The 72,089-nt window shown below is 37.2% G+C and overlaps 2 protein-coding genes and 1 pseudogene across 3 annotated transcripts; 2 read left to right on the top strand and 1 right to left on the bottom strand.

Annotated features, from left to right (window-relative positions):
• Window positions 1–9,830: 9,830 nt before the first annotated feature.
• On the bottom strand, window positions 9,831–18,817 carry LOC143614881 (phospholipid-transporting ATPase 1-like; annotated as a pseudogene). Its single transcript, XR_013150367.1, has 7 exons — window positions 17,314–18,817; window positions 16,915–17,221; window positions 15,956–16,632; window positions 12,315–12,438; window positions 12,032–12,251; window positions 10,915–11,373; window positions 9,831–10,171 (listed from the first exon to the last, which is right to left on the bottom strand). The product of XR_013150367.1 is annotated as a phospholipid-transporting ATPase 1-like (transcript).
• Window positions 18,818–38,463: 19,646 nt separating this feature from the next.
• On the top strand, window positions 38,464–39,657 carry LOC143614882 (uncharacterized). Its single transcript, XM_077088186.1, has 2 exons — window positions 38,464–39,255; window positions 39,298–39,657. The coding sequence occupies exons 1-2, from the start codon at window positions 38,464–38,466 to the stop codon at window positions 39,655–39,657; spliced, it is 1,152 nt and encodes a 383-aa protein (XP_076944301.1).
• Window positions 39,658–66,026: 26,369 nt separating this feature from the next.
• LOC143614879 (uncharacterized) lies at window positions 66,027–68,127 on the top strand. Its single transcript, XM_077088184.1, has 8 exons — window positions 66,027–66,171; window positions 66,350–66,870; window positions 66,954–67,026; window positions 67,122–67,202; window positions 67,291–67,354; window positions 67,552–67,639; window positions 67,725–67,809; window positions 67,901–68,127. The coding sequence occupies exons 1-8, from the start codon at window positions 66,034–66,036 to the stop codon at window positions 67,982–67,984; spliced, it is 1,134 nt and encodes a 377-aa protein (XP_076944299.1). The 5' UTR covers window positions 66,027–66,033; the 3' UTR covers window positions 67,985–68,127.
• The last annotated feature ends 3,962 nt before the right edge of the window (window positions 68,128–72,089 follow it).

Here is a 72,089-nt window from a genome sequence, read left to right on the forward strand (position 1 = left end):
TGCTCAAAAATAGCAAGTAGAGGGACTTTAATGTGCAAAAATAAGTGGAGGGACTTTTGTATGAAAACAAAGAAAGTTAGTTGATTTTTTATGGTATTTGTCCTTTGTAAAATTATAAAGATAAGAGTATGTTATTAAATTGAACATCGATCAAAGTTACCACATCATCATAGCAAACTTATCTAAACTCTATAATAAAGGAAACCAAATATGGGACAGTGTCCACTTCTCAATCACCCGTAATATTGTTTTCCCGCCCATGCCTTATTTTTGGTTTTTTTACGGGCAATTAATATTAAAAACATTCTTATTTCTCCAGTCAGCTACTTTCGGTTCATGATCAATTCATGAGGCGGCCTTGAATATCTACTTTCAGTTACAATTGGTTGCGCCTTTCAACGCATGTGCCTTTCAATTAAACCATTCCTTTTACATATCTCAATTTTTAAAATCGACTCGCCAACATCTGTTGATTTAATGCATAACTGTGTGGTTGTTGGATGCAGGATCAAATTAGGGGTTTTAAAATGACAGGGGCAAAGCACTACAGGTTTGCTAATTATATTTTCACCCAACATCTGTTTATTATTTACATTTTATTTAATATTTCAGCCCATCCAAAAGTCCGAAACCCCTAATTGTGTTGGATACTTGGATTATGTTACTTTGGTGTTTAGATTGGAGCAAATGTTATTCTGCCATTGTTTCTTGCAATTCAAAAATCAGTGGCTAATGCAGTGGCGGACATACATAAGCGGCAGGGGTAGCCTGGGTTACCCCTCAACTTCCATTCTGTGGTGTAAAATTTTTTTGAAAACATTGTTTTATATATTGGGTTACGCCTAAACGAAAATTAAGTTCCCCTCAAATATTTTAGGAAGCCCAACACCTCATCTCAAAAATTCACTTACAAACCCAAATTTTAAAGCCCATCCATTAGTTAAAAGCCACACAATTTAAAATAAAATAAAACTCCAAAAACATAAATTACAATTATATAAAATTAAAACACCAGCAATCCAGCATCATGTAAGGCCCCGTTCTCGGTAACCCTACTTTGGTGTTAGATTTACTCATAAACACAGTTCTAAAATCAGAGTAAATTAAAAACTTCGTGGAATGATTAAAAACTTCAAACATCACATTACAAAACATTCATTATTGTCTTAACATACAAATTGTCTTTTCATAAATAATTAATTAAAACAGTCATAACACTTCATCATGGATGCCAGTCTCTGCAGTCCATGCCCTGTGTCCCTCCTTAAGCCAGTTGCCTCAACCTATTTGCCTGCGTGCATACTAAAAGTTAGTTGCGCTGAGTGAGTTCTAGTTAATCAATTAACATACAACACATTCATACCCTTACTCATACGCGTCCGAAGATACGTATTCATACCTTAGTTTTCTATTACTCCTTTCATATATATCTTATATACATGCATACGTACTTACATACTTTCTTTCATAAAACCCTATGGTATACCATAAGCTATTCTACATTAAACATCACAGATGATGTAAGGGTCTGATCCCTATCATCACAGATATTATAAGGGTCTGGTCCCTAACATCACATATATTATAAGGGTCTGGTTCCTAACATCACAGATATTATAAGGGTCTGATCCCTAACATCACAGAGATTATAAGGGTCTGGTCCCTACTGTCTCGAATAACCATACATTTATCATACGTGTGTATTTTACCAGTCTCATGTATAATATATATATATATATACACACACACACACATGCTCATTCATACTATCATTATATAGTAATAACATCCAATACATAGTCATACACGTATCATACACTTATCAATTAAGTAAATATATTAACTATCACATAGGAGTATGCACACAGCCCCGAAAACATTTCAAAGAGAAATGGGGGCTAGAACTCACCTAGAGTCGATTTCTCTCGCCCTTAATGGTAATTCCCTTCTTTAGTTGTGCACGGCTAACTGTACAATACATTACGCGTGTCAATTATCTATTACCACAACTTCCTACATCTAAATTTATGAAACCCTCAACTAACGGGGGTCCAGGGGCAGCTCCCCTGGTAGCGGAGTCTAGGGACGGCAACCCTTAGCAAGGTCCAAGGGGCAGCGCCCCTGGCTGGGGTTGAGCTGCCAGGTCAGCTCGAAAAATTTTTATTTTCATTAATAGTCCTTTAACAAAAATGCATCAGAAAATAAATTTTTAAAATTTCGCATGGAAGAATTTTGCTTCGCATGACTTTTTCGCTTCGCATGGCTTTTGCTTCGCATGAAACTTTTTCGCTTCGCATGCTTTTTCGCTTCGCATGGTCATGCGATGCGAAATTATTGATTTCGCTTCGCATGGCTGTGCGATGCGAAATTCCTGCTGTCACACCCTGACCAAAGGCGACGGAACATGCCGAGGTGTAACGATTGTCCATAAGCACATGACACTAATTAAAGTGACAGTATTTAATAAACTCATTTCATTTCACAACATCGAAAATGTCACATAACAATTATCCATAAAATAACCATAAACAAGATATCACAAAATATGGCAAATTTGATATTGTTCATTTTTACTAATATCCTAAGGTCTTTGATGTCGTTTTCTTCACAATCATAAATCAACCAAGATGCAAACTTGCAACATTTCATAAAATAAAGTTTGTCAACACAAAGGTTGGTGAGCAATTCATAAGTTTAATCATATTAGTATATAATAAAGATAGCCACAAAACTTGCATACGAAACGATAAATAAAAGTGCTAATTTGGGTAAATAGATATCGCTAAACACATTAGCGACACCTAGCTATAAGGGGATGCCAAATAGTGTAGGATTTTATAGTTATCGTTAATTGCATTACGTTAAAGACACCTTGCTATAAGGGGATGCAAAATAGTCTAGGATTTTATAGTTCCACCAACCAAAAGCGATAAACACATAGGCATATAAGCATAGAACACTAAATCGAGCAATTATTTAGGTAAAGTATACAACTACGTTTGTGGTTTAAGATTCAAATATAAAGCATTTTGTTGAATAAGTATGAAATGTCACCCCTAAAGTAAAAGATGGAAAATGGGGTATGAAGTACTCACCTTCAAGTAGTAAACTTGAAAGATGATAATTTGGAGATTTGTCGGAACAACGAGTTTAACGCACAATGCCTAAAAAGAAAAGAAGTCTTGAATTTAGAAAGGTTGTCTTGAAGGTCTTTAAACAAAATAAATGTTGAGAAATGTAAATAATTAAAGTTCGAGGTTTAAAATGTAACTATTTAAGAATTTATAATAATAACCCTTTAAAAATGTAAGTTTGCTCGAAACCGGGTTAAAGTATCTAACCTTAATATTTACTCAACCTATGTTAAGTAATAAGGTGGGTAAAATGCAAGAATGCAAATCCCTTTAGAATAAAGATACTAAAACGGTTTTTTTATATCGAGTGTTCGGGTTGTCGGTTCGGGTCTTGATAATTGGTCAAACCCAAAGTCAACTTTCCAAAATATTGAATGTTATGAGATAACTCAATAAAATTTAATAAGACTTAACCAAGTACGTAGTTCCATTGTTTTAGAACTAACAACGCATGTTAAGCGAGTGGTCGGTTTTGTCAGTCCAAATTTTGTTATGAGATCAAGTTGGATCCAACATTTCCATGTACTTAAAAAAATATTTAAAAATCAATTTGTAACTATTTTTAAAGAAATATACAAGTCTTGATGGCTAAAAAAAACACACTTGTGTGTCTTAAGCGAGTAAGAATTGGTTTGGTTCGGTTTCCATCTCACAACAAGTTCATAGATGATTTCCACATGTCCAAACACTAAAGAACTTGTATAATAATGCACAAATAAAAATACTTTAAGTTTTACAACCAAAAGTTAACAATAAAGTCTTTAAACAAAAGTTCGGTTTTCGGTTCGGATCGTGTTTCGGGTTAAGACCGAGGTAAGATTCTACAAACCCATAACCATAGAATTTATAAAAATGATTTTAGAAACTTAGATCTAACAATAAGTATGTTTAAACAATTATTTAACAAAACTAGTAACAAAGTTTGGTTTACGGTTTAGAGCTATTTACGGTTAAACCGAAGCATAGACTCTTAAAAACCCATAACCATGGAACTTGTAAACATGACCAACAAACTAAAATAAGTAAGATTAATATGTATGAACAAGTTATATAGATGTATATATATCAAGGACACGAAGTCCTCCATGAAGCCTTGCCTTATGAGGTCCGAAACCTCACCGACCGGAATCGGAGAAGTAACTACCAAAGGTAAACAAGGGGTGTATATTATATATATGTTGCACAACCATAAACAAGTATTAATAAGGCTACATAAACTAATTAAGATGAAAGACTAAAAATCTTCAAGAACACTTAAGAAGATAACCTTGAATCTTTGATGTTTGAGAGAGTTTTTTTTTTTTTTTTTTTTAGAGTTGTAGCAAGGGAAAATGAAAAGGAAATGTGGTGTATATATAGGGTAATGTTGGTGGTCAAATATGGGTGTGAGACACAAGAGTTTTCATGCAAAATGGATCAAGACAAAAACACAAAACAACAATATAAATAAATAAATAAATAAATAATAAATAAATAAAAATAAAAATAGGATGTTTTCAAGACCCAACAAGTGTGAAACAATATTGTAACATAAATCCATCATTTTGATTATAACATAAGCTTTGGTTTACAAATCGGGTAGGTTTACATAATAAACAAATACAAAAACGAATACAAACAAGACCCGAAATTGACGAATGTCACAGTATCCCCTACTTTAGGAAATTTCGTCCCGAAATTAAGACGAAGACGATGCTGCGAACAAATGTGGATACTTCTCTTTCATTTTATCTTCTCGTTCCCAAGTGAATTCCGCGCCGCGCCGTGATTCCCATCGAACTTTGACTAACCGAATACGGCTACGCTTGGTTCTCTTCTCGTTGCGATCCATGATTTCAACGGGTCGTTCAACTCGACTCATCGACATGTACTTCGTCGAGAGGTATATGAAGATTACCCTCGGCTAAGCACTTTTTAAGATTTGAAACATGAAATGTCGGATGAACACCGGTAAGTTCTTCCGGTAGTTCGAGTCGATAAGCTACTTTTCCAACACGCTCAAGGATTTTAAAAAGACCAACGAAACGAGGAGCTAGTTTTCCATTCTTTCTGAAACGGGCTACCCCCTTCCAAGGAGATACTTTTAGAAGGACAAGATTGCCAACATTAAATTCGATCGGTTTGCCTCTTATGTTCATTACTAATCAACATCATTTTGAAGTTGAGATTTTTAATATGGTTTTGGATATGCAAATTCAAGAATTTAGAAATCGATTCAATAAGGTAACAATTACTTTGCTAGAAAATATGTCAGGTTTAAATCCTTGTGACGGTTTTCCAAGTGTGGGCTAGCTATTTAAATAGAAGCAGTGGAAGGGTTAGAAAGTCATCCAAAGAGTTTACAAATGCTTAAATCCTCTTAATATTGTTAAAATGTTATAATATTACTTTTATAATGACATAGTTCTTATTTACTTATGTCTTATGATTTTTTCATGACAACTCTATGGAATAATGCATAGCTTTTCTATTTCTATCTTCATTTATATAATTACATTAAAAATTATTATATTTTTTTTCTCATTTTTAATTAAATAATACTTTTTTTTATAGAACCTCTTTCAGTAGATATTAAAATTATAGAGGATGAACAATGCATTTTAAATTTACTCATTAACAATAACTTTTTCACTCTTATCCGGTCAAAACCATTCCATATAATATAGATAACTTACTCATATGTTATAGACGACATCTCTAAAGGTTCTTAAAGAAGCTGGGCAATCTGCAGGATCATTTGTGAGCGAGGTTGGTTGAGGACCGGGGGTGTACTAAGATAAAGAAAATCCCATGGTGTGCATTTAGTTAAATTTTGTTTGTATGCTTGTTTCATTTTTCATTTATAAGTTATATAACCATTGTGCAGTGTTTTATTTTTGTTTTTTAAAAGTTGTAATATACGTGAAGGGTTACGGATTAGTACTCTTATTCGTAGAATTATTGACACTATATTGTTTATGATGATATTTTTATGTTTAACCAATAACTATTTGATAAAAAGAAAAAAAAAACTCCACTGATTTTTAAGTATAGATACAGCCAACAATTTTCAAAACTGTTGCACTTACATTCTAAACACCACTTTTGTTTACCCAGAATTTGAAAATTGTCTATAATAAACTGTTACACAAATGTTGTTCCACGTTATAAAATACCAATACATTATCGCAAGTTTTGGAACGAATTTTCCTAATTACTACAAAATAACAACTGTTTATATAAATTTTTTATCAACACTCTCACTAACTATTAATTTGTATTATTTATGTAATACTTTAATAATTCTATATACTTTTTCTATTATTATTCAATTAAATTTTATCCGGCCCGTGTGTTACACGGGTCCCTAACCTAGTAAAAAATTATAAGAAAAAGGGCATTTTTCCTATCAGGTCGTAAAATAAATTTCTTATTTAACTTTACAAATAAATAAAGGTGGCCCAAAATTTTTTTAATAGTTGAGTTATTAAATTTAACGAAGATTTGTATTATAAGGTTAAAACCCTAATCACTTTCATTTTTATTAATTAAAAATGATTATGTATTGAACGTGAAATTATAAAGCCATGGGTATTGGCTTGTAAAATTATAAAGCCATGAGTATTGGCCTCTTGCGACAAACTGCAATGCTTAAGTGTTAAAAACATATGCTGTTTGAATGATAATCATGTCAAAGCGTCAAACTTAACCATAGAACACCGTTACTCGCCACTCAAGAAGGTTTGATTACATTATGGTGATCATTATTACATGGTCCATAACAAAGCGAGCAAATCATATTTATTTCTTTAACAAACGAAGACCTATTTTATATTATATTAAATTAAATAAATATCTAAAATCAAATTTTTTTCTTTAACAAAATCTACCTATTCTAATAAAATAAAATAATTGTGACATGTGGCATTCTCACAATCCTTCTCACTTATGATTTCCCGCTCATTCTATAGCTAGAAAAAATCACGTAGATCTCAATTTTTATTAACACTTCCTTATCTGTGAAACCCTAAGCCGTTTATCGTTCCACGATTCTTTCTTCTTTCGAAACCCTAATGTTTCTCCCTCCTGGTCTCTGAATACTGCTTTTTAATCGATCCGGTACTCTTTGTTTTGATTTCGATTTCATGACAGATGAGACTGAAAGAATCAATTCAGAAAGTACGTACCATATATAGTTCAATCAAACTTTATCTAATTTTGATAATTGTAGTTGCATTTGGGTTTAATATTTAGGGGTTTAATCTATTTGGTTGTGGAAGTCGATGAATTTGTTGTGTTTGTATTTGATTTAGGTTTACTCCATTTGACTCATTTTACTTATAAACTGAGTTAAACCAAAACATGGTTGTTATGCTCAATTTCTCACCCATTTAGTTCTAAGGAATGTTCTTACTGTTTTTAAAAAACAACAATCTATTTTCTATTACTTATGAAATGCACTTGCTGCAGCCCAACCACCCCTCATTCTGCTAAATGTGATTGATTTGAGTAGCACTTATACTTTTTTTTTTTTCCAATTCAATATTAAACTAAAAGATTTCACATTAAAATTTAAGGTTGCATAAAAGATTTAGTTTTTTCCCTTTTTTTTGGTAGCTCATCATTAGTTTTTGCAACTATATTTGATTTTGTAAGTAGTTCATATTAAAGGTTATGGTATCCAAGAAGAAACCTTTTGGTTTGTTATTTGTATGCAATTCTGTTCAGACTTGTAAAAACCATGGCAGGTTGTTAATGATAATCGATAAACAAATTTGTCTGCTACCAAAGAATTATAGTAAGTTTGTTTAATGCTATTTTGTTTATTGTTATATTTTTGTATCGTTGGTGTCGTTTATAAGATATGTGTGCATAGGTTGCATGCGATGATGGAACTGCCGGGTGGATTCTTGGCATGATCTCTATTTAACTCAGCCGCCTCATGTAGAAACAATGGCACTAGGAGCTGTAAACAATCAACCATTCGCATTTGTTTTGGTTTGATGGTTATAATGTTTGTATTATTTTACAACTTAGAGCTAAATTGGTATGAACGGGTAACTTATTTATTTATTATTTGTGTTGACTTATATGGAAAGGAAAATCTTGGTACCGACCTTAAAATATGTGAAGATGTTTCTGTATCAAGTGAAAGATGCTAAATATATGAAGGTTGATAGGTAATGTCTTTTATTGTATCCTTTTTTATATTGCATAAGAAAGAAAAGAATAGGAAAACCTAATTATGAATTTCGTTGGTATCTATCTGTCAAGATGGTCCTGCTAGCATAATAAATAAATTTCAATTTGAAACCAATCACCCCTTAAATAGATATTGCCTTACGCTACAGTTTGAATTTTGAAAAGTAATACTTCTATTTATGAGGTTAAGATACCTTTATTTGAAATGACCGAAGTATAAAAAGCATGTGATCAGACTTCGGCATTTGATCGGTTACGTACTATCAAGATATCTGAACTTATACAGATTAGAGGTCTCCTTTCTACTTTATTTTGATTTTACAAATTGTAAATTATGGGTTGCTTTGGAGTTTTATTTTTAGGACTTGGTTTGTTTTGGGTATTATGAAAATTTAAACGGACTTAACTGGGTAAAGCTGACTATAAAAGAGGTTGATTATTAGGGTGAACTGATTTAAAGTTTGTAGAGACATTGATTCTTAGAGTTTTTATTTCTTTAATAATATTTAGCGTATTACTGACTATTTATTGAAATTGTTTTGGATACTTAAATATGTTGAAACATAAATTTGTTGTTTCATGTATTAAGTTCTGTTGTTCTTGGACGTGTTTAGGCGTGTTAAAGGTATCATTGGAAATTATCTCTCTCAAGACCACTGTGATACATACAGCAAAGATATGTTATATATATGCAATGGAAGATTGTAAGTTGCTAAGTTGATGGTAGTTCAGGTGATAAAAAATGCCTTCTTCTGACCTGTAAGTAATCTTTCTACATCTCATCTTATCTTTATCAAAAAGGTTTAGTTATTTTTGCATGTCAGTTTGTGAAAAATTCAGATATGATTCCGAAAAGAATCATCCAAAATAAAGAAAGAAAGAGGAATAGACTTGTATCTTGAACCTTAAGTTCTTATACTTCATGGATCTAAGCGGTTGGCTTAGTACAATAACTGCCATGGTCTATGTAGTGTTAAAAAAATCATAAATCTAGGCAAAGTTTTTTAGTTTGTGTACGTTGATAAATTAAATTGATCATTATCCAATGTATCCTTAAAAGAAAAAACAAACCATAAAATACTTTTTAGTATTTTTATAACAAAATCATATCAAGATTGTAGCTGTACTATTTATTTAAGATTGCATATATCCATAGTTTTCCATTGCATTTTTCATGTTTATAAACTATTATCGACTTATGTCTGATTTTGAATTGATTGTTTGTATTTTTAGTTTATTTGAATTTATATCATTTGTATCATTCCGTGTATTACACGGGTTCTAAAACTAGTACAGTAATAAAAAACAATCTTAATAAGGTTGTAGTCTACTAATACTGCCAGGACCAGACCGAAACGGCGAAACCAAAAGCGAAAAGGAACAAAAAACACTACATATAAAAAAGATCAAACTTTATGTCCTAAACAGTTATGTTTTACTGTACATGCAAGTCCAAGTGACATGCATAAATAATGATAACTAAATACAAAACCTCATAAACTTATCCTGTATATTCTATCCTTAGGACAGAAGAAAACTACACAAAACAGGCATAGCAAGAGACCATGTCTCTAGCAACCTAAAGAATAGAATAATAAAATGAACACACAACAACAAAGAATAACAATTCAACTAAAACAAAAACATTTCACCTCTGAGATTGGTTCATTTCTATTTCCGCATTTCTTGACTCGATTAAATTCTCAAATTTCTCGGCCTCCGCCGCGATTTGAATGTCACTTGGTCTATAATGTTGAACCAATGTTTTTAAAACAAAGTGTGGGATCAGAGAAGCTATAATAATCACGATTAAACAAACCCAGAATAATCCATCGCCTGCGAGATGAAAGATTGCCCTGCAAACACAATAAAATGGTTATTTTTAGGTTATTGAGTTAGAGGTGTTTGAGTATGCGTTTTAGAAAAATATATTATTACCAAGCAGTAACCAAGATTCATATATATGTTCCGTTCAGGCCACTTAATTCATAAAAAAAATTCTCACTAATGGAACAATAACAAAATTTTGACTATTTGAGTGGTTTTTGTAGTCAGAAAAAACTAAAAGTAGGGTAAATTACAGTTTTCATCCTCTATGTACGGGATAACTTGTAGATTGTGTCCTTTAACTTCAATGAGTACAAAAACGTCCCTAAAGTTCATATGTTGTAACACATTACATCCTTCCCACCAACTGGTATTGAAATTTCTGTTAGTTTTTTTAAAAATGACCATTTGCACTTACAACTAAAGAACAAGATGTTCAATTATTACAATTCTTTTATTTTATTTTGTTTTCTTTGTTTTCTTTTCTTACCTTTTCTTTTAATCTTTTAATCACTTCTACTTCATAAAGCTTTTTTAATAATTATAGTTATATTTACACAATTAGTCGAACACTAAAGACACTCGGTTAATATTAGGTAAAGCATTCCTGTCTTTTCATCATTCCGTATTTTTTACTTGGCATGATCGAATAACTAACCAAAGGTATTTTTGATTTTTCAAAAACAATCTTATTTTTTTTTACTGATTTGATATAAACAAACCACATACGCAACAATTAAACAATCTTTAAGGATTAAGAGACTCCACATACCAGTATCCAGGCAAGATGGGGATAACATCAATGATGATAACACAGATAATGGTTGCAACAATTGAACCCCAAATTGATGCATGAATGATCCAGGTCCACGTGTTTACATCCATGGCTAAGTGAAGGTTAACCAGAAACACAACCGCGAGTGTCCAAAGATCACCGATGCTTGAACCATCAATATCAGTTTTCCAGTATGCTATTAAGGGAACAAAGAATGCCACAATACTTTGCCACAGAGTGTCTGCTATTGTGAGCCAAAATAACATTCCATTGTAGCTTTCTTCTTTCTGTCCAGGCCCATATAGCTGAGGATACCTTAGCAGAGATGTTCTAGAAAGATCTGTATCGAGAATTCCAACAACAATTGTGGGTACTGATGTGTAGATTACAGAGTATAATACACTGTTCCATTCGTTAATAGCTGTTGATAAAGTGAAGGCGGTATACAGTGCATACCTGGATAGAATATCAGAAATATGTAAAGATTAGAAAAGAATGACTTTATTTATATGGGTCAACAAGACCTGACCTGTTTTCAGCAGAACCTGTTACGACCCATCATTCAGCTGATCCCACTTAACAATGGCAATTTCGGCCAATTTACTTAGCAAAGGGGTTGATATTAGTTGTGTTTGATTTCAAATTGATTATAAATAAAGATTATAAAAGGATGACTTTTTATATAGCTGAATTTGGAAAAAAGTTGTTATGGGTCAACAAGACCCGACCCGTTTTGAGGAGAGCCTGTTTCAGCCCATTACAAAGGCCACTTAAAGGAGACAGTTACGATCTACTTACTTAGGAATGAGTCTAATGGGTTGTGTTTGATTTTAAACGGGTCAAAATAGGTAATTTAAAAATATTTTTAACCAAAAGGGGAATGGATAAATGGGTTGAAAGTTGCTAAAGTCTAATGTTAATACATGCCAACTCCTAAAAATTCAGACTTAAGTTATAACTGTAATAACCGATTTTTCATTTAGTAAAGAAAAATAAAAATGAGCAACCCACTTTGACACAACCTGTACTTAAAAGACCACATTTTATCTACAGTTGAAATTCATCATTAAAAAGCAAAAGCATGAAAATCAAGAAAGATAAATCTCATTTTTACCAGAATAAAACAAGGACGAAGACTGCATTCCTATAAAAATTGTAGAGAATCATGTAGCCCATTCTTTGGTAATTCCAATGTCCATGAACCAACAAAAGAGGAACCAGAAACCGAAACTGGGCCATAGCAAAATCAGAAGCCATGACAGCTTGGCGACCCTCTTGGCCACTGATGCCAATTCCAACATCAGCCTTTTGGATCATTGAAACATCATTAGCACCTGAAACACAAACCTATTTCAATGAATTCTTATAAAGTGTAACAGAACTACTTATAAACTTACCATCGCCTATTGCAAGAGTTAAGTCATTTGTTCTTTTCTTTATCAGCATGACGATTCCAGCTTTTTGCAATGGGGCCACTCGACAACATAGTACCACAGCACATTTACTGGCTAACTCGAATAACTGATACAAACAAAATACTCAGAAACTTTAGAATATACAAAATAGATACATAATTTAGAGCCATTTACTTATGAATGGTTTTATTCAGTAATGTTTTCTCTTAGACAAGTCAAATGAATAACTTTAAGAAAATTAGTTAAAACGTGAAACACATTGAAAGTCCTTCAAATTTACTTTTAAAGCATAAAATCTCCTACCTCATTTTATCAAAAAAGTTAAAATCTTAATATCTTATTGAAATGACACAACCTTTATAGCTGTATTTAATGTTAGGAACAAAGCGGCGCGCGGAAGCGAAACAGCACACACATGCACAACGATAAACACGCATAAACGAAAATATAAACGACACAAGAATTTAACGTGGTTCGGTCCCCGCGAGGGGACCTACGTCCACGGGCTGCAACTAGGTTTTCTTATTAGCTCAGAACAAAGATTACAATTACATGATGGGATATATATAATAAACAGTATTAGGGTTAAACATAATTAGGAACCAAAACTGGGCCTCCTAATAAAACCGGCCCAAAGGCCTTCATAACCCAACAATCTCCCACTTGAAGGCCTTGCGATAAATTCCAGCCTGCCATCCAAGTAAATATAACAATCTCATTTATAACTCTAGTAATCTTCAGTAATAGAAATCTACCAAGCCTCCAGTTCCAAGAACAAGCTAAAACTTCAACAAAAGAAGTTCTCCAAGCCTCCAGTTCTCTAGGAACAAACTAAGATTTCTACCAATCCACACCCTGGTTGCATCCGCCCTTCTCATCAGTTACCTGAAAGGCCTATTGAAGCTCCCGAGAACTCCAATCCGGTCATCCCAGACCCAGCCATGACAAAACTCGCCAATGACTCATCCTCAATCTTAACCGACCCTCACTTACTCACACAACCGGCTTCAAAGACTTCCAGAGGATAAACACTCTCCAAATCAGCAGACTATACCAGGAGAGATTTTCACATTCGGATTCCTGGTCCTCCGAACCCAACGTCCCTTTGGAAACAAACCTAGAACACACCTGCATGCTCCCACTGTTACCAAAACCCCGAACATGTTCAGACCTCTGAATACGCTCAAGCTGACATCCTCGTGGCTCTAGGCTTCATGTCTGCAAACTGAAACCCCTTAGCTCTACCCGATTCAGCGAGCCAAGACCTTATAACTCAAAAGTTGGTTCACTTCTTCCGACGATACAGTCATACAGAGATCGTATCTTCCAACAGTCTTAAAAAAAAAATTCACTAATGCTTTAATGAAGCGAGTAACAAGAAAAAAAGCATACCAGAATCTTGAACCCAAGAGTCTTCACCGCCTTCACTGAGTCCCAATGCATCAACCCCAGATACATTCTCAAAAGCAGAATTCCAAACCTTTCGACATCGACCCTTAAAATGTCTCACCTCTACGCAACCTACCAAGTCGACTATGCCCAGCTCCCACTGTCACTGTTATCCCAACCCATGCCACACCAACACTCCATGAGATGAACCCCACTCGTACTATCCCGGCAAATAACTTTACCCAACACGAGATTATGAACCTCTCAAATGGTGTACCACTGATCACCACCAAACAAGATATAACTTCACAATTCCAAACGAACAAGAAGTAATAATCACATTTTCGAACCAGCTAACAGGCAAACAGCTATAACAACAGTAGAACTTTCATGAAATCAAGCGGTACCAAGGGTTCTATGACCGTACACACGATCAGTTAACTCAAACCCTAACCGAAAGATCATCCAAACGAGCAATAGTTTACATGACTTGCCACTAACCTCATTTTTTTTTCACTTATGCCGTCACCAGCACACCCGCTGGTTCCATTTTCTCCAAGTTTATCCATCACCAGTACTATATCCAAGTTCACATGACAAACCAATCAACCAAAATCCATAACCGTCAACATTCCGATCATAACCACCTCGTCTTCAGTTATAACAATAACAAACGAGAACAAATCGAAAACAGTGAACAGACACAACAAGGGCACGGGCCTAAACTTGACGATTGTTCAACAGAACACTGCCAAATAAACCGATTTGCTCTTGCAATAACCGATAAATCAACTAACTGTAAATAAACTATATAAAGTTACCTCAGACTAATCTCTTGCAAACAAATCTGAACCCGAACCTAAATGGTCTTCACAAAACCGGGTTAAAATAATAATGGTTGATAATAACGCCAAAACACGAACTTAAAATAATTCCAAAACAGTGTTTAGGCTAAAGAACCGGCCCAACAAGTTGTTACATTTGGCCCAACCAGTCTTGAAATAAGAAAATCACAAAATCCAAATGCTGGCCCAAAAACCAACAATGGCCCATCAACTTAAAGTAGCCCAGTAGAAATAAGACCCACCCAGGGCTTTTTTTGAAACTTACTGGTCAAATAAAACAAAAACAAGTCAAAAGCATGTAGGTCACCTTCTTGTAACAAGAAACCGTCAACATGCAGCAGCTAAAAGAGAAGCTCCGGCCACGCTTTTCCGGCCAAACAAACCAGCACGCAAAACGCTACCCGGTGACCAAATCTGCTCTTCGCAACAACAAAGCCAACCACATGTCTCGACATCCGACAACATCCAAGGATCCTTTGTCAATCGAACCAGATTCTCGGTTTTTCGGCGACATCATCACCCTTAAAACCGATGAACATTTGAGCCTTAAAACCTTTTGACCTTCAACCGAACCAATAAAAAAACAGGCGACCTCCAAGAGTTATTCACGGTGACGGACCCACCCAACCCAAATCACCAAAAAACAGATTCGAACCAAAACCTTCTGCGAAATCGTTACCAGTACAACGAACCGTGTGTCCAACAAGCCAAAGCTCTGATACCACTTGTTAGGAACAAAGCGGCGCGCGGAAGCGAAACAGCACACACATGCACAACGATAAACACGCATAAACGAAAATATAAACGACACAAGAATTTAACGTGGTTCGGTCCCCGCGAGGGGACCTACGTCCACGGGCTGCAACTAGGTTTTCTTATTAGCTCAGAACAAAGATTACAATTACATGATGGGATATATATAATAAACAGTATTAGGGTTAGACATAATTAGGAACCAAAACTGGGCCTCCTAATAAAACCGGCCCAAAGGCCTTCATAACCCAACATTTAAGACAGTAGCTGGTTATAAATTATTACGTTTTTAGAAAAGATGTGTCTACCCTTTAATTTAAAACAATTAAATTTATGGAAATAAATATTTATCATAGTGACATACTAATTGATCATAAAATATAATAAAATTTTCGGAGAATAATGTTTCAGGTAAAATTACCCGTGTGAGAAAAAAATGCAATTTTATTGAAATAATATGATTTTGTATCATATTTTACGCACTAAGCGGTTACTAAAAAAATATTTTTCTAGATAAACAGTGTGTCGGATCAAAATTATCCTATCTGATTCGTCACAGTTTCACCTGTTAGTCGACCCACCCAATCCGTAGTCAAACTTAAACTGGAGTAAACTAGAGGTTTCAAAATTACTCACCTGCTTTTCAAGTTCAGAATCAAGAATATATACAAGACTCGTCCCATCAATGATCAAGGCAAGCAACCTTGCATTTTCTCCAGAAGTCAAAGCTTTTCGAGACAAAATCAATGCATCTTCCAAACTCCTTCTACACGATTCTGTAGAATTATTGTTTATTATAATCTGAGTCATCTTGCTGGTCAACAGCTTTGAAGAATACCCAATTGAAATTGCAGTTTCTTGCTTATCACCAGTCAAAACCCAAACTTTAATATTCGCCATTCTTAAAGATTCAATTGCTTCTGGTACACCTTGTTGCAGTTTATCTTCAATCCCAGAAGCTCCCAATATGCTAAGATTGGTCTCTAAGTTTATGGCAACTTTTCTAAGTAAACGGGCCCGGCCCATTAAAGCATTGGTTGCAGCTTCATAAGAAGCCCGCCATTGCTCAAATTCATGAGGAGTTAAATCCCTCATTCCAATTACAAGTGTCCTTAAAACCAACAGAAGAGTATGCATGTAGATGGCTTTCGGTTGCGGTTACCACTTCTGTGTTTCTTGATTTGTCTATAACATTAAACATGGTTGTGTCAGCTCCTTTAACAAACACTTTTACCGTGCTGTCGGGACATCCTAAGATAACAGACATCTGTTTTCGGTCACTGTCAAATTCATGCATTCCAAGAACATTAAACCTGTGTTGTCATGTTCAAAGTATGTCAATTAGATTAAAAGCAGATAAAATGATGACAAGATTTATGTAAGGAAACTATTATTCAACATTTTATTGGTGTTGTTTTGAACTTTTGATAAAATAGGTTGCTAAATCTTTTTGCAAACCATAATCGATTATACAGCTTCAAACTTTCTTCCAAAACTATATCCTTATTAGTTTTGTAAGTGAGTTTTTATACTTATTTTGTGATACTGAATAATCAAAGTAACATAATCAGTTGTAACAGATTCAGCTAAGATACCTTTGTCTATTTCCAAGAATATCAATAACAATGTGGCCAGATGTTCTTTCAATAAGCATAAAACCATAAGCAGCAGCAGCATAAACAAGTGCCTGTTCATCTGGAGATTCGCCTTGATAATCTATCAATTTCTCACCAGGAGTTGATGCATCCACCAAAATTGGTACAATTGTGTTGCAAGAAGCCAATACAAGAAAGAAATCATATATCTTTCTGCCAAGCTTTGTGTCATCTCCCGTTCTTAATAATCGAACCAGCTCCTTGTCCACTTGTACCTTCATTTTCGGCCTCAAAATCAATTCGTCCACTGTATATATAAATAAATACTAATCAGGTTTCACTATAAACAACTAACTGTTAACAAACTGTTTAAAAGTGAAGAAGTTAAAGAACACATACCTTTAGCAAAATATCCACCTTGTTCTCCATAAAACTCTGTTTTATCCCCATTGTAATTAACACCAGAAATGCTTGCATGCTGAAACTCCATCTTGTTTTCAGTTAAAGTGCCCGTTTTATCAGAGAAAACATACTTTATCTGCCCTAAATCCTCATTCACATTCAAGGCCCGACACTGCAACCTTGACTCAGTTGACTCATCATACATATTATCATCCCTGATCATGAAGTAAGCTTGACCAAGTCGCACGAGCTCCATTGATATATACAAAGCAATCGGTATCATAATCTGGAACACGATAACCGACATAAGAAATGTGAACAAAATCTCAAATCCCCACCCGTAATACTTGTAATTATCAACATCTTCACCCGAGTAATCTTTCCTTCTGTAAAAAGGCATGATATCAAGCTCATCTCTGTGTCGCCTTAACCAAATACCCGCAAGAAGTGAAACAATTGAGCATAATCCCACTAGAAAAAAAGATAAATAGATTATCTCTTTATTCATTTGGGCCTCAAGATGACTCCTTTTCGACTGTGCACCAGAGTTATTAAGCATAACTTTGGTTTCCATACCAGTATACACCACAACTCCAATCGCCCAGCTTGTGTTCTTGAGCACACACCCACGAAGAACAATGTTTGACGGCCCGAGCGACACCTGCTTCTGATTAACATCCATCGTCCCCAAAAACCCGTATATGTTTCGGTTGGGCTTTTCACACTTAATAGTCCCACTAATTGTTTCAATCTCTTGCATTCCCAACGTCTCCTGTTTAGCATACCGTGTTTTAAGATTCGATTCACCGTCTAAATTGATAGTCTGAATGTAAGCAACACCGGTCGGATCACTGGTCGAAAGAAGAACAATATCACAAGGAATCGTTTCATCTGCCGAGAACTTGATGATCTCGCCTACTTGTATATCTTTCCATTTCTTAAACTCAAATGTGTTGTTCACCAAAACAGACGACAACCGATTGTTTTCAATTCGATCCGACCGGTGTCGCCTCCAGTCTTCATACCCGTCTTTAACCGCAGTAACCAACAGCACGAGGGACAACGGCAAAATGGAAGCGAATCTTCCAAAGACCGCAAGCTGTGGGAGCTGATTCAGAATAGCTATTATCAAAAAATACACATATGCAACCCTGTGAAACTGCTCGAATAGGTTTCGAGGCAGGAACGTCAAAACCGAATACTTATTTGTTCTAACCGAATTACCCGAAAACTCAAACGACTCGTTCGACTTCACCGGATCGTTAATATAAACCAACCTTGAATCCTCATCTCTGATCTCTCTCCTGGACATGGACATAGACATACTGCTTGTGGACCCTCCTTTTCTGGATCCATACCGAACACTACCAGCCTTTGATCCTAATTCAATAACTTCAACTTCTTTGATTGAGCCTGCACGCCAAGTGTTCGACGAAATGCTCGAGTGGTCTTTGGGCTTGGGCGGGTGGAGATCAACACTCCTGGACTCATCTGAATCCATTTGCTAACAAATCGAAGACTACAACAAGGGTTTTAGATGGCAAAGATGGGATTCTAGAGAGAAGACGGCTATGAGATTGGAATTGAAATGTATGTGAATGATAATAATAATAATTATTATTATTAAGGTGTAGTTTGTGTTCTGGAAGCGAGGAAGAAGTCATATTTAGGCCACGAGGAAGAATAGTTTATTGAGAGGGTTTTGGGGGTTTGATTGAGGGCTCGTGGGGTCTGAAGGTGAATGGGAAGAAGACAGACACATGAGTCACAGTAGAGGTGTTCAAAAAAACCGGTTGAGGAACCGGTTTACCGGTTTAAACCGGAAACCGGTTTTTACGAAAACCGGTTTTTTAAAAACCGGTTAGACCGGTTATTGAACCGCCGGTTAGTACTTCGGTTACTCATTCGTGGACAAAAACCGGTTATTGAACCGGTTAGTAAAAAAACCGGTTAAATTTAAAAACCGGTTTATAAAAAACCGGTTAACCTAAAAACCGGTTAACCGGTTAACGGTCAAAAACCGGTTAACCTAAAAACCGGACCGGTTTTTGACCGTTATAAAACGGCCATATGACCGTTTGGGTCCTTTTTTGCCCGTTTTTTTCTTGATTTCTAGCCGTTTTTTTTTAACATTTTACCCCCACAAACAACTATATATAGTTTAGGTTGGGTAGGTTAGCTCACACTCGATTATACAACTCTACTAGCTCTAAACGTTTATTTCATACGCGATTATTTTGTTATCTCACACTCAATTATACCACATTACCACTCCATACGCTCTTATTTCGTAGTCGTTTATTTCATACTCGTACTCGTTTATTTCATACTCGATTATACGCTCTTATTATCATGGCCTCCCAAAGTGCTGCTTCATCCGTCAACATGGGTGCCTCGAACACAGACATAACGGTCGTTCGGATCATCCCCACGAAACGAAACCAAGATGTGTGGCAACATTTCGACCTATGCGAACTGTCTAACGGTCGCCAAAAAGCTCGATGCAAGCACTGTTTGAAGTTCTATGCCAAAGATGCAAACTCCACTTTAAAAGCGCATATACAACAGCGCTTTTGCAAGGCCTTGAAGGACGAAGCGGGAAGTAGTTCGCAGCCGGAAATGACGAATCAAGGAGGGGTGTTTACGTACGACGTTGAAGCGGTACGTCAACAGTTTTCAAACTTTGTGATTCAACAAACACTTCCTTTCAACCACTTCGACAACCCTCAATTCACGGAGATGATGCAAAACTATGTTCAACCACGCTACCAACACGTAAGTCGTTCGACCCTTAGAAGAGATTGTCTTAAAGCATGGAAAAACGCTAAATCCGAACTAATTTCATACTTTTCAAACTTACAAACTGGTGTAAACTTAACAACGGATGTTTGGTCGGTACCTCATGGTTCGCCCGACTCATACATTTGTGTGACGGCTCATTGGGTTGACCCCGAGTCGTGGCAAATGATGAAACGAACCGTTGCGTTTCAATTGTTTGATTACCCGCACACGGGTAGAAATATTTTTCAAATCTTGGATAAAGTCATTCGACAATACAAAATTGAAGATAAAATCTTTTCAATTTCGTTTGATAACGCGTCCAACAATACGGCCGCGGTTGACCATTTAAAATTAAAGTATAAACCTATTTGTGATGGAGCGTTTTTTCATAGACGATGCATTGCACATATTATCAACTTGGCCGTGCAAGATGGGTTAAACATGATCGAAACGCAAAGAAACAGTTTTAAAAGAATGTTACGAGATGTTTTTAGCAACATTAAAACATTTTCAAGATACAAAAAATTTTGTGTAGAAGCTAATTGTCAATGGTTGGGGCCAAATTGGGATTGTCCAACAAGATGGAACTCGACTTGTAATATGTTTGAGAAAGCCATCCAACAAAAAGAATCATTAATTGCGTTTCATCAAATTTTGTCAAGTAGGGGTAAATGTGCACCATATGATCCTAGAAACTGGTTATTGATTGAGATCGTTACGGAGGTCCTTCAAATTTTTAAATCTTGCACAACTAGTTTATCCGGGGTTTACTATCCAACAAGCCCCATTGCTTTACCAAAAATTGTTGTCATGTGCACAAAGTTGAGTGAACTTGATTGTAGGGGTGCACCTTATTTTGATATGGGTGTAAAAATGAAAGAAAAATTTAGAAAATATTTTCAACAACTACCCGCTGTTTTGACATGTGCTGCTGCTTTAAACCCTTGCATCAATGTTGGTGGTGTTGAAGCTTTAATAGAAAAAATTTGTGATGAGCTTGGGTTAAACGACGATCAAAACCCCTATTATAGCCAAACTTTAAAGAATGCTTTCAACACCACCTTGTCAAACATGTATGATGTCTACCTTACAAAATACGGGTCGTCTTCCTAAATTCATGACTCGTTAAGAGCTGTTGCCCAATCCCAATCCCAAACCGACCTTGAAATGGGGATGTACTACATGATTTGGGAAGACGCCGGTAAACGTCAAAGGGTAAACACCCCAAGCAATGAACTTGGAAGGTATGGTGGTACCAACTTTGTGAAACACATGACTCCGGATGAATTTAGAAGTCTTGATTTGCCGGCTTGGTGGAGAGGTAAGGAGGATGAGTTTCCGATCCTCACCGCCATGGCCAAAGATTTACTAACGGTCCAAGCTTCCACGGTAGCTTCGGAGTCTGCTTTTTCTGTTTCTGGCAGGGTTATATCGATTAGGAGGACTCGACTCACTGCACCAGCTATAGAGATGTCGATTTGCTACAAGGATTACTTGGACTCTTTAGATAGGGCACAACATCAACGCTCACTCGAGGGGGAAATGGAGTATGAAGCGGGCTTGTATGAAGACGAGGTCAATGAAGGACACACTCAACCAATGACCGATGAAGAAGCCGCGTACGACAATTACCTAAGAAATAGTTCGGGATCGGGTAGCGAAGAAAATTAGTTAAAGAAACAGCAAACATGGAGGCAAATCATGAGTAAGAAACAGCAAGTTGTTCATGTAATCGTGTCTAAGCATTCTTTTTCCTAATATGTGCTCTTATTTACTTGTTGATTTGGATTTTTCTAATTTAGTTAAAGAAACAGCAAACATGGAGGCAAATCATGAACAAACTGCGATTGGGAACAACAGGAGCATCTGCTAGCTCACGATTTAATGTTTGTATTTTTGAGTTAAATCATGAACAACAGTTCTTGGCAGAGATTTCTTCAGTGTTAATGATTTAATGTTTGTATTTTTGAGTTACGAATATGCGATAACGATTTAATGTTTGTATTTTTAATGTAAAAACTATAAATGAAAGTTATGTGTTTTTAATCTTTGGTTTGTTGAAAACACATTCACCAACACACACTCATACTCATCTTCCAAGCAAAGAACCCTAACAACGAAAGCAAAGAATGGCTTCGGTCAGTCCGTTTTGCCTTGTAGTTACCGGTTTGCCTTGTAGTTACCGGTTTGTTTATACTGTGAAAAAATAATGGTCTTCATTAAGTACAAAATATAAAAAACAAATATTCGTATTTTAAACCGCGAAATTAAAAAAAAAAAAAAACCGGTTAACCATAAAACCGGTTATTAAAAAACCGGTTAATAAAAAAACCGGTTTATTAACCGGTTCTAACCGGTTTCTAAACCGGTCCTAACCGGTTAGACCGGTTAGGGTTTTGACAGAAAAAAAACCGGTTATTAACCGGTCCGGTTATTAACCGAACCGGTTTTTTTCCGGGCCAAAAAAACCGGTCCAGTTAATAACCGAACCGGTTTTTTTTATGCACCTCTAAGTCACAGGTCTGAAGCCAAACTTGACTTTCAACTGCCGGAGGAATCTTCTCATATGTTAGACCGTCTTCCTACGCTTCCTTGCCTTCGGGAATTAGCATCTCTAGTCTAGACCAATGTTTACGTTTTATAAAAAGGAAAAATAATCATTTATGAAAACAAATTTCTAGTTTTATTCACCATTTTTCAGAAATAAGAATTATAAAATAGTCGTAACGAGTAGTTTGTAGAAAGCAATTGGAACTTGTCACGTGTCCTTAAACTAACCGTAACAAGCGCATTCACTAATCATTTACTCGTCAAGACTAAATAAGTTTCATGCATCGTAATCAACGCCCACGAGTAATTCATAAGTCATTCAGTCGCAACAAGTAGATTATAAGATTAAACTAGTCGCGACGAGTTAACTACTAATAAACTACTCGTGTAGGGAATGTAAACCGGGTAAGCTAGTCATCGCGACTGAATGACTTATGAATTACTCGTGGGCGTTGATTACGAGACATGAAACTTATTTAGTAAATGATTAGTGAATGTGCTCCTTATGGTTAGTTAAAGGACACACGGCAAGTTTTAATTGGTTTTACAAACTACTCGTCACGACTAATTTATAATACATATTTCTAGAATTTTTTGCAAATGATACCTAAAACTAGAAATTTGTTTTGATAAATGCTTATTTTGGACAATTTTCAAGTTTTAAGTATCATTTGTTAAGAATTCTAAAAATAAGTATTTTAAACTAGTCGTGACGACTAGATTCTTGATGTCAATGAGTAGTTTACAAAACTAGTCGCCACGACTATTTTAGGCTAAGAAAAAATTCAGGGACGAGTATTTTGACGCCCTAAACTTGTCGGGACGACTAGTTTTGGTAAAAAATAGTTTGGATGAGTTTTTATGAATTTTTTTGTACTTTTCTTAATACTATATTATTATATTTAATTTTACTCATAATTAGTTTTTCTTTTATAACTTTTAAAATATAGTCCAAATACACAATTGAGACGTGATTTTTTATCTACATGCCGCCATAAGATTTATTCAAAACCGAGCAGGTAAAAAAAAACCTCGATATAAATTTGATCAGCTCAATTTTGAATAAATCTTACGTCTGCGCGTAGATAAAGAAAAGCACGTCTCAATGGTATATTTGGATTTTTGTAAAACTTTATATTTTAAAATTTATAAAGGAAAGACTAATTATGAGTAAATTAAATATAATAATATAATATTAAGAAAAATACAAAAAAATTCTTAAAAACTCGTCCAGACTATTTTTTACCTAAACTAGTCGTCCCGACAAGTTTAGGGCGTCAAAATACTAGTCCCTAAATTTTTCTTAGCCTAAAATAGTCGTCGCGAATAGTTTTGTAAACTACTCATTGACACCAAAAATCTAGTCGTCACAACTAGATTAAAATACATATTTTTAAAATTCTTTACAAATGATAACTAAAATTTAAAACTTGTTTTTAAAAATACATATTTTGGAAATTTTCCCAAAATAAAAAGCAGTTTCATTCTACCGTCTTCGAAAACATTATAAATATTAACCTCGTCAAAATTATATATGTCGCATGCTGATTAAAATAAAATATGTCGCAAACGAAATTGTATAATATCATAATATTTTAAAGTTTGTAAGAGGATCCGGGCAAAAAACTTACAAAATAAAAAAACTTTGTAGCATGGAAGGCTTGTATGATTCTGCTTCTATGATTTGTATATTATTATAGAAACTCGGTTTTGAATGTAATTTATATCGAATCGTAGATGAATATAACTACGTCACAACCTTATATTCGAAATTTTGTATAATATCATACTTTAAAGGTAAAATATACCCGAAACTAGTTATAAATATTAAAATATAAAATAAACTAAAACACTAAAAGACTATAAGAAAAAAAAACGAATGACGTCGTGAAAAGGTTGGTTGGGATCGTTCTACGTAGAGCATCTGCAAGGGTGGTTGGGTGAGGGAGTGCGCTTCATAGTTTAGACCAACCAAGCTAGCACCATATTTTACTTAGTTTATGTTTGTTGCCACAATGAGATAGCTAACAATATGAGTATGGTGGTCCAAGAGTATATCCCTAACAGAGCTTCTCTACCTGCTAAGAATCAAAGAAAACACGACCGGTTAGTCTCACCGTAGGAGGGGGTCTCCTACGATTAACCTTCGGCGTGAGAATCAGTGATATGATACGATGATAAGATTGTAGGAGTATAAAGAGAAAGAGTTTAGAGAAAATAGAGTGAATGAGAATGGATCTACCTTTGGCTGAAACGTTCCTTTTATAGGTAGTTGGAAGCTTTTCTGGGGGAAGCTTAAGCTTCTTAAAGGGAATAAGTCAGCTTTTCTTTCAACTTACACAGATTGGGTGCATGCCATTTTCGCGCAACCTTCGTCCAGCTTCTGTTTGTCTTGTAGTTGCTTTTACTTTATGGCAGGCGTCAGCCTTTTGGCAGCCATGACTTTTTCTGCCATTTCACTATAGCAAGAGCTTCTTGGTTAACTTAGGAATCCTATGGGGGAAGCTTCTAGCTTCCCTGTCCGGCAGCTTGTGCGAGTTGCTTCTTTATTCCAAAGCTTCCTTATTTTGTAAGCTTCACTTTGTGTGTGGGTTGGGCTACCCACGTCACCAATGCTAAACACATATATTCTGTATCAATATAATGGATGAACGCTACTGATGTGAAAATGTTAATTTGAGGTCGTGTTTAGTATGCATAAATGGGAGGCGGAATGTATTGGACCATTGCGAAGGCTTAAGGAATGAAAAAAAATGTTTAGTTGGTTCATGGAATGAAATTATCAATTACCTAGTCCATTTCATTCTCTCTAATACACCCAAAATTCATTTCATCCGCCCCTTATTTTTTTTTCTCATTCCATGCCATCTTTCACCCTACATAGAGGTGCACAAATCGGGTTTTCAAATACCCAGTTCTGGGTATGGACCGGGTTTGGGTATGAAGTATGAACGAGTATCGGCAATATCCGGGTCGGGTTCGTGTCCGGGTATTGTCTCTAAAAACCATACCCTATGTATCGGGTCCGGGTTGGGTATAGAACCAGGTATTTAAATACCCTATCTTCGGGTACTAAAAGCCACTATTTTTCGGGTTTTTTTTCGGACTCTTTTCAGGGTATTTTTTGAGTATATATTGATATTTTAAGGGGTTGAACATTTTAGGGATATTTTTCGAGTATTTTCAGGTATTTTTTAGGTGATTTCGGGTATAAATCGGGTATTTGAAAAACCGGGTTTTGGGTATTGAAAAAGCCCGGTTCCAAGTATGGATCCGGTTCCGATTTTCGGGTAGTACCGGGTACAAATCGGGTCTGATATAAAATGCATACCCTATCCGTACCCTACGGGTAGGGTGGGGTACTGGTTCAGTTATTAAAAACCTAGGTACAAAAAAACCCAGTTTCGTGTCTGGCTCTGGGTTCGGGTTTTTTGTGCACCTCTAACCCTACATCACCTCCACCATCTTCCCACCACCACCACCACTGCTGTAACCCACCCACCACCTTCACCACCCACCACCTTCACCACCTACCACCGACCACCACCCACCAACACCGCCAACCGTTGCCACCCACCGTCGTCACCACCTTTGACCATTCTCGCCACCATACACACCACCACCCTCCACTGCCACTACACACACCACCACCCTCCACTGCCATCCACTATAGTTACCACCGCGAGTCATCACCAATTTTATTATATTCCTTCTTCTTTTCATGTCTACCAAATAGGGATGAGCAAAAATCGGTATGGCCCCGATTGGTACCGGTACCGATTTGGTACCATCGGTACCGAATGGGTACCAAGGTTTTGAGTTTTCGAGACCGGTACGGTACCGGTATTTCCCGAATTTTACCTTAAATACCGGTACCGTCCAGTTACCGTACCGAGCATTTCAGTACCGGTACCGGTACCAACAATTTGCGATTTTCGGGATCGGGATTTTCGGTACTTACTACCAAATAACTATGGTTGTGCAATGGTTCAGAACATCAAGAACTGAACCGGAATCGAAAATGACTGAAAAATAGAACCGGAACTAGAACCTATTATAGTAAATCGGTTATGTTCCAGAACCGCTAAAGTCGGTTCTTGATGGTCGGTCAGTTTGTATATACTTTAGTTCGTTAATTAGTAGTTTTAATTTTTTATTGCATGAATTTCGATATTTCATATGTGTGTTGCATTTTAGGTTATAGGTAATTAAAGCAGCTATTTTGGACCTGTACGAGCATGGATTGAAGACTCGGGATGACCAGCACACATTACGAGACATGAAATTGGATTTGCTGGTGAGAAGACCCATTGCGTAACACCGTCGCGTACCACGATGGAATAAAAATAAAAATAATGTTGTGGTCCATCGTGATACGCAATGGACCTGGGAAGACCCCATCATGTATCGCGATGGGTGCTAAAGACGGGAAAGTTAGGGTTTTTGATTAAAAACAGTTTTGAGGACCCGAAGAGAGATTATCACGTTCTAGAGCAGTTTTGAAGAGGCAAGAGACCATTTCTCTCATTCCAAGACATATAGAGATCATCTACATAGCCTACACTTGCTTAATCGAAGATCTTTTGATGTCGATGCTCAGCTAACCGTCTCGAATCATACCCGGGGATGTAAAGTTTGTAACTTTTCAGTTTTCTCATGTGGGAGACCCTGACTCAGATAGTACTGAAGAAAGCAGGCATCCAAGTCGTCACGGACGACTCAGGTAACAAGGTAGCCACCCGGCCGGTAACTGAGTGGCGAATTTGTATTAATTTTTAAAAATTGATGCGGCTACATCGAAAGATCATTTCCTACTTTCGTTTATCGATCAGATTGTAGAGAAGCTATCAGTTCAGAAATTTTATTGTTTTTTAGACGGTTATTCAGGTTATAACCAGATAGCTATTCATCCTGAAGATCAGGAAAAGACCACGTTTACTTGCCCGTATCGCACATTCAAATTTTTCGGGCTATGTAATGCCCCCGCCACCTATCAAAAGTGTATGATGAGTATCTTTTCAGATATGGTGGGGGAGTCTTTGGAAATCTTCATGGATGATTTCTCTATTTTCGGCACATCTTTTGAGTCATGTTTAAACCAACTTGAAAGAGTTTTAAAAAGATGTGTTGAAACGAATTTGGTTCTTATTTAGGAGAAGAGCCATTTCATGGTTCAAGAGGGGATTGTGTTGGGCCATGTGGTGTCGAGCCGTGGGATAGTGGTACACCGAGCTAAAGTCCAAGTTATAACGATCCTACCTCATCCCACGAATGTCAAGGACATTAGATCATTTTTGGGGCATGTTGGGTTTATAGACGATTCATTAATGGTTTTAGTGATATCACCAAACCCTTATGTAATTTATTGTTAAAGGATGCCGCGTTTGACTTTAATGATGAATGTGCTATAGCCTTTGACATTTTAAAACAAAAGTTAGTTGAAGCCCCAATCTTGCATTCACCGAATTGGAAATTTACCTTTTGAAATAACGTGTAATACAAGTGATTATGCAATTGGGGTTGTGTTCAGTCAACGTGTTGAAAAGAAACCCGTTGCCATATACTACGAAAGTAAAACCCTCTCGGATGCCCAATTAAATTATACCACAACCTAGAAGGAATTATTAGCAGTAGTATATGCTCTAGATGAATTCCGGTCATATATATGGGGTAGTAAGGTTACTATTTATTCTAACCATTCTGCTGTCAGGTACCTCATAGACAATAAGGATGTGTCCTTTACTACTTCAAGCTTCCAACAATTACCTGCTACGTCGTGCCTCTATAAGAGTTTAAATGGACAACACTTTTTAACACTATCGGTATGCCTGACCATGGCCTTCAGTTTCGGTTACCCTCCATGGTTGCATGCAAGTTCCATATCATTTTTCCTTGACCGTTGGACCACAATAACAAACCCATGCTCCGGTCCTCTCTTCTTGGCCCAATCCTCCAACTCATTGCGGGACTAAAAAATCTAAAACAGTTTTAAGCTCATTTTTAAAACATGTTAAAAAAGGTAATAATAACTTAAACAAAACATATGGTGTCTTACAATATCTGTTTTATACGAAACCGTCAGCTTACGTATGTAATTATCATTATAATTATCTTCATCATGTGAGTTTCCCATAGCATCATAATTATCAACATCATGTTCGTTCCCTCATAATACGTTGGCACTTCTACTGGTACATGGTACGAAGACTGGGTTCCTTAAAACGGTGCCTCTATTACTGTGTAAGACCTCGTATCCCGGGAATCCTACAGTTGGTATTCATACAATATACTTACAAAATACTTAAACTCAAAAACAGTTCATTTCATTAAAACAACCAATTTAGAGTATAATTCAGCGGAAAACCATAATTAATAAAATAAGTTCCCAAAACCCGGGAATAATGCCCAAAACCAATTTAAATATGTTTGATAAAACTTTTTAAAAAGAAATGTTTAATATCTAAATCTTCCATCCAAGTATGCCCTTCTCGTCCAAGTAGCTTCATGCACGTCCAAGCGGTAAGGCATCCTTCTCCTAACCTGAAAACTCACACTAACATGCACATAAAGTCAGCTTGAGCTGAGTGAGTTCAAGTTTTAATAAATAACATCGATAATAATAATTATAATAGTCATTCCAAAGGTTTTAAACTATAAAAGGGATACATCAATTAGGCCATCATCTTCAATAAATAATCATTCTTATATATATATACACACACACATACATATAAATATCTTTATAAGTGCATCCCTATATATATATATATATATATATATATATATATATATAACATCCAAGTAATAACATCAGGGTCGAGCAAACGTACAACCCAAACAACATCCCAAGGCCTACCATATACCAACAAGCCTATATAAAATAGTTTAAACGTTTCATCAAGCAAAATCGCTTAGGTGTGCATGCTAGCCCAAAACTTGAAAAGAGTAAAAAGGGGCATCATCAACTCACCTGACACAAGACGCGTGTTCACCACGAGCTAGAGAATCCCTATGTAATCCCAAAACTCAAAAACACTTGTCGGTTTACATTCAAACATTACTAACGACATCGGGATGACTCGTTTATCATACGAGACGTTCTAACATGGCTCGAGTTACCTAAAGTCTCGACCTCATCAAACCCAATCACAACAGCCCCTGAGGCCTTACATTCACCCAAACGACCCTTAGATACTCTCGGGAATAAAGAATTCCCAATTTACCCCCAGAAGCACTAGGTGACACTAACACGCGTGTTTAAGAGTCGTTTAGGCCGTTAACATCCAACTCAGCCCCGTGTGGATCCAATATGACAAAATCACAGCCAAAAAGTCCACACAACACTACACGGGTCAAATGGGTCGATAACTCGCAAGTACAATGCACCAACTATTCAATAAACGCAATTGCACGTTGTACCGACCCGTTTGAGCAACCGACAACCAATTCAGCCCCATAACTTATAAAAATGACTTTTCAACATCCCGTACATCAAACCAAGTTCCCCGAGCTAAATTGATCGTTAATCACTTCGATCCTCGCGTTAAACGCATCAAACTACAATTCTAGTCAACCGAACACTAGAAATCAAACGACAACTAGTTGACCAATCTAACGAATACCAATGAACATGATATTTAAGTATGTTATACTAGACATACATAGGAGGATTTTGGTGCAAAAACCTCACCCAAAAAAGTCCCGGAAATGCTCAATTGGACAGCCACCCGGTTAGCCTAAAACAAGCCATTAATCGATCAATACGCGTGCTATAACGACCAATTAAGGTGTAAAAGACTTGGGGAATCGTAGTACTAACCTTTAATTGATGTTTTACACTCACGAATTGGCTGGAAAAAGGAAAAATCGCAGGGGGGCTGTGTTTGCGCCGATCGAACCAGCAAGAGAGGGGGGAAGTTAGGGTTTTAAGTATTATGTTATAACATAAAAATATTTCATTCTAGCCCCTCTAAATTGAATAATAAGACAACTTGGAAGAAAGTTAAACGATTAAATGTACTGGGATGACGTAAAGGCTTCCGAGAAACGTCGGTTAATTCCCGAGAATTATACATACTTTACAAGCTTTAAATCTTTGAACCGAGATTAACGGGTGTTACATACTGGTAAGTGGTACGAAGAAGAAGAAGATTGACTTCCATAATCCGATCCGACAACAGGTAATTGGTACGACGGCTGACTATCGTAAGCGAAATACTCCTGACAAACGTAATGGTAGCATATATTAGTTAAAAATCAAACTAACGACTTTATATTAAATAAATATACAATGAAACCTGCAGGTTCAACATTGGTAACCCCGGCGTGCTAGGCTGACTGTAAGACTGTTCAGGCTGGATATCATAACCGAAATACTCCTGAAAAACATAATGTAACATGTCTTAGTTAAAAAAAAGCAATTAACGACTTAATACTAAATAAAATATACAACGAAACTTGGTTCAAATTTGGTAACCACGACGTGCTAGGCTGATCGTTAAACGCGTAACCCGGCTCCTCATCGTTCAAGTCTGGAAATAAATGCTTGAACCATGACATTTTTTGTTGCTTCTCGCTTCTCGGGTGTATGTGATTCTCGGGTGTATGTGATATGTGTGTGTGTGTTGTGATATACAAAGATAAAGAGGGGAAGGGAGAGACGGTACAATAAGTCAAATGGGCATAATACGACGCGTATGGCACTATACGCGGAGTATAAGGTACGACTTGACAACCTAGGACTGTCACACTTAGTCCTGTGTTTGATTGTATCCTATATGCCGCATATAGTGCTATACGCAGCGTATAATGGGGTGTCTGGATGTCTCCAATAGGACCCATTTTTTAATATTTATTGAAAGTGGTTGTGACTAAAGGAGAGAGAGAAAAAAAATATATTTATAGAGGTAGGGTAGGAAAAGCTACTCACGGGTCCTCAATCCAATCTGTGGACCCTCACTTAACCCGCGGATCGTCAATAAACATCCGCAAGAGGAACACATGGACAAATACTTGTAGTCAGAACAGGACCAGCTAAATGATCCATAGTTCCGAAAACAGTGCTTTGCGGGCACCCATCGTAGTCCACAGATTATCAATGAGCATCCGCGGGAAGAACCCACAAGCCACACAAGGGATTCATTACGCACGTGATCCCCACGTGATATGGAAGAGCAGTTGTAACAAACTACTTCTAGAAGATTTCCCAAATATTCCCTGATAGTGACATCGACCAATGGAAAGGTGACACCTAGGCATGTATAGCCACACCACGTCTTACACGTAACGGCCACGGCCAGGCTTTCACAACCAGTAAAAGATCGACACGTGTCCTTTCAAGTAGAAAGGGAATATTACGATAATGATAACTCCACCGATCACCTTCCCCCACCTCCGGCTATAAATACCAACTACACCACTTACAGGTATTCATTCACTCACACTCTCAAGCCTTACGCAATATACTTGTACTCTCTTTGATTATTCCAATCAGGACTGTACTTATTCTCACGCTGGAGGGTGGTTACGGGAAGGCCCCCATCTTGTCCTTCCCGTAACGAGACTCACGGTGATCTGTTTTGCAGGCAAGCTGCTTGGATCTGGTTCTATCATTATTCAGTAGACTCACATTTGGGGTAAACAAGAGTTCGGACTATCTAGTTCGGACTCGTGTTTCTTCATTGGCACCACCCGGTTTTAACTAGAAAAACGGTTGTTGGAACTATTTGTTGGAAGTTTGCGTGATCTGAAAATGAGTTAGAGCCAACAACCGCCTACAAGTGCTCCGGTAAAAGTCCGGCGTCCAGATGTTTGGGACAAGTCCGCTCTCGAAGGACAAACGCCGGTAGCACCTCGACGGAACAATCCACCTCCGGTCATGGAAGGCAGGACCGGAGAGTTCCCAAGGTTTGAAGAAATAACACCTCGCAAGAACATACGAACTTCGGCCTTGGAAGACAGGGTCGGAGAGTTCCCGAGATATCCTGACGTTGAGCCTCGCCGTACTACTCATACTCTGGTTTGGGAAGACAGAACTGGATATTTTCCTAGATTCGACGGTGACGAAACAAGAGTTTGTCACCAATCCCGATCTGGAAAAGCTACTCTTACCCCGGACGAGTGGTACCAACAGGAGTAACTAAGGTTAAAAGAAGAGTATGAACGACGGGTGAAGGCTAACCAGTTACAAGCCAGGACCCTGACATATGATTCACCACCTCCGTCACCACCACCGGCGGTTCAACGAACCCAAGATCTGGAAGATGACGTGTCTCAATCAGTTGGTCGTTCACCTACGAAAAGCCGTATGAAGAGTTTTCAAACTCCACAGGTCCCGTCTCACAAGACCCCGCATGGTAACAGCCACGCTTCGCGAAGGCCGAGAGAAATCACTTACCAGGAAGACAGTTATGCCAGTGAGGATAGCCGAGAGTATGGTAGAGAAGACACCAGTCGCTCGCGACCATTGATGAAGCACATTAAGTATCACAGTGATGCAGAAGAAGATTTTACTAAACCATATCGACCTGCCGCGTTCGCAAAAAAGTCAAAGTTTATCCCGCAGATAGCTATGGCTCCTTTCCCAACGAATATCAAAATTCCAAGCAACTTGGGTAAGTATAATGGAATGACAGACCCGCGCGATCATTTGCAAAACTTCACATTAGTTGGAGGGGTAAGCGGATGGACGCTCCCTTATTGGTGTCATTTGTTTGCGTTAACGCTAACAGGGGCTGTAAAAGAATGGTTTGAAAAACTCCCTAACGGCCAAATCAAATGCTGGGATGACTTGGTCGTAAAATTCTCCCAACATTTCAGCCAATAGCGCAAGCACACGCGCGACTTCTCAGAAATTTTGAGCATTGTCCGCCGGGACAACGAGTCGTTAGAAAGCTTTATCACTAGATTCAATAATGAAAGCTTGAATATTTGCGGAATCAGTGAGGACATGCTAAGGGGGGAAATCAGGGTGAATTCGAAAAGCCAGAAATGGTTTGATGCTTGACTGGCAGAGATGTCATGCCTCAGACTTGGGACGGAATCATGTTCCCCGCCAAGGTCTTTGCAGCCACAGAAAAGTTGTTAGGGCGAGAAAAGGCGAAACAGAGCACGAACTCTGAACCAAAACATACCCAGCCCAAAAAAGAAGAGAAAGGTTCAATTTGGTCCTGAATTCAACCTCCCAAAATCTCCTCCAAACGATTAGATGCCAGAACACTGGTTGGAAAAAAAACAGAAAGATAGAAGGGCGGGTAATGTCACACCCCAACCTCAGGCGGAAATGTCGGGGCGTGATCCGATTGCTCACAGCTCGAAGATACTATTATAATATAAATGTGAAAATATCTAATTAATTGTTTTATTTCAATTCACACACAATATCCAAATACAATAAACAATTTAAATATACAAATATAAGCTCAAATAAAGGTTAACTTGATTATATTCTAAGGTCTTGTCTACATGTCCAAACTTCAATCTTCAATACAAGCAACCTGCATATGCATATAAAATGGAGTTTTGTCAACATAAAGTTGAGTGAGAATATCACCAGTTTCGACACAAGAATATAAATAAGCATGACGTGATAAGTGCGGTAAATATAATCAAAACACAAACAAGTATGTAGACCGTTGCCAAGCGAATTGGGCGTTGGTCACCAGCAGGAACACCCGCTATATGATTGATTTAATAGTAATCCCAGTATACGATTGATTGAATGGTAACACAAGTAAGCAAATAACACGTATGTTTGATTAAATCACTCACAATAACACGTATGCATTTGTTTGAATATATATATATATATATATATAGTATGAAATACGGATACGTACGCATATGTCCCCAAAACTTTTAGAAAATTGAGTAAAATAGGGGAATGATAAACTCACCTTAGATTAATGACGAACGAATATAATATGAATAAGCGAGCTAACGAATAAGCGAGTCGTCCACTACATGTCAAATGATATAACCAATTCAGAATCTGATATTTTAGGATATAATAACATAAATAAAAACGAACTCGTTGCCGCTAGAATCACTCTAAAGGGACGATTAGAACTCAAGTTATGTTTGTTTTAAGATTTAAGCGAGCTGGTACTGACCAGAATCCGAACAACGATTCGGATGTCGGGTTTTGGTCAGTAGCATTAAAATTTCGTTACGAGAATAAAAGTCTTCTGGACCGAACGTTGAATCCGACCAGAAGTATGAGAAAACGTTAAGTCAAACTAGTTGACTATTTTGTCCTTTAACGAGTTTTAAACGATTTGACCAGTCAACGCCCTTTAACCACCGAAATAGACTGAAGGTTATTGACTAGGGACTATATATGAATGATTTCTATGTTTACAACTTACCCGGAAAGTGAAGGAATCAATAGAAACGATGAGTCAAAGGTCCATACGTATGCAAAGTCAACCGGTTATGAACGTATCTTCAACCAAATAAGCAAAAACTGAAGAGTTTGAGGAGGGACAGAGCATGTGACGGCTGAGAAGGCTCCTCTAGAGTTTAGAGATGATTTGTGGTAGAGATTATGAGTCTTGTTTATATAAGAATAGCAAAAACGAACCATATTTGGAAGATTTACTCGTTTAAGTAACAAAATACGATTTTAATGAGAATATCGATGTAACAAATCAAAGATTTAATGATTTATTAGTAATTTAAGAATATGGACTTTTATTTAAGTTATAATCCTTTTCTTGGACCTTAATTTACTCGATTTATGCCAAAAAATAAGCGATTTGGATGCTAAAAACAAATTAGGAAACAAAATAAGCTATTTAATGAAAAAATCTAGTACAATAACTAACAAAATTTGGCTTGGACACCAAGAAAACAAAATTGGACCAGCTATAACATTTCTTGGAGTTTAAGTTTCGTTAATTTAATCAAAAATAGGAAAGAATTGGCAAAACTAGTCCCTGTAGTTCCCGAAAACGCGATTTTTAGCCGTTTTTAAGCGATTTTAAAGGTTTCTAAGGGCTATTTGGCATAATTGAAAGTTGTGAAATTATAAAATAAGTAAACCAAGTTAATACCAATAAATACAAGTTTTAAATAATTCAAAAGATCCAAATTACGTTCCCGAATTGGTTTAAACTTAAACGAATACAAATACGAAAAATCTGAGATGTTACAGGTAAGTTTGATCAACAACATTGGACTCCCCTGAAGAAAACCCCGTGGGAAATACTAACCACTAAAAATATCGAGTTCAAGAAGCCTCAGCCAATGACCAGGCGGGTGAACCTGAACCTTAACAAACACTGCATGTTCCATGAAGATATCGGGCATGACATGAACGAATGTGTAAGCCTGAGGAATGAAATTGAGTCCGCTATCAAGTCCGGGAAACTTGAGCACTTACTCAAGAATGTGAGGCAAGGCCTACGGAAGAATGCAACTTCTGCAGATAAAGGTCCCCCACGAAAGCAGATTGACTTGAATGTCCACATGATTCAAGGGGGGCCTACCCGGAAGTACAAGCGAATGGAGGCGGATGAAGAAGAATGGAAAATTGAACCTGTGATCTTTCCAAGAGTAAAAGGGGGTCCATGCATGAAGCCGCCTCTGATCGTCACAGCACTGTTCGGACATTATCGGTCCCAATATGTTTTCTTTGACACTGGGGGTACGTCCGATATCATGTACAAACAATGCTTTGAACAGTTGGACGATGAAACAAAGCAAAATTGAAGCCTGTGCATGCCCCAGTTTCCAGGTTTGGATATGAAGTTATGCATCCCAAAGGCGTCATAAAATTCCCAGTCACGCTCAGTGACGGAATTCATACACGGACCGAGGATGTTGAGTTCCTCGTCCTACCCGCAAGATCTAAGCATGACATCATCTTAGGCCGGGAAACGATTGGTGACTTTAATGCTAATCCTTCCATGGCACATGGCGCTGTTGGGGTACCCATAAGGACAGGGATAGCTATTATCCGGGTAAACAAACACTGTTACGTGACCGAGGGGTCAAAGCCCACGAAGGTCCTCAGAAAGACAGTGTGGACAGAACCAGAAAAACATGCCATCAACCCGAAGTACCCAGAACAGGCCGTTACCATTGGAGAAACCGTCCATAAACAGTACGGGTCTTCTTGAAACAACTGCTTTCAAAGAACTTGGATATTTTCTCCTGGAAACCTTCAGACATGACAGGTATCCCATGAGAAATATCAGAACATCGGCTAAGGGTCAACCCAGCGTACACGCCGATAGTACAAAAGAAGAGAAAAATGGGGCCCCGAGCAAACAAAAGCTATGAACGAACAAGTCCAAGACTTGCTGCATGCGGGGATCATCCGCGAAATTCAATACCAAACCTGGGTTGCTAACCTAGTAATGGTCCCCAAAAGAAACGTCTCTTGGCGTATGAGCATCGATTTTAAAGACTTGAACAAAGCCTGCCCTAAGGATTGCTATCCGCTACCAGAGATTGACTTAAAAGTTGACGCGGTAGCACCTTTCAAATTCAAATGTTTTCTGGACGCGTACAAGGGATACCACCAGATACGAATGGCTGCCCGTGATGAAGATAAAACTACTTTCCGAACTAACCAAGGCACTTTTTGTTACAAATGATGCCATTTGGTCTGAACAACGCGGGTGCCACGTATGAACGTCTGATGGATAATACGTTCAGTGATCAAATTAGGAAAATCCTTGAAGTTTATATGGATGACCTGGTCACCAAGAGCATTGAGGAAGATCAAATGTTTAGGGACATCAAGGACGTCTTCTCCATGTTACGAAAGATCAATATGAAAATGAATCCCTCAAAATGTTCTTTTGGGATGGAGGAAGGGAAGTTCCTCGGTGTAATGGTGACAGGGGAAGGATTTAAAGCGAATCCAGACAAGGTTCAGGAAATTGCCCGAATGCCTTCCCCATCATCAGTAAAGGAGGTGCAGACGTTGAACGGGAGGTTGGTCGCCTTAAACAGGTTCCTAGAAAATCACGCAGCCAAGTCTTATCCTTTTGTGTCCACGTTGCGGAATTGCCTGAAAAAGGCACATTTCAAATGGACGCTAGAAGCAGAACAAGCTTTCCTCGAAGTAAAGAAGTGTCTTATGGAGCTTCCAACTCTGAAGACACCCCAGGAAGGAGAACCCCTCACGTTGTACCTATCCGCATCTGATATTGCGATAGGAGGAATCCTCCTGACAGATAGAAAAACCATACAAACGCCACTATATTACGTCAGCAGAACATTAGCGAATGCCGAAACCAGGTACTCAATGCTGGAAAAGCTGGTATTGGCATTGGTGTATGCGGAAAGGAGGTTAAAGCGGTACTTCCAAGGCCATCCCATCAACGTGTTGACCGATTACAAATTGAAAAGTGTATTGGCAAAACCCGAATTGTCCGGAAGGTTGGCTAAGTGGGCAATTGAGCTGGGGGAACACTCGATTAAGTATAAACCCAGACCCGTGATAAAGGGACATGTTTTGGCAGATTTTGTTATGGAGGTTCCGACTAATAAAATCCAAGAGTGTCTATATGAGCAACAACCCCCGATCCCAACAGACGAAAGTCAAAGATGGACCTTGTTCACAGACAGGGCATCAAGTGAGGAAGGCTCAGGCGCGGGCTTGAAATTGATCAACCCAGACGGCAAGAGTTTACTTATGCCATCAAGCTAAACTTCAAGAGTACTAACAATGAGGCAGAATATGAAGCCTTCCTGGCCAGTCTGCGGATCGCAAAGAAATTAGGTGTCAAGTTCTTGGAAGCCCGGGTAGATTCCATGCTCATAGCAGGTCAAGTTTCAGGGACTTATGAGGCAAAGAACGATATAATGGCTTCATACCTGTGCCAGACTAAGGACCTCATGCAACAGTTCACTTCTTGCAAGGTTGTTCATATCAAGAGAAGTGAGAATTGGCCGACGGATGCGTTAAGCAAGTTAGCATCTACTAGCTTTGAACACATGGGAAGAGATGTCAGAATTGAGGTTTTGGATGCTCCATCTGTTCCTCAGCACCAGGTCTTAGTCATCCAAACGGGAACAAGCTCCTGGATGACACCCCTCGTGAATTACCTATCTTCCGGCACCTTACCGGAAGATAAAGCGGAAGCACGGAAGATCCGCCACAAGGCACTGTGGTATCAAGTCCATGATGGCGTATTATTCAAAAAATCATTCCTCGGCCCATTACTTAGATGTGTCGACGCGGAAGAATCCAATGACATGATCCGAGAAATCCACAAGGGTATTAGCGGTTTACACGCGGGAGCAAGGATGGTTGTAGCTAAGATAATGAATGCCGGGTATTATTGGCCAGGCATGCATATGGGTGCAGTCAAAGAAATCCGAAGATGCAACGCTTGTCAACGGCATGCACCACAAACGTTGCGACCACAAAACTACCTTGTCCCGGTAACTTCAGCATGGCCTTTCCAGAAATGGGCCATCGATATCATGGGACCATTTCCAGAAGCGCCCGGGCGGGTGAAATTCTTGCTTATGGCAATAGACTACTTTACAAAGTGGGTTGAATCCAAACCGTTGGCTCACATCCCAGCTGCGTACGTCAAGAAATTCCTGTGGGAATACATTATTTGTCGTTTTGGTCTCCCTCAGACGCTGGTCAGCGATAACGGTAACCAGTTTTCTGATAAAAGCCTCTAGGAATGGTTATCGGAGCTACACATCAGTCAGGTGTTCACGTCGTTAGCTTATCCACAAGCCAATGGGCAAGTAGAACGAGCCAATAGAAGCATCAAAGAAGGCATCAAGGCGCGATTGGGCACCAAGCGAACGGGGTGGGTAGATGAATTGCCTCACGTCCTATGGGCGCATAGAACCAGCAAGAAAACCAGTAACTCAGAAACCTCGTTCAGCTTAACATACGATACAGAAGCAATGATCCCCGTCGAAATAGGTGTCCCATCTGTACGAATGCTCTTGATTGCTGATAATGAGAAAGAACTTCGGTTAAACTTGGATCTTCTGGAAGAAAGGAGAGAGTTGGCAGCTATACGCAAGTAAGTATAAGAGCCAACTCCAGAGATATTATGATGCAAGGGTCAAACTATGTGAATATAACAAGGAAGACTACGTTTTCCGGAGCAATGAGGCATCCAACGCCGAATTGCCAGGGAAATTAGCTCCGACATGGGAAGGTCCTTATGAAGTCAACGAAGTACTGGGAAAAGGCGCGTACAAGTTAAAGAAATTAGATGGCATGCCAATCCCTAGAACTTGGAACACAGCACAACTTCGAAGGTGTTATATTTAATTATGGAATTCTCTTTTAGGCATACGTGTCTCTTTACCGGCCTGCGTGCTGCGTATTTTGGTCTGCGTACCAAGTATTTTACGTCGTCTCAAAAATTAGCGTTAATACAAATATAGTTAACGTCTAATTGTTCAATTTTAAAATTTTTAATCATTTTTAGTTTCCGTACTAATAGGCCTACATGCCAATACTTATCCTAATCCTATATTTTGGATATATGGCGGGTTTAGCTAACACATTTATATTGTAATCATACAAGACAAAATGTAAAACACATGTCATATATACAATCAAAAAAGGGATTACAGAAACAAGAAGATAAATATATAACCAAAAACTATTCTTCTTCCCAGAGAAAGTTACGAAGTTGCTGGACGCCATCCGCCGCTTCAGCAAAATCTTGGACAGCGTCCTGGATGGGAAAGTGAAGATCATCAAAAGCGTCCATCTGTGCATCATACTTCCCATCCACGTCCACTACATGAAGCTCTAAATCTTCTAAGGAATGGCCCTCCCGAGTCACTAGAATCACGAAGGAGATCAGCAAGGCAGTCTCCCAGAACTGATCCTCCATGAATATGGGAGATAACATGCATCAGTAACACAAATGAGTTAAGATACGTCACAGAGGCACAATTAAAATGGAATCCTTACCTTAGGAAGGCCTTCCTTCATTAACCATGCCCGGTCAAAGGAAGCCCGATTAGCGTTCAACTTCAGTGCGCCCTACTCACCAACAAAACGGGTGTTCTCTTTGATCAAATCTTCAATTAAGCGATCCTTCTCAGCAGCGGCAGCACGAAGAGTGCTGACAGTTTCCTCTTGAGCTGTAAGGCAGGCTTCAAGAGCCTGTTTTGCCTCCTCTGCCTTGGCAAGCTCAGCTTCTCGGGCACGAGAATGAGCACGTGCATTCAATAGAAGCATTTTGTCACCGGCACGCCTCTTCCCAATCCTTCGCGACAGAAGCCTAGCGTTGAGAATCTCTCAGCTTCCACCTTTGGGTGTTAGCCTCGATACGATATTTCTCTTTTTTGGCTAGGAGATCTTCAAGGAGATTATCTTTCATCCCCCAGTTCCACCCCATAAAGTTGCAGTCCCGGTATATCTCTTGGGTTGTCGAGACCAAGTTGGCCAGGTGATATATATAAGAAGTCCGAAGAGACATCCGGGCCCAGTTATGTTGGAACTCGCGTTCCGCAGGAGGCACACCCTCATGAAGGAACTCAAAACACACTTCCCCATCAGAAAACCGGGAAGAAGGAGTTAAATTCCATTATGGAATATGACGGGTGATACCCCCTGCAAAACACGAGCCCCTTCCTCCTCCAAGGAGTGAGGAGGTGGCGGAGGTACGGATGCCTGCCCCGCTGGTTCATCGATTTCCTGAATAATTGGAGGAAACAGGGGTAATGATTTAGGCATCGGTAACTGCCGGGCAACGGAGGGGGTGCACCCTCCTTGGATTTCCCCTTGTCAGCAGTAGACAGTTTGTTGGAACCACTCTTCGCAGGAGGAGTATCCAAGAGGATAACATGATCTGCATAAAAGCAAATCACAAAATCAGTTTGCTAAAAACATGAAAACTCACGCGTAACCCCCTGAAAGGTATCTGGTATATTCTGCATACGAACCGCAACGCGGTCACGAAGGCGGATCCTCTTTGCGTCTGGAGGGGAGGAAGGAGGAGAATGGTTCACATCCTGACTCCCACCAGTGGTCGCCACAGGAACGCCACTGGAAGAAGCTTCCTTCCTCTTGCGACCAAAAGCTACACCATAGTCATATTCATCAGCGAATCGATTACAAAATCAACAAGTGTTAAAACAGGTTACCTGTCGCATACAAACCCTCGGAAACCATAGGTTCCCGACGGATGTGTTGGGGAAATAGAAAGTTGTCCTGGTGTTTGTCAAGGAGCGGAAGATCCTTCTTGTCACGAGCAGCAAGCTGCATTGTTCCGGGCACGTCCTCAACAAGGACAGATAACAAAAGGCCTTCAGTTGCATAAAAAACCGGTGTTAGATACTTAGCTTAATCTTAGAAAAATCTTAGTATACTTACATCCATTTGGTGTCCGGAAGTATGACACCTCATCCGGATAGGGCCACAAGTTACTCATCCCAGCCCTCACAAGGACGGCTTCAGGGATGGGGCGCATTGGGGTTGCAGTATGGGTCAGCTGGCGGTACTATTCGTGCTTCCCCGGGCATTCAATGTACGGTAGGGCAAGTGGTGGTTGATCCGCCGAATGCCAATACATAGAAAGCGGAATCACATCCTCCCGGATCCAGAAGAATTTCTTAGCCCATTGGGGATCCGATGGAGATGTGTCCAAAGCAACGACTTTCTTATCAGTAGGCAGACAAATATATCATTCGCCCCTACCATGCATATGGTAGAACACGGAGAACTTGTCAATGGTGGGCACGATGCCATGCGCCCGGCAGCAAAATTCAAAATGACGCATACGCAACATAGCCGACGCATGGGGTTGCGAAAGATGAATCATGTTCCCAGTTATGAGTTTGCCCAGAAACCGGGTAATCGGAAGACGGAAATTCCCAGAACTGAAGAACTCAGCATAAAGAACCATCTTCCTCATCAGAAGGCGGTTGGCCGTCGAACCAGGAACTGGAAATTCTGGCTCCCATTCAGGGGCAATGCCATAAGCATCTTGGCACACACGCGGATCTGTAAAAAACGCGTCATATCCAAGATTCCATGAGGGACGGAAAGAAGAATCCCCAGGAACTTGTGTTGTTGAAGGATGGAAGGATTCCCCTTTCCCGCCCGTGGAAACAGGAGGGTCTTCAGTGGTGTCGTTGGGAGGCACAACCTCCACTTCCACCACCACCTCTGGGGGCTCCCCTCACCACCTTCGCTCCGCAAAATGACAGGAGGCGAAGACGACGAGTGAGGAGCGACGACCGTTGCTATTACAAAAACAAAAGAAAGTTTGCAATATCCGCAAAAGCAAAGAAAACAAGGATGAAGTAGCAAACGTCAAAATACCTACAGGCTCCCGGGTTGTGGTCTTCTTCTTGACTCGGTTCTTAAGACGAGTCAGCTTGATCTTCTTCAAAGGAGGACCTTCCCCTCCAACCTTTGACGCCTCCCCACCAGTGGGATCATGGGTCGTCTGAGTTGCCTCCCCACCGACGGGATCATCAGCGTTCTTGGGTGCCTCCCTACCGGCGAGATCATCGGCACCCGTAGAGGCCTCCCCACCGGCGGGATCATCGGCATCTTTAGATGCCTCCCCACCAGCGGGATCATCGGCATCAGAATGGTCACCATGGCCAGACATACCAGCGGTGTCCGCCTTCCTCTTGCGTCGGCGGATGAGATCTGCAATAGCACGCAGAACTCCCTCGTGAAAACTAGGAGAATCAACACCAGATGGGGATTCTTCACTAGTCGAGTCTTCACTAGAAGAATCCTCACTAGATGACAGGACGATTACCCTATCTAGCTGCATAATTGTAAAGAGGCGAGGGTTAAGGATATACACACCTTGCACAACCGCGGTGTCACACCCCAACCTAAGGCGGAAATGCCGGGGCGTGATCCGATTGCTCACAGCTCGAAGATACTATCATACATAAAATGTGACAATATCTAATTAATTATTTTATTGAAAATAAATACACAATATTCAAATATAAGTACATGAATGTAAGCTCAATAATGTTTTCTTGTTTATATCCTAAGGTCTTGCCTACGTGTCTAAACTTCAATCTTCAATACAAGCAACCTGCATATGCATAGAAAATGGAGTTTTGTCAACAAACATGTTGAGTGAGGTTATCACCAATTTTTGACACCAAAATAATGTTAATATAATAAGTAAGAAAAATAAGCAAAACGTAATAAATGCGGTAATGAAATCAAACAATGAGCAAATAAGTCGTCAATTAAACCATTGCCAAGCGAATCGGGCGCCGGTAAATCAACTATGAGCAAATAAATAGAGTAAGACCGTTGCCAAGAGAATTGGGCGGTGGTCAATAATGAGAACCCTCTCCAAAGGGGATATGTCAAACAATTGCATACAAAGACAGGTAAGCACAAAACAAGTATGTTTGATTAATCACACACAATTACACGTTTGCTATTTTTGATATATATATTTACATATAGTATAATATACGCATATGTCCCTAAAATGTTGTGAAAATTGAGTAAAATAGGGGAATGATAAAACTCATCTTAGATTAAAGGGAAGTGATTAATAACTAAGATAAATGAACTAAAGATTAAGCGAGTCGTCCACTATGCGTCAAACGAGATTAATGATCAGAATCTGAAACTTTGAGATATGAAACTATAAATAAAAACGAACTTAATTCCGCTGGAATCAATCCAAACGGATGAGTAGAACTCTAATTATGTTGAATTAAACGTTTAAGCGAGCTGGTACTGACCAGAATCCGAACAGCGAGTCGGAAGTCAGGTTTTTGGCTGTAGCCTTAAAATTTTGTTATGAGAATAAAAGTATTCTGGACCGAACGTTAAATCCGACTAGAAGCATAAGAAAACGTAAAGTTAAACTTGTTGACTGTTTTGCCCTTTAACGGGTTTTAAGCGAATTGACTAGTCAACACCCTTCAATCATCGAAATTGAGTGAAGTTTATTGACTAGGGAATGTATATGAACGATTCCTATGTTTACAACTTACCCGGAAAGTGAAAGAATCGATGAGAAACGGAAGTCAAAAGTCCTAAAGCAAGCAAAGTCAACGGACAAGTCTTGTATCTTCAACGAACATGCAAAAACCGAGAGAATACGAGCTGGGCAGAGGGTATGTGTCACACCCCAACCGACGGCGGAATATGTCGAGGTGAGACGGTGATTGTTCATAGCACATGATACTACGTGTTACAATAGTCGTTAAATTTAATTTAATATCAAGGAATACAGAGATACAATGAATTATTTTATAGTCATCTAGGTCCAATCATGCAATCCTATATCTTGCATCAAGTAATATTCAACAAACAAATTTCCAATACCTGAAAAACATGCGAGAGTGTCAACTAAAAATAGTTGGTGAGAACATAGGTTTTAATAAAATAAGTTTTAAGTTGAAAGCAATCCATATGTGTTAAGTTACTTTGTATACTTTAGTGATTACAACCAAACCTCTGAGACGTTTAGCGAGTCGTCTAATCCACGATTAGACTATTATGTTTAATGTTTAATGATCGTCGGATTCTGAACATACAGGCCTCTACCCGAGGCCTGCGTGGGCGGGCCAATAGATCTATCATCATACTACCACGGGCTTTAACAAGTTAATGGTTGTACATGCGATTAAGTATACACTTGTAAAAATCACACAATGAATATCATGAATAAAGCTTGAATCAAATAACATGTAAAACAAATTGATTATGCATGTTTCCACCCCGAAGTATAAAACATTTAAAAGCATGTAAAAGGGGCTATGAACTCACCTTCATTGATGAATTGAGACTTGTAACGCTTTTGTTTAGAGCCCTAATGATCAAGAAAGTTGTTAGAATGTGACCCTATTTCGGTGGAATAGAATCTCCAACCTCAGGTTCCCATGAAAAGGTAAGTGGGTCCATTCACGCCCGGACACGCCACTTGGTTTTTCCTTAGGCCGTAGCCTTGGTGACAGAACCCTTGGTTGAATATCTATAGACTTGGTGTTTGTTTGGAAGTACAATTGGATTTTAGGGTTTCAAGTGATACTTTATGGTTTAGAGTTTTAGATTATCTTTTCCAGAAAAGAATAGGTTGTTTACTATTCAAGACACGAATTTTTAAAAATAGTAAACCTTTGAGTTAGATTACGAAAATTTTATATCTTGTAACCGTATGAGTTTTTTAACATAATATTTTTTATAAGATTTAAGTGTTTATAAAAAAATATATAAAATTCATAGACTACCGAGGGGTCTGATTCTGAGTCAGTTTAGTAGAAAAATCACTAAAAATCGATACTTTAACAAATTGAGGAGATTCCAGTTGGATAATTTTTATAATTAGAAGTTCTACAATATATCCAAAAATTGGGTCATAATTCGTAAACATGAGTGAGTTATGACATTCGTTTTGAGGCTAAAGTTATCTGTTAGGATTTTCAGCAAGACCCTTTGTTAAAGAAAAATAATAAAAACATTTTTAAAGTTTATAAAATTTTACACCAAAAATTACAGAGATACTAGACACATAAAGAACCAATTTAGGCTTTTGAAATTCATGATTTGGATATATTATGACCGAGATCTAAGCGTTGAAATAAAAGGTTTTTCTGCAGAATGAAAGAACAAAACATTAAACGGAAATTAGAACTTACTAGGAAGGAAACGAGTTGTGAATCTTTGAGAGGATGATGATCACGAATTGTCAACCTTGGGGCTTTGGAATATGCAGGTTTGGAATGAATTTTAGGGGTGCTAGGGAGTTCTATTTATAGGGGTGTTTAGAGAAGAGATTATGATGAATTAGAGATAGAATTTGACTAGGATTTGAATTCAAATTTGGATAAGGCTAATCTTGGTGATCAAGAATAGAATATTCTAGAAGGTTATTCTTAATTTGAATTTAAGGATATAAATAAAATTACTTTAGGATAAAATTGACAATGACAAATATTAAATCTAGGCATTCCCGGTTAAACGTGTCACGTTAATCATGTATAACTAAATGTACATAGAAACATGTAATTGTGCATATGAAAATAATGTTAATAACTAGAAATAAATAATATATGATTCCATAATAATATAGATGGTGAACTAATACACGGACCTTATTAAATACGAGTATAAAAGACTAGTGATTTCATGCATGAAAATGCATAGGTGTTACAGTATGAAGGCTGTGAGGCTCCTCTAGGGTTTGTGTAAAAGTGTTATGGCAGGAGATTAAGGGTTGTTTATATAGGAAAAGCAATAACGAACTAAATATGGGCTTTTTACTCGTTTAAGCAAGTATATGCGATTTAAGGGAAAGAATCATCGATTTATTTATAAAGATATGATCTTGGGCAGGGGAAAACGAATTAGAACTTGTAATTTAGTTACATAATGCTTACTTGGTCCTTAATTCACTCAAATATGCTAAATATAATCGATTTTATACCAAAAACGAACTAGGAAACGATCTATCACGAAATGAGTGTGTGCAGCTATCCCAAAGCGCCGCGCAGTGGGGGAGTGGTAGCCCACCGTGTGAAGCTCCGGCCTAGGGTGCCTAAGTTTTGATTTTTGACGCAAATGGTCCTTGAAGTTTGATGCTTGGTTAATTATTGAACTTTTTATTATGTAAATAAGATTTTGAACATTCTTGAAAGTATAAGGATATAAATTGAACTTGAAATCTTTAATTCTTATAAATATTAATTTCTTGATGAATAATAAAGATCTAAAAGTGTTACCGGGTCGGGTTAAACGTAAACAAAAACGGGTTTGAAAAATCCGAGATGTTACACGCGGATTCATTAACTTTAGGCTCTGCATGCCCACAAGTCGGGAAAAGGAAATTCCCCTTGGTGTGGTCAAGAACCGGAGTTTGCCCCATCTCCAAAGGCATCATAGACATGTTCTTATCCACGGCAGGAACAAGAACCTCAAAAAGGGAGCTTCTCCCTAAAATAGAAAGTAGTTAATATATATATATATATATATATATATATATATATATATATATAATGAAGCAGAATACTTACTCCTGTCATCTCTAGAGAAGTATGGTTGGTCATTCGGATGCGGCCACAGGCGGCTCATCCCCACCTGTACCAGCGCGGACTCAGGAATGAGTCCCAAGGAGGTCGGTGTCTTCAAGAGGGTAGCATACCACTCATGACCCTCCACATCAGCGATCGGGAGATGGGAGAACTTCTAGACTAGCGAACGACGGGTCATAGCCTTTGGAATCACGTCCGCGTTAATCCTGAAGAACTTGTTCTTCCGCTCGTGAGCACTCCGCGGAGGCTTAGTTCCTATCGCCTTCCGTTGAATCTGGAAACTGAACCAGCTTCCGCAGACCTGGATCTTGTAGATCGCAAGAAAGCGATCCACAGTAGGCTCCACCTCCAAAGCTAGGCAGCAAAACTCAAAATGGCGGAGCCTCATGACTCCGAAAGGATGCATCTGGGACATATGAATCCAAGAAACATCAAGCAAGTCACCCATAAACCTCGTGATGGGTAACCGGAAGTTGCCTGTGATGAAGAATTCACCATACAACGCAATCTTCCCGGCCGGTGGCTTATCGGCCGTTGACCCCGGAGAAGGAAGCTCCGCCCCCCACTCCGGAGCCAACCCATAGAGGTTGACGATATCCTGGAAGTCTGCCACCTTTCAGTTGATGCATATGTTCTCCACTAACCCTTTCGAGGCACCCTTCTTGCCTTCTTTAGCCTTCCCTCCTCCTTTCTTGCCACCAGCCATGGTTAATCGAAACAGTAGAAAGATATATGTAGGAGATGAACGGAAAAGTGAAGAAGATGAAAAGACTTGGAGAAAATTTTGCGAGTAAGAATGGAAAGTAAAACGGTTCTCTCTATATATACACATCACAATTAATGCGAAAGACAGGGGTACAGCTCACGTCTCTGAACCAACCAATCAAACGTAGAGACGTTAGGCCGGAATTGACAAAAACAAATTAATTTTGAATCAGCCACCTAAAACTTCGTGCAACCACCTCGAGCACCACCCCTGACACGACTCAGACCAAAGACGTCACATCTTAGACCACAGAACAGTACCCCCAGTTCAAAAGCAACAGGAATCCCGCGGACCAACAAGCCTAACCCACATCAAAGGGTCAGAGCAGAGTCCATAAATCCACCCGCGACATCGACTCGCGAAAGCAACAATGGACTGGGGGGACTTATTGAGGTAGGGTAGGAAAAACTACTTTCGGGCCCTTAATCCAATCCGTGAACCTTCACTTAACCCACGGACCGTCAATAAACATTCGCAAGAGGAACACATGGACAAATACTTGTAGTCAGAACAGGACCAGCTAAATGATCCATGGTTCCAAAAACAATGCTTCGCGGGTACCCATCGTAGTCCACGAATTACCAATGACCATTCGCTGTAAGAACCCGCAAGCAACACAAGGGATTCAATACGCACGTGATCCCACGTGATATGGAAGAGCAGTTGTAACAAACTACTTCTAGAAGATTTCCCAAATATTCCCTGATAGCGACATCGATCAATGGAAAGGTGACACCTAGGCATGTAATGGCCACACCACGTCTCGCACGTAACGGCTACGGCCAGGCTGTCACAACCAGTAAAAGATCGACACGTGTCCTTTCAGGTAGAAAGGGAATATTACGATAATGACAACTCCACCGATCACCTCCCCCCACCTTCGGCTATAAATACCAAGTACACCACTTACAGGTATTCATTCACTCACACTCTCAAGCCTTACGCAATATACTTGTACTCTCTTTGATTATTCCGATCAGAACTGTACTTATTCTCACGTCGGAGGGTGGTTACGGGAAGACTCCCCATCTTGTCCTTCCCGTAACGAGACTCATGGTGATCTAGTTCTATCATTATTCAGTAGACTCACATTTGGGGTAAACAAGAATTCGGACTATCCAATTCGGACTCTTGTTTCTTCAATATTGATAAAGGTAAAAATAGCTAATGTTTAATTGAAAAGGAGAGAGAAAATATAATGATTATTATTGTAATTTTCGATTTGAAGATAAGGCATTAGATGTGAATGCTTTTAAACCGATCTAGCAAATAACCGACTAGTACGAATAAAGACGATTCGAATAGAGCTAACCGGACTGGTCATGCTGATTTTTTGGATATGACGGATTCCTTATGAAAACAATGTTCTAACGTGATTAAGTGATTTAAAAATAATGAAAAATTGATAGTGATGGATACATTTATAGTGATATTTATAGTGATGGATACCTGTGACGAAAATAACATTACATGACATCTCCTAATAATTATGAGATATTTTAAATGCATACATTAATTCTTTTATGTACCTTTTTATCTATTATTTCCCCTTTGTCGGACCACGAGAATGTGAATGTCTAACGCCTGTATCAAGGTCTAAGAAATTTTCATGATGGAACAATTTCTGACCGCAACAAGCAAGTGAAAATAATTGACAAAGGATGCTTGTGACAAGATTACATCATTGACAAGGGAAAAAACGTATAAAGAGACTAGTGAGAAGAAAAAAAAAATAGAATAATTATTAGGAATTATACCTAATAGAATATAAAAAAAAGTCCGTTAATATTAAAATAACGAGAAAACGTAAAGCGAGATAAAAATGAGAAGCGTGAGAATAATTTGTGGCAACAAAAAAAACCCTAAAATAATTCAAATACAATAATTAAAAAATCATAACTTAAAATATAAATAAAAAACAAAAAAAAATTAAAAACTAAAATGTTTCTCCTGTCTTTTTAGTTAAAAAAACCAAAAAAAGATAAAGTGTTGAATAAAAGACACAATAACGAAAATAAACAAAAATACAATAATAAATGACAAAAGACACAATAGATATTATAACATGATGTTAATTAATATAACAAATATCAAGTAAACAAGAAACACTGTCAAGAAAAACAATACACAATTAATAACGGAATTAAACAAAAAAACACATCGATAATAAAAAAGACATAGTGATCTTAAGAAGAATACGGGGAAACATCGTTGTTTTTTTAACTTGTTTTTGTTTTTATTTTCAAATTTTGAGTTATGATTTTTTTATTAATTTTTAATTATTTTTTTAAGTGTTTTTTTTCATTATCACAAATCTTATCTTTCTCATTTTTATTCTCATTTATAGAATAACCCGAGCCTTAAAATAATTACTATTTATATATGACAAATTAGAAAAAAAAATCATAACAATTAGCGTCTATTGGCATAGGGTATAAATTACTACCAAAAAAAATTTCTATATCTTTTATTTTCCCTTGATACTGATTATTTTTTTTTATAAGCACCAAGTAATCAGTTTTATTATTTAGGAATGACGCTAAGTTTTGGTTATCTAAGAATCAAATACTAATTAAATGGTTCTAGTCTATAATATCATGGTATGTAAAATATCGTTCATTCCTATAAAATTGAAGGTTCAAGACTTCTTATTTATATTGAATATGTATGTGGATTTACGAGTAGTTCTAAAAGATATGTGTTAAAACTGTTATGAACAAATCGAATAACTAGTTTGAATGATGAACTTAGTAATAATTTTGATGTAGCATATATACCTCACATCTTTTATTATATAACTCTATGAACATGACTTTTGAAATATGAGAACTTCGTCATGATAACGGTATTAATTTTGTACAACTATTCATTTATATATCAATAATCACTTCAATACAATATATTAAAACCCACTAATTTCATTTGTAATAATCACAACTTATTACATGATAAGACTTGGCATAAAATTTTGTGAGGTTAGGTTTCGAGTTAAATAAGACTAACTGGTTGGCAAGTTAAAGATTTTTATTAATTATAATTTTTATAACTTTTATTTCATATAAATTTTGTGGGGTTGTAGGATTCGGGAGTTAAATGAGTTCAAGCAACTAACAGGTTGGGCAAAAGGTTTTTATTAATTATAATTTTTATATCCTTTATTTCATATAAAAATGGATAATTTCTTTTCCATAAACACAAGAAATTTGTTGATGATTTATCGTGTCGTTAGAAAAACTAGAATAGTGGTATAGTAGTACATAAGAGAGAAGGGGGCATGCCCACCGAAATGACCATCCCACTTGCATGATTAAAACCAAAACACAAAATATAACCAACGGCAATTAAATGATTGAATAGTAACAAAATGACACTAGCCAGACGCTACAAATTCGAATTATGTTTCTCAAATCTTATTCAAATTTAGTTTTAAAACTTTCAAATTCGCATAACTGAATAACCAAAATCCCAATTAACTTTGAACTTTTGATGTCTTTTAGAAAATCATTAGCTTTAAACACATTTTAAACTTTAAAGTCTTTTAAACAAACTCAACAAGGATCAAATGTAAGTAACTTGAAACCATAAAAAAAACACACACATAGAAAGTTCAAATTACAACCTTTGTAGGAATTTGTTGTTCCATTATAAAGATGGTAAACAATGATCCAAATGTATCCACCAAACGATGATAGTAGTCTTTAAAATCTACAAATGTCAACAAGAATCTACAACAAGAATTAGATCTTTTGTTCGTAGCATTTATAAAAGGTTATTAATTAAAGTGTCTGTTAGAGTTAATGTGAATTTTAGCATCAATTTCCATCATCCATCTTGGATGCTTATTTTTCTCACCAAAATACCATTAAGAACCGATTTTTGGCACCCAAAACCGACCTTTTCTTTTTCTCTTGGATGCTCACGATTTTTTAACTCAAAATATCACTTCACCGAAACCAATTTTTCTTCACCTTTGTTAAGTCTTGGGTTTTTTTCTCTCAACTCAAGCATGGGACCATCTCTCAACCTTTTGCAACACAAGTACAACCTTGAACTTACAACTAGCCTTGGAACCATCAAACAAGACACCAAGAGTGGACCCGTTAAATGATTTCCGGCCACAAGAGAGGAGAAGCGTGGAGTTTGACACCATTGGTTATTCATCCAATACCTAACATTGATGTTTAACCGCCTAGGCTTACATATTAATTCTTTTTTTTATTGAACGGCAGAGAATCTCATGTGTAAACCTACCCTTTTAGGGCTATGTCCAATGTCGACTCCTCAACTGTCGTGAGACCATACCCCCTGATGCGCGGGAACCGGATGTAATCTGTAAACCCTCACCCCCTCCCTGTCAGGTTCGAATTCTGGATTAAAACCCTAATTCATTCCTTCACCCAAATGTCATTCGAACTTACCCAAGTAGAAATCGAACATACGTATCCACATTGAAAGGACATACCTCTTACCACTAGACCAACTTCTCAATACAAAGATATTTAACATATAAAGTTACTATATAAAACAATATATCAATAATAATATTAAATGCAATTCAATATTTTAATGACGTAATTGAGTTGGCAAAATTATATAAAACATATAGTATAAGCTTTATTTAACATGCCTTGAATCGATAATATAAATAAACATTTTATATACTTTAAAAATGAATTTATTTTCATTAAATTGCTAGCGATAAGCTACAAAAAACAATACGTGCATAGCCTACAAGAAAGGAATAGATCGACCAAGTTAGAACTATATCCCTTTTGCCTTAATCTTTCGCAAATATAAGCGAGAAATAACTTGATTGTTGAAAATCTTCTTGTTTTCTGCTATCGACAGTGTCTAGCATGTGATCAAGTACACCACATGCGATATCTTTTTTAAACACAAAGGAATTTGATAAAATATAGGTGTGGCTAGGTGATACTAGATTGTCGTGATCTAGTAAAAAACAATATTAAACAGTGTTTCTAATTACCTTAAGCAAGCATGGGTAAGTAGGGTGTCAAACCACGAGCAGTATGTGGTCAATGCAACGTGCAACTAGTTTCTAAAATTATGAAGTGATTGTCAAAAGTGCTGATCACACTAGCAAAAGATTTAGTTTTAAATTAAAACAAACAACTAAGCAAAGTTCAATCAATTAACAAAGACAAATCACACCCGGGGTTCAAACAAGTTAATAAACAGTAATCTCATGTTCACTTAACAAATTAATTGTCAAAGATCAAATTAGATTGATTAACGAGTTAAACCTTATGCATCAACAATCACTAACACACGACACTGTTATCAAACGATTCCTGCCAGTTTGACTCAACTAAGAGAATTGTATGCTTCATCATATTCAAACTAGTCAAAACAATCCTATAGCAATTATCATAGCAATTGGCAAACTAATCGTTCTGATCGAAATAAACCTAAACCGACTGAGTGCACAGTAATACCAAACTTCGATACTCATGGATTAGTCAAAGACAATTATAAATCATTCGTTCTTAACACATGAGAAAAAATATAAAATACAATACTATGCATCTCGGGTGCTGTAACATGTTAGATTTTTCGTATTTGAATTCGTTTATGTTTAACCTGACCCGGGAATAAAATTCGAATCTTACAAATTATTTAAATTTTGTATTTATTAGTATTTAACTTGGTTTAACATATTTTATATTCTTATAACTTTCAAACTCGTCAAACAATGCTCAAAAACTCTTAAAATCACTTAAAATGGCTAAAAACACATTTATGAAACTTCAGGAACTAAAATTGAACAAAATGAAACTTTCTAGACCTTCTCCCACGCCGCGCCACGCGAGGAGATGGCCCAACCTGGTCCCATGGCGTGGCCAAGTCTGCAAGTCAGATCAGATCGTCGTTTTTTTTTGTCAAACATCGTGTTTTTAATGCAAAATCGCTTATTTTTCAACCCAATCTCATGTTTTTAGCTCCAAGGAAAACCCTCCTAGCCCTGGTGCATGTTCATATACATTTGACCCTTCCTTAATAATGAATATTGGCGTTTATTTCATTTGATTTGGTCATTAAACGAGATGTTCTTACTTAAACAAGTCTGTTGACCAAAATTACTGTTATTCTACCTTTCTTATATAAACGAAGCCATTAGAACATGCATCCTTCTTCCCTAAACACTAATTATTATTGTAGCTCAACCTTCGCCCTCAAAAATCACGAAATCCCTCCTTTCTTTATTATTTTCTTCAAGTTTGATCGAATTTAAGGTTGACTTTGGTGTTCAAGACAACTTTGACCATAAATTTCTCATCTTTCTCTTCTTTTCAGGGGTAAATTGTCTTCTTCAATATCGTAGACTAGTTTGAGACCCGTTTATTACATAGGAATTGATGAGAATTTTAATATTTAAATATTAAGCAAAATATAATAAACAACACTATTATCATATATTGTTAATACAATTACAATTTACATTAAAATTACAAGAATTACAAAAAGCAAACATTACATAAATATTTTACAAATAACAAAAAATTTCCTTGTACACTACATTTGTGGTTGATTGATCAATAACCTTGTTTATCAAGAATAAATATCTTTAGTCCATGTATGCTTGTAACTCTTGATAAGGCAACATATAGTTGTTCGTGTTAGCTTTCTTTCAAGTACAAAACAATCCTAGATTATGATTGATCTTGGCTTTTGTTTATAGTCATCATGAAACGTCGTACATCTTTCCAAATAATCAAAGAATTCGAATTTTCAGGTAATTAAGCATGGTAAATGATTTGATCAGATTAAATAAAAAATCGGGATTGTAACTTTCCTATACTAAACCTTTGATGTCTTCCTTAAACACAACCTAAAATAATCTATTGATTTATATTTATGGAAGATTGAAAAATTAAAATAATCTTTTATTGCTTAACGGGACAAACGGGTAGAAAATTGACCAAAGTGAGTTTTTAATGCATACTCAAAAGTGATTTATTGTATTGTTTGGATGATAATTGTATTAATATAGCTTTGTCATCATACTAAACACATTATAATTCTTATGAAAAAATTGACAAAAGAGTGTTCGAAGGTAGTTCCATAAAAGTTACGTTTAAGTTAAACCAAATCCACCAAGAGTGCAGCATATGACATATTTAGAGAAAAAAAAAAAACCTAACCAACAGTGTCAATTATATGTACCAACATCATAGCAACATTTCCTTTAACACCACGAGTCAGCTTCATTACCTAAAATTGCATGTGACTGAACCAAAGGTATTAAAAAAAATGGAAATCAGCATAAGGTTAACAACATTGATAATCAAGTTGTTGAACTAATTACCTGACAGTATAGAGATCAAATAGCCCTCATAATCAAGATGTTGAAGTCATTTTTCTTTCAAAAGTGATGTTCTTTCTGAAATGATCCGGTATTCAAAGTTTTATTAGGTTTTTGTTAAAGATGCATAGTAAGCAGGCTATACAGTGATAATGTGTTACAACATATAAGCATAAAATAACTAAGCAATGCCTACTTCAAAAGGTAGCATCAAATTTTGGGGAAAATATAAAACATGACATTGAAGGAAGTTGCTTGTTATTAATACCACTCTCTAGTTTATTTTTACAAAATACCCATTAGGGATGTTTATTAAAAAAATAAAACATGACAGAATCTTGTTCAAGTATGAGAAAACGAGAAGTCAAAGATGTTGACTGTTTTACCCTTTATCGGGTTTTAAAGCAATTGACAAGTCAATAACCGTCAATCTCAGAAATTGATTGAGGGTTATCGACTAGGGAATGTTTATTAACGAAAACTCAGTTTACAACTTACCCGGAATATGCACGAATGATGAGATATAACGAGTCAAAGGTCGTTAAGCATGCAAAGTCAACCGTTAAATGAACGGTTCTTCAACGAAACACCAAAAACCGAAGAGAAAACGAGATGGCAAAGAGAGTGACGGCTGACGGATGTTTTTTAGGGTTTAGGTAAAGTTTTGTGGCAGATGAATGAAGTTAGTTTATATAAGAAAAGCCTAAACGAACTAATTAAGGGCTTTTTGACCCGTTTAAGCAAGAAATCACGTAATTAATAAAAGAATCACTGAATATTTCATAAAGATCTGATCTTGGTGAATAAGAAACGAGGTATAACATGTAATTCAATTATATTAAGTTGTCTTGGCCCTTAAGTCTTTCGTATCATGCCGAAAATACACGATTTCATGCCTTAAACGAGTTTAGGAAACAAAATAAACTAACTGACTGACTCAGCTATCTCACCGTGTCGCGCGACGACGGGCCTAAGGCTGCCGCGCGGCGCTCCAGCGTCCAAGGGGGCAGATTTCATTAATTGACATATATGGTCCTCCTAGTTTGGATTTTGATCACTTTAGGGACTTGTTAAGTTATAATCAAGAAATAAATACTAATTAGGGACTTAACTTGAACATTAAGAACTAGATAACTCATAAATGCAAATTATTATTAAAGATTTAGGATCCGAATAACGTTCAAACAGTGATAAACAAATACGATAAAAACCCGAAATGTTACAGTATCCCTTACTTTTGGGAATTTCGTCCCGAAATTAGAGAATAGCTGTAGCGAACAGATGAGGATATTTCTCCTTCATTTGATCTTCACGTTCCCAAGTAAACTCAGCTCCTTGCTTCGATTCCCAACGCACCTTGACTAACGGTATACGACTACGCTTAGTAACTTTATCTTTATGACCCATGATCTCAACGGGTCTTTCAAGGAAATGCATGGTCTCTTCAATATGAACTTCATCGAGAGGTATTTAAAAATTACCCTCAGCAAGACACTTCTTCAAATTCGAAACGTGAAATACCGGATGAATATTTGAGAGTTCAGATGGAAGATCAAGCCTATAAGCAACAGGACCAATACGCTCAATGATTTCAAAAGGACCAACGAAACGAGAAGATAACTTCCCTTTCTTTCCAAATCTCACAACACCTTTCCATGAAGATACTTTGAGTAGAACACGATCACAAACGTTAAACTCAAGAGGTTTCCTACGCTTATCCGCATAACTCTTTTGACGACTACGAGCAGCGAGTAAATTTTGGCGGATTTAAGCAATACGATCAGTCGTTTCTTGAAGTAACTCCGGACCAGTAATTTGAGATTCTCCAACTTCATTCCAACAAATAGGAGAGCGGCATTTGCGGCCATAAAGAGCTTCGAAAGGTGCCATACAAATACTACAGTGAAAGCTATTGGTATACGAAAACTCAATAAGCGGTAGATGAATATCCCAATTGCCACCAAAATCGAGGACACACGAGCGAAGCATATCTTCAAGGGTTTGAATCGTACGCTCAGATTGACCATCAGATTGCGGATGATAAGCAGTACTAAGATCCAAACGAGTTCCCAAAGCGGATTGGAGAGATTTCCAAAAACGAGAAGTGAAATGACCATCTCTATCGGAGATAATGTTTAATGGAGTTCCATGGTGACAAACAATCCTTTCAACATAAATATGCGCCATTCGATCAACCGAATACGTTTCCTTGATGGGAATGAAATGTGCAGACTTCGTCAAACGATCGATGATTACCCAAATACTATCATGTTGCTTTCGGGTAGAAGGAAGTTTAGTAATGAAATCCATAGCAATATCTTCCCACTTCCATTCGAGAATGGGAGGTTGCTCGAGTAGACCATAAGGTCGATGATGCTCGGCTTTGACTTTAGAGCAAGTGAGACATTTCGCAACGTAGAGAGCAATGTCTTTCTTCATTCCAGGCCACCAAAAGACAGAACGAAGATTGGCCGTACATTTTATCAGCACCAGGATGAACGGAATACCGTGACTTATAAGCTTCGTCCATTATGAATGTGCGAAGGTCATCACGATCGGGAATCCATAAGCGATTAAGGAAATAGAGCAAACCATTGGGTTTGGTTTCCAATTGTAATTCCGCACCACACGACATCTCGTCATACATATTGCCTTCGGTGACGGATTCGTGTTGCGCGTTAAGAACACGCTCTTCGAGATCATTTTGAACGAGAACACAAGTAAGCAACATAGATTTGACTTGTTTCTTACGGCTAAGAGCGTCGGCCACGACATTCGCTTTACCGGGATGGTAGCGAATCTCGCAATCATAGTCACAAAGCAACTCGGCCCAACGACGTTGCCTCATGTTGAGTTCCTTTTGATCAAAAATGTGTTGGAGACTCTTATGATCGGTAAATACTACGCATTTGGTACCATAGAGATAATGTCTCCAAATCTTCAAGGCGAATACGACGGCACCAAGCTCGAGATTGTGTGTCGTATAATTCTTTTCCTGAACTTTGAGTTGTCTCGAAGCATACGCGATAACCTTGTCTCGTTGCATGAGAACACAACCGAGACCTTGATTAGAAGCATCACAGAATACAATGAAATCTTCACTACCTTCGGGGAGAGCAAGAATAGGAGCATTGCAAAGAAAGTCCTTCAAAGTTTGAAACGCTTCCTCTTGCTTTGACCCCCACTCGTAAGGTTTACCCTTATGTGTAACAGCGGTGAGGGGCAATGCAATCTTCGAGAAGTTACGAATGAAACGACGGTAATATCCCGCCAAACCAAGAAAAGAACGAACTCCGGTGGGAGACGTTGGTGTCTTCCAATTCTTGACGGCTTCAATCTTTGCGGGATCAACATGGATACCTTTGTCGTTAACGATGTGGCCCAAAACTTGAACTTCCTTAAGCCAAAACTCACACTTCGAAAACTTGGCATACAATTATTCTTTCCGTAGGAGGTTAAGGACTGCATGTAGATGCTCTTTGTGATCGTTTTCGGATTTCGAGTAGATCAAAATGTCATCGATGAAAACAATTACGAATTTGTCCAAGTAGGGTTTACACACACGGTTCATGAGATCCATGAAAACCGCGGGTGCGTTAGTTAGCCCAAAAGGCATAACAAAAAATTCGTGATGCCCATATCGAGTAAGGAAAGCAGTCTTGGGTATGTCATATTCATTAACGCGAAGTTGATGATAACCCGAACGGAGATCTATCTTCGAGAAGCAAGCGGCTCCTTGAAGTTGATCGAAAAGATCATCGATACGAGGGAGCGGGTAACGGTTCTTGTTGGTGAGCTTGTTGAGTTCACTGTAGTCGATGCACATGCGAAACGATCCATCCTTCTTTTTCACAAATAAAACAGGTGCGCCCCAAGGAGAAGAACTCAGGAGGATAAAACCCTTATCGGAGAGTTCTTGCAATTGGCTCGAAAGCTCTTGCATTTCTGACGGTGCAAGACGATAAGGTGCTTTAGCAACGGGATTAGCTCCAGGTACGAGATCAATGCTAAACTCGACTTGACGAATAGGAGGAAGTCCAACAACGTCATCGGGAAAGACGTCGGGAAAATCACGCACAATAGGAATATCTTGAATCTTCTTTTTCTCCTTATCTTTCTCCACCACGAGGGCCAAAAAGGCGACATACTTCTTACGCAAGTAACGTTGAGCTTGAAAGCACGACATGAGATTAAGCTTAGAAGCAGGCGCACTACCGAATACTTTAAGAATACTGCCATCTTGAAGAGGTATACGAAGGAACTTATCAAAACAAACGACCTCGACGTGGTTCAAAGTCAACCAATCCATCCCAACTATGACATAAAAACTACCCATTTGCATCGGTGTAAGTCCCGAATCTTGATCACTACAATTATGATATCAACAATCTAGGTTTTGGTGCGGAATTCCAACACTGGATGATTCAAGAACACAAACACAGCACCAAGAATTTGCTTCAAAACACACGTTAATATTAACGTCGGGTGCTTAAGCACTATTAATACAATACTCGTATATGATACTAGACGGCCAAAACACAAGTTAACGAACAACCCCTAACCCTATACGAAGACATCTATATATATAGGGAACTAACCACTCAAGCCCAATACTAACCAAAAGCCCACCGAGATCCAAATGGATCTCGGTTTACATACACAGCCCAAACAAAACAAACAAACTAAGTACAAACCAAATAACTAGGCCCAACAATCTCCCCCTTGGTTTGTAGCTTGGTTCTCAATCATGCTCCATATTATCAATGTTAGCGTCTTAAAAACCACCTGCCCAAAATTTGCATCTGATAATAGAAGCCACCATGCTTGTATATTCTTTTGCAGCCGGTTCAAAAATCGGGTCGGCAATTATCTGAAATGCACTGAGTGTCTTGATGTCTTTCTCTCCAAGCTTCAGCAGATCTCGTGGGTCAACAAATCTATACTGCCCTTTGCCCTTCTGCAGACGTACAACCACGGTAGCAGTTTCACTGTCATACATCCAGAATCTCATATTATCCAGAGTACCATCTGGAATAGCTTTAGGCATAGGAATACGAGTGACTTTCTTTGTAGCAGGCCACATGACATTGACCATTGTCTTTCCTGTCTTTGGATCCACGACCCCCTTTGCTTTCTTCAAGAATGAGTCTGCAGTTGGCATCTTTGGAAAGCCTTGATCAACTTGATTTCTCAGAAAGTTCCAGAAATCCCTACCACGTTTGTCATTTGTTGGATTGTGGAATGGGGAGTTTATCAAATCACTGAGATCCACCTTAGTCCAAGAACCAAAGTCCTTCATCTTGTTATAGTACTCAGTGGTCCCGGACTTCCGTTTAACCCACCACATGTTCTTTTCAGCATCAAAATCCCATGACACAACTCCAGAACGATCTCCATACTTATCCGAAAAACCCTTTTGAAGAGTAACAACGAATCTGTCTGGGTGATCGGATGATTCAACATTCTGATTGGAGTTTTTCATCACCAGCAGCTTCTTCTGAATTCTATCCAACTTTTCTTTGGTGAGTGGAGGTTCAGATAGATATTGTTTCAGCGTCTCAGATTCATCTATACTTTCAGCCTGACGAACAGTAAATCTACCACTTTGATCAACGTTGGGCATCTTTGAGGTTTTATCAACACTGCTCTTGAATTCATCTCCAAACTTCAGAACGAGTTTTTGTTGGAGGTCTAGATAAACGGAAGTTAACTCTCCCATGTTGGACTGAAGCTCTTTGATCTTGGAGTCTTTATTAGAATTGCTGGTTTCCAGCTCTTGAATACGCACATCTTTCACGACAGAATCTTGTTCAAGTTCAAAGACTCTACGTTGAAGAGCTTGCACATCTTTCACGAAAGACTCTACGTCGGAGTATTACTCTTAGGAATAGCATGCCCAAAGCCAAGAGTTCTTATTTAGTTTTTTTCTTGTCGAACGACGAAATAACATCCCCTAAAATCAATTAATAAAATTCATATAGTGCTCACTTTATTGAACTTGAAACCACCTCAATAATGAGGATAAACAAAAGTTACCACTAAACTAAGAGACTATCAACCTGTAATTACCTAGTTAAATGTATAAATTAATCGCACACGACTGGTTTTATACCTCTTTGTAGCAATTCATAAACTATTAGAACTAATAAATTAGAGTTAATGGCCATTTTCGTCCCTGTGGTTTGTTACTTTCGCCACTTCAGTTCAAAATTTGAAATTTTGTCAATTTAGTCCTTATAGTTTAAAAATTAGCCAATTACGTCCCCCCGTCTAACGGCATCCAACTATGCCGTTAGTTTAAGGGGTATTTTTGTCTTTCTCATAGTTATTTTTAGTTAATGGCCATCTTCGTCCCTGTGGTTTGATACTTTTGCTATTTCAGTCCAAAATTTGAAATTTTGTTAATTTTATGTTTAATTTAATTCAGTTTTTTTTTTGCTACTTCAGTCCATGACGGAATTGATTGGTAAAGTGGTTAGGGTAATTCTCTAAAACCGAACTATACCGAAAAAACTAAAATCGTCTATTTGCTTAATGCATAATAGTTAGGATTTAGAGATTAACATATCATAGCAAACATCTGGGTCAAAATCAACATCAGGAGATCAAATATCCCGCATTTCCATGTTTGCTCAAGAAATCAATGCCCTAAATTGCATGTGTGTTCTTCAAATCGTGGTATTGTTCTTGAATTCATCGAATTCAACCCTAGAGTTGTTGTCAATTTGAAGAATTCAAGAACAACACCACGATTTGAAGAACACACATGTTATCTAGTGTATTGATTTCTTGAGTAAACATGGAAATACTAATATTCGACCTCCTGATGTTGATTTTAACCCAGATTTTTGCTACGATATGTTAATCTCTAAACCCTAACTATTATGCATTAATTAAATAAACGATTTAAGTTTTTTCGGTATAGTTGGGTTTTAGGGAATTACCCTGACCACTTTACCAATGAATTCCACCATGGGGGAGAGTTTAGGAGATGTCTAGAAACTAAATACGAGGGGGGGGGGTATGATTATTGTTGTCGACAGAGTAAATGTCAACCTGTTTTGGTCGATGCTCGATGGTTTTGGGCTTGGATTATGCTTTTAGGGGTTATAGACAAAAAAAAAACTGAATTAATTAAACATAAAATTGACAACATTTCAAACTTTGGACTGGAGTAGCAAAGGTATTAAACCACAGGGACGAAAATGACCATTAACTAAAAATAGACAGGAGAAAGACAAAAATACCCCTTAAACTAACGGCATAGTTGGATGCCGTTAGACGGGGGGGGGGGGGGGGCGTAATTGGCTAATTTTTAAAACTATAAGGACTAAATTGACAAAATTTCAAACTTTGGACTGAAGTGGTGAAAGTAGCAAACCGCGGGGACGAAAATGGCCATTAACTCAATAAATTAGTTCAAACATAAATTCACCATATAGTTCATTTTTTTAAGGTAATCGTAAGAACCTGTTACTGGAAAAGTAATGACATCCTGGTCCCATCAACTCTACTTATCAATGTTATAGGTCAAATGCAACTTGCATTGTGTATTTAGCCTCCGAAACTATTATAGAAAAACAACTATAAAAATTGTATTCAAAGTTGACACCTCTACTAGAAAGACTTAAACGTGTAACCTAAAATCTTATTTTCTTTCAAGAAATATATGAAGATAAAGATTTGTAAGTGTTTTGACGCTTACTCAAGTTTTGACTCACTTCCGAATTATGTTAGCAAATCATCTTGCCTTCAATTTGTGCATGAATTTTAGTTTCTCTATAGAACCGTATGTGAAAATCCAGAGTGTTAGCGAGCCTCTTGCGATCTTTGACCAAATCAATACGCCCCTTTAAATATCTTACCTTTGACCAAATCAATATTCCTCTTTAAATATCTTTCTAGATCTTCAAGTTTGTAAAGATAGCATAACAAGTCCCTTAACTTGCCAATATGTCATATGAGCACCAAATCTCAAAATGATTAAACATCACATGATTCTGTAGAAACCTTTACGTGATTGTGTCCTGAAGACGTGGATACCCTTACCCACTCGTAAGCTGGGGAAGCTTTGGAATGTAAAAACAACAAACACAAGCTGTCAGAAGGGGAAGCTCCAGCAAGATTCCTAAGTTGACCAGGGGAGCCCTCGCTACAGTAAGCCGTAGAAAAGTCACGACTGGCATAAAGCTGGTATCTGCCATAAAGTAAGAGTGACGACATAATAGACAAAAGTAGAACACATGTTGCACTGAAATGGCATTACCAATCTGCATAAGCTGAAAGATGAGTTGACCCCTTTCCCCTTAAGAACCTTAAGCTTTCACGGAAAAGCTCCCGACTGCCTATGAAAGGAACATTTCAGCCAAAGGTATTTTCATTCTCATTCACCCTATTTCTCTCTACTCTCTATTCATACTTACTGCTATAATTTCATTATCGTATCATATTCTCACGTCGGAGGTTCATCGAAGGAGACTCCCTCTCACAGTGAGACTAACTGGTCATGTTTTCTTTGATCTTAGCAGGTTAGAAAGCTCTGTTAGTGACATACTCTTGAACCGCCATACCTTTATTGTTAGATATACTCATTGTAGCAACATGTAATACAGAATTAATTTATTTTAAGATATTCATAAATGAGACAAATATTTTATGTATAATTATATATGTAGATAAAATCCACATGATCGGATCTAACTTTAATAAAAGTGAAGTGGCATAACTATCTACTATAGATTTTATACTCGTCTTCCTCATTTAAAATTTTCAAAAGTTACATTAAGCATCCAACAACTCATAAATTATCACCGGTTCTTATATGCACATCTTTATGTATTTTCATTTTCTTTGAGAAAACTAAATAACCGAACCAATTAAGAAATCAATTATTCAATTATGTTTATGATATTTGAGTTTTGTGCTTTCGTTGTGATTATACGTGTATACAAACTAATTACACACACATATATGATATATACACGTATATATATTTATTTGTATAAATAATTTATTACATACAAGGATAATTTCATATATCACACTTAGAAGTCGAGTAATATCACATTCACTCTAACAAAAACCGTAATATTAAGTATGCTCATTTTTGTATGGATGACATAAACAAACTTCACTTGTATAAATAATAACTTAGTTTATGATAGTTATAAATGAAAGGAAGAAGAGGGAGATTATATATGAAACAACTACCTACCAACAATATTTAATATGTAAATTGTAAAACATATAAACACAATAATACAGATAATAGAATTTATGAAAAGAAAGAAAATGGAAAACTCAACTCTTATTGATGTATATAATAACAAATTCAAGAGCCAGTATATATAGCAAAACATATAGAAAATCATTCTTTTCTCTATATTGTTAATAGGTTGTTAATTTGTTATACTTAACCAACTCATTAATAGAAAATTTTTGTGCAGGTGATAAAAATGTTGTATCTATGTATTTCAAGCTTTTATAGGTATATATAAAGTTGCGTCTATAATATACATCAAAAAGATTTTTTTATATTTTCATTTTCAAAATTCTAAATACTATAAATACTACTATATTTAGGGACGAGCCTACATAGGTTGTTAGCAGTTCACGGAAACCCACTAGTTTTGAAATATTTTAATAGATTTGGGATTTTTAAAAAAGGTATACTCGCCTGTTTCCCTTTAGCATTTACTTTTGCATATCACCTGAAGATGGAGGGTATCGAAAGTTAATTGATACATGTAATAAAGTAAGTTCTTTTATTTTAAAATCTATAGAGTTTTTTTTTATCCTATAATCAAGTATTATAATTGCTAATATTAATAAAAAGTAAAAAAAGTTAATGACTGGTTTCGTTTGTGCATGTATTAGACGCTAATCCAGTTCATATTGGCATCACTATGTGATTAATACTTTCAACATGATTCTCGATACACAAATTCAGTAGTCGAAAACCGTTTTAACAAGGTAACATCTGACTAGCTTACGTATAACGTATTTTTATTATATGATGGTCAATGAACATTACCCGACACGATCGGAATAGTTGAATTGACATTGGACATTTTGTTTTATAAATTTTATTATGTTTATTTTGGACAGGATAGGATAATGGTTTTGTAAAAGCGTAGACCGACTTTTTCTTGTTGTTCATCTTTTTCCTTGCAACTTACTACTCATCTCGACCAACTCCACCAGCTTCACCACCGATCATCTATCTATTCCAATTCCATCAAAACATGCTTATTCAATTTCAGTTTCAATTCAATTAGCCGTAAGTACTTCTTAATTACAATCTTAACAACAGCATACGATGAAATTGGGTAAACAACATCAGCAACAGCAACAAGAACGACCGCGTTTGACCTCGTCAATCAGAAGCAAAGCCGCTCATTTCGTCTCTGATCTCACTACCGTTATCCTCAATCCAATTTCCGATAAACCCTCTTCTGTAAGTCGTCTGTTCTTATTATTCTATCCATTCCATCACGGCTAGGTTTAATTTTACGAATTCTTTCATCTTTCGATTATTGGGTTTTATGTGAAATTTGACTTCAATCATGAATTTGAATTAATACAGCTTTAGGGTTAGGGTTTATTATTTTAGAATGTTTATATGATTTTCTTAGGGAAATGCGAGTAAAGAACCGAGGAGAAACACGCAACAATGTAGTCAAGAAGACGATGTACCGGTTCTAGAAGACGGTCCGGATACATCTTCCTTCACTGCATTTCTCTATTCGTTTCTATCCCCGGGTAGATCAGAAGAAACCGAGCCCGAGTATGCAAATTGGAGCGATAATCAATCCAACAAAACCGACTCGTCATCAAAAGAAAACAGTGCTAAAAAGGGTATTTTCTCGAGGGGGAAACAGTCAATTGGCAAGGCTCTTTCGCAGGCTGCTCGGTATGGGACCGGCTACCGGTTACATTCGTCAGGTAAGGTAAATACCGAGTCAAAAGTTGATGATGGTAGAGAAACAGGCTCCCCGTTTGGGTCGAATGAGGTGGTGGTTGCACAAAAACCGAGCGGGCCTAAACTTCCTAATATGTCAGAGCCTTCACAGCTTATGACTGAAGACACACGGGCTGCTCTTTATGTTGCGCTACCGGTTCTCAGTCAAGGAAAGAAATGGGTCCTTCTGTACAGGTATATTATTTACAGTTGTATCATGTAATGAAGAATTTGTAGGTTTCTTATAATTTTTTTTTGTGTTCGGTTTTCATATGCAGTACATGGAGGCATGGCATATCTTTGTCAACTTTGTATAGAAGAAGCAATCTTTGCCATGGGTTAAGTCTGCTGGTGAGTCCAAACGGGTCAGACCCGTTGACATGTCCAAATGACTCATATCCATTGGAGGTTAATCTTTAAACTGAAACTTGATTGACAAATTTCAGGTTGTTGGAGATCGTAAAGGTGCGGTGTTTGGTGGTTTAGTTGAGGCCCCATTGAGACCATCAACCAAGAAAAGATATCAGGTATGCTTATTTGAGGTACCTTCTTTTATGAAGTATATATTGATTTAACTTTTCATTTAATTTTCATGGGCTGGTGAATACTATACAGGGATCAAATGATACATTTGTTTTTACAAATACTCCTGGTTGTCCTGTTATATTTCGTCCAACAGGTACTGCTATTTTATAACAAATTTGCGTTAATAGGTTATTTAGTTACAAACAATTTATGAATCTTTTCATAGAATAAAATTTAATTTCGTAACTTTTTGCGTATTTCACTTCTGTTCACATAACTTTCTGATATTTTGAAAACCGCTTTTCTTTCACTTATGTTTAAACTTTAATCTTTTCTGGTGTATTTAAGCAGGCATCAATCGGTATTTCACACTGTGCTCAACCGAGTATCTAGCACTTGGTGGTGGCAATCATTTTGCATTGTATCTCGATCATGATCTGTAAGAGTCTTGCTATCTTAATTCCTTTTGGGGACATAAATTCCTCAAATATTTGGCAGTTTACATCTCTTTTATTGTTTCCTAGATTGAACGGGTCAAGCTTGGCCTCAGAAACGTATGGTAACTCTTGTTTGTCACACACTCAAGATTTTGAAGTGAAGGAAATCGAGGTGCTCTCTCTTCCTCTCCCACATTGTAAACATAATTTGTATCGTTTAATGTTAGAAATTTGGTTTGATTGACGATGTTGAATGTATGCAGTTGTGGGGGTTTGTATATGCTTCAGAGTATGAAGAGACAGTATCAATGTTGAGAACTGAGGCACCTGGGATTTGTCGGTGGTAGCATAACACGCTGGATGACATTTTGTATATATTTTGGCTTGGATTGTTTGGTTTCAAATATGAAAGACTTTTGGATTTACTGGAACGATTTAAAGTCTTTTAAGGAGTTTGTGTTATATTGAAAAAAAGGAGTTAACACGAAAGTATGTCTAGGTTTTCTTGTTGAATTGTATGCTCATTTGTATTTGGCTGCTTCTTAGTATGGCGGTGTTACACATATATGACAAGTATTTGGCGGTATTCACCGGCGAGGCGATAACAACAAAAAGAAGACAACGATAGCGAACAATAAAAATGGACGAAAGCGATACACAAGTTAAATGGGCGGCACTATAGTCCTGAACCACTGAATAAGGGAAAAACACACTCTTTGGGCCCAGCTCTATTATTCATAGGTTATTGATCGTATACGACATGGACGGAAATATCGAATTTGTCAACTATGTATTATCAAAGTAGTGTCAATCTCTTGCATGTTAGGGTTTGGAATCGGCAGAGTACGAATATGAATGTAGAATTAGGGTTTGAGAGTGTAAAGGTGAAAAAGACGAACGGTGGGTTTAGAATAGCATCCGAGTTATGATGGGTTAAAGGTTAAAAGAATCCTCTTAAATATTAAATTTTATTTTTCATTTATTAAATTAGAAGGAAATTATGAAAAGAATTGTTATATATGAAAATGATTAATTTGAACCAATAGAAATAGATGAAAACATCTTGCTTTAATATAGATATAGATTAGAGTTAAGTGTCACTTTAGTACCTGTGGTTTGTCCAATTACACAATTTTAGTATCGTCTTTGAAAAAATTTGCAGATGGCAACCTCACCTTTCTAAAACTTGCAATTTTAGTACTTTTTCTAACTCCATCTATTTTTTCCATTAAGTCAAGGGTAAATTAATAAGGAGCGAATTCCACGAATAGTCCCTGTGGTTTGAGCCAAATTTTATGCAGCGTCCCTAATGTTTAAAACTTGCATGCATGGTCCCTAACTGTCAACTTTGGTTTCATTGTTGGTTCAAAAAGATTGCCTAGTTAATTGCTGGAGTTAAATGTTGTACGTGAACGGGTAGCTTGGTCCATTTAATTCTCTCGCCATTCTCTCTCATCCCCCCCCCTCGGGGTTATTTTCTATCATTCATTTTAGTTCCAAAAATTGCACCAGCTTGAGATGAAGTTCATACCTTATAATGATATCCTTTTAATTATCAATTCAATTGTTTCTGGTAAGATAAATAAGATATTCTATTGAGATCATTTATTTCCAGTCGTGTGTTGGGTTGGCTGTGTAAGCATAAGATAGACGCATTTAGAATGTTGTTGATTTGTGTGGCCAAAAATCAATTACATCGCCATATGCGAGAATTGGTACTCAACTTTTGGAGCATATAAGAATCCATGCCAGGTTTATTTTCATGTAGGTTATATTAAAAAGAAGTACAGTATTAATTTGATGGCAATTAACTCTTGGTTATAATATGTTTAGATATAAATCTTGTTTACTGAAGCGTCTTAGTTGGATAACGGATCTATTGTTTGAAAATCTAGTTGAGTTGATTCCATAAGACCACCCACGATAGTTAGGACAAAACAGACATAATCACAAATGCCCAATTACATGGTAATCAATACATGGTAAATATCCGGTACATAATTTCTTAACAATGTAAGAAAACAGGCCTATAAAGTAATTTCTTAACAATGTAAGAAAACCACACATAAAGATTTGTTAGTCCATTTGGTACATAATTTCTTAACAATGCAAGAAAACCACTCATAAAGATTTGGTACATAATTTCTTAACAATGTAAGAAAACCACCCATAAAGATTTGTTAATCAATTTTTTATGAGTTCGGCCGTTTAAGAAAGTTCAATGAACCTAAAAATAAAGAAAACGGTTTAAGCGAGTGGCTCGTTTTTACTCGATCTTGAACCCGGTTTTTATGTCAGGTTCGTTTCGATCATGGGAAAAATATTATTCTTTGGTTTAAACTTTTAGTAGTTTATGTTTCAAAAGTTATATGTAGAAAAACAACCAAACTTTGTCCAAAATAAAAATAAGCGAGTTGGGTTCGTTTTAGGTCGAACGAATGCCGTTGAAAAATATTTTTAATATAGCATAACGTCCTAAACAAACTAAACTCGTAAAAAACTGAGCAACAAGCTTTTGATCTCTCCTGGTCTTTTTGTTGCTACAAGCTAGCATGCCGCGCTTGATGTTGAAGACCGAATCATTCCTCTTTTTCGTAGTCTTAATTTCTTCCTTGATGTTAACGGTATTATAATTATGCAATCTTGTAATGGATTACTACTTTGTTGTAGCTACAATAAAGTAGTAAACCATTACATGATTGCACGATTCTGATACCGCTAACATCAGGGAAAAAAATTGAGTGTTCTTGATTTTGGCTTTGGTATTTTCTATTATGTGGTGGGTTGGCGACTAATGAGCGGCTTATAACCAAATATATTGTATTAATTAATGACCTGATATCAAGTAATTAATGTGAAGATGTCAACGGTTTACGTTAAAATTATTGTTAAGAGATAAGTACTTTTTGCGTCCTTGTGGTACACAGCCGATCTAGCTGTCTAACCTGTTAGTTTTTTCTGTCAAAAATTGGTGGGCCATGGGAAAAATTGTCTTTTCACACATAAATTAATATTGTGCTTAGAGAGAATTCCACGAATAGTCCTTGTGGTTTGAGCCAAATTTTATACAGCGTCCCTAATATTTAAAACTTGCATGCATGGTCTTTAACCGTCAACTTTGGTTTCATTGTTGTTCCAAAAAGATAGCCCAGTTAACTGCTGGTGTTAAATGTTGTACGTGAAGGGGTAGTTTTGTCCATTTAATGTTCTCGTCTTTCGCCCCCCCCCCCCCCCGGCCGCTATTTTCTATCATTCATTTTAGTTCCAAAAATTGCACCAGCTTGAGATAAAGTTCATACCTTATAATGATATCCTTTTAACTATCAATTCAATTGTTTTTGGTAAGGTAAATAAGATATTTTATTGAGATCATTTATTTCCAGTCATGTGTGGCAGTGGGTTGGCTTTGTAAAGCATAAGATAGATGCATTTAGAACGTTGTTGATTATTGTGGCCAAATATCTATTACATGGCCATATGCGAGAATTGGTTCTCAACTTTTGGAGTATATAAGAGTCCATGCCAGGTTTATTTTCATGTAGGTTATATTAAAAAGTACAATGTAACACCCCGGCTTAAGTGGAAATGCCCGAGTGTGACGTACATATTGTTGAAACACACATGACACTATTAGGTGACAATATTATCATTAATTTATTTAAAATCTCAAGTACACAAGTTTGATCAATTAAATACATTTAAATAAAGGAAAAACGACTATAATAACTGGTTGTTTATTATTGATAACTTAGAACTAGCGTCTTCATCACTTCAACCTCTAATAATGGTACATGTAGCATATTTATAAAATAAATGGTCAACTACAAGTAGTTGGTGAGAATCACATAGTTTTAATATACATACATAAAAATCATACAATTTCATGAACATGTGTAACAACGCAAGTAAGGTCCTTTCTAGTTGGTAACAACCAACATAATCGGATAATAGCAAAACGCATGCAAGGTCCTTTCCAGTTGGGGACAGCCAACGTACTCGGATAATAGCACAACGCACGCAAGGTCCTTTCCAGTTGGTAACAACCAACGTACTCGGATAATCGCACAACGCAAATAAGCAAATAAACACACAAGTCCATAATATGAATTGTAATTTTGTAAATGAATAAGTAAGTGCTTGAATACAATATACATGCTTCCCCCAAAAATGTAAAAGCGTTAAAAAGGGGGTGTGAGAAACTCACCTTTGATATGAAGCATAAACAAAAGAAAAAATCCGAAAATGCATCAAAGAAGTCGAAACGATTGAACCTCACGAAATATAAATAAAATAATACGAATATTTAACGACTAATTAACGGAATTATTAAAACTATTATTGTATAAATTTGTACAGAAGATATATTATTTTATTATAATTTTTACTAATTTTAGGCATTTGATTATTTTAATAATATTTTATGTTTTAACGGTTTAATATTATTTTAATAAT

This window comes from Bidens hawaiensis, unplaced genomic scaffold (assembly GCF_021521415.1).
Source record: "Bidens hawaiensis isolate Kalapana, Puna unplaced genomic scaffold, B.hawaiensis_p1.1 tig00041222_1, whole genome shotgun sequence".
NCBI classification, from domain to species: Eukaryota; Viridiplantae; Streptophyta; class Magnoliopsida; order Asterales; family Asteraceae; genus Bidens; species Bidens hawaiensis.

Coding starts and splice junctions, on each gene's coding strand:
- LOC143614882 (XM_077088186.1), top strand. CDS start 38,464: ATGGCTTCATACCTGTGCCAGACTAAGGACCTCATGCAACAGTTCACT. Junction 39,256..39,297: donor TTGGTCTCCCTCAGACGCTG/GTCAGCGATAAC, acceptor AAAAGCCTCTAG/GAATGGTTATCGGAGCTACA.
- LOC143614879 (XM_077088184.1), top strand. CDS start 66,034: ATGAAATTGGGTAAACAACATCAGCAACAGCAACAAGAACGACCGCGT. Junction 67,355..67,551: donor TGTTATATTTCGTCCAACAG/GTACTGCTATTT, acceptor GTATTTAAGCAG/GCATCAATCGGTATTTCACA. Junction 67,640..67,724: donor TTGTATCTCGATCATGATCT/GTAAGAGTCTTG, acceptor ATTGTTTCCTAG/ATTGAACGGGTCAAGCTTGG.